The following is a 72089-nucleotide window of genomic DNA, read 5'->3' on the forward strand; positions in this document are numbered from 1 at the left end:
AATCACCAACCTTAAATTCCAAAGGGGCAGTGTATCCCTGTGTTCAACTTGAATACAATGAATAGGACTTGTTAAAACATACTTGTTGCCCATTGTTTTAATCATGATGATAGCAAGATTTTTATTAATTATACAGCTAAACAGCAAAATTGAAGCTAACTCTTGTATGGTCCTTGCGAGGTAGATGATTAGATTACAGTACCAGTATACAACCCCTCTAGCAGGAGTCCATGTGCTTTAGTAATCTAATGATCTATCTCGCAAGGACCAAACATGGAGTAGCTTCAATTTCCCGTATAGCTCAAGAAATAGCAAACGCCATCAATTTTTTATGATTAAAACAATAGGCAAAAAATATATTCCGCATAAGCCCTGATCATTGCACTCATGTTGAACAGAGAGATATACTGCCCCTTAAATGTTAGGCAAATTGCATTTAAAGAGCTGCCCCAAAGAACAATAACTGCCCAATTGCATTATAGCCATATTTGATAATAAAAAGAAAAGCAATTTTTAGACTTCTTACTTACCTTACTTAGGTGCTTATGAGGTTAATTTAGTCTGAAGCCAGCTGTAATTATAGAGAATGTATTTGACTTATTTGTGCACCACATTATCGGTCAACACCCAGTCTGTACAGAAAACACCCATAATGTTTGGCACCAATTGCTGCCTGCTGTCATATATTCATGTTCTGTGAATTAAAATACATAGAATCCTGGGCAAAGTTACTTGATAGCAAAGATAATATTTTGTGCACTTTTCAAAACTCAGCCTTGCTAATTAATGAGACATAGTATGTGCTGGGGGTTTAGTAGGTTGCCCTAAATTAAAGGAGAACTAAAGCTTAAATAAAGAAGTAGGTAGAAAGTAGGCTAGAAATGTTGTACATTATGTTTTGGGCTTCTGTACCAGCCCAAGGTAACCACAACCCTTTAGCATGGAAGATCTGTGTTTCTGAAGATGCCCCAGTAGCTTCCCATCTCCTTTTCTGCTGATTCACTGCACATGCTCTGTGCTGCTGTCACTTACTGAGCTTAGGGACCAACTCACACTATACAGTACACATAGAATAGAAATGTCACAATATAAGGCTGATTAGTAATTAATACAGATAATTACTACATGGCAGCACAGAAACCAATGCAATTAGTATCAGAATTTAATAATCAGCCCTGTAGCATCAGCTTATATTACAGGACAACCTCATGTTCTACTTGATAATTAGCGACAACTCCTAAGCTTAGCTTCTCAACAGCTGCTCAGAGCCCACTGAGCATGTGAGTGTCACAGACACTTTCCAAGATGGTGACCTCCTGTGACAAGTTTGAAGTCCTGGATCATTGCTGCTGGACTTCAGTAATAAGTTCACTATATAAAATATGCCATTTTTAGCCACATTCATTTGTAGGGTTTAGTTGTCCTTTAATGCGTTTTCCTATTTGGAATCATTAGCTCTTGAGTGGGATGTAGGCCCTGTATAGTTGGGCATCCACATTATTGTTTACAATGCCTTTAGCCTTTGAATGAGAAATTTACCTAGAATTCAAATAACTTTATAGCTGACTGTCATGTGTTATTTTTGGTTTGTTAATTATTATATTATTATATCTGACTCCAGCAAGCAGTTTAAAGACTAACTTGATATCACTGAAAATACAATTGAGCAGGAACTCAAAATGAAGGCAGTCTTCCACCAGGCAGTTGAAGCAAAGTAAAACGGTTTATTATGTCCACAGCCTTACGTGTTTCGTTTTGCAAACACTAAGTTATAGGCAACATAAATTATCACTTTCTAACCTTGCAATAAAAAATACATATTCTCAGAATGGTTAAATTTTTACTGTTATTAGTGTTGTATCTATGACTGACCCCCCCCCCCCCAATAAAGATATTCAGGGGGGCCTGAAACATACCCTCTGCCACACTCATGCCTCCCCTCCCAGTTGTGGTTGGCCATATGCATGCTTAATTGTGACGGGCAGACATGGTCGGACTGGGCAGATGGGACATTGGGGAAAAACCATGGGGACCCTGCTGACCAGACCCGCTCCCCATGGCCTGTTCTGTTCCCTGCCCCGAGAAAAGAAAAGGTATGTGCTGGCAGGGGGAGAGGGTGTTACCATCAGGTTAGGGGTGTGTGGGCCCAAATGCAACAGCCCTAGTGGGCCCAGACCCCGCAGTCCAACGTTGCAGTAAGTCAACTTTAGTGTACTGGTGAGGGGGAGCCAGCCTGGTCTTCCAGGTCCCCTCGGCAGGGTCTGCTATATTCTGCAAATCCAGATAGTCGAAGAATTGATTTGCACATTGATGTGGTTTTTTGTCAAAGCCCTGCCACATTCTATTGTGAGCCCCAGGGGCAACAATTTTATTAGCCTGATTCAGTGTGTCGCCTATAAGGGCAGATCCCTCCTTGTATTACCAGCTTCATTGGGATCCCATCAACCAGATTCCAAACTGGAGAGCAAAGAGTTAATTAAAAAGCTAGAAAAAATATTTGACAGTTGTCTTAGAATATCATTGTTTTCCTCATTCTAAAAGCATTTATTTTATTTTTTGTGCCCTGTGCCTATTGTTTCCCTTTTCCTTTTTAATAACTGGGACTGATTGTGTGTGAGATAACTGCACTTGCAGCTGCACCTCTTCAATCTAACTAACACATGTCGCTTTTACTTGCCTCAAAACGTGTTTTGGCTTCTTTTCTTTACTCCACAGATTTATTATTTTTATGTGCCCAGAGAGTATTCAGATACTCTAATTTTATATATATATATATATATAGGTTTCTCCCAAAAATCCCTTATTTGGCTAGTTCTCTGCTGTACTTCTTGTGCATTGTCTTTGATTTCTCTTTAGTCACAGCATAATCCTTTGTCTTGGAGGAAGTGATGAGGTCAGCATTATCTCATTTATGTAATGACTTCAAAAGATTTCCTTCGCCCACTGGAAGGAAACATTTGTCATACCAACAGAATTATATATCACACTGCTCGAGAACTCTTTAACATTTCGAAATATTTAGACTTTTTTTTTTTTCCACTGATATTTACTGAAATTTGATGCAGTTACAATGGAATTTAAGATAGTAGGGGTAGCAAGTGCAAACAAATCAAAAATAAAAGGAAAATAAGTGGGTTTCAGATAACGTCTCAGGCGTATAATCTGCCACAATGGCCTAAACTAATCTCAAAGGGGAGGTAGACATATCCAGGATCAGCATTTTTCCCTTTTATAGAAAAACATATTGCAGACATAAACTTCAGTACACGATGCCACGGTAAGACAGTTGGCTGTTATACAATACAGAAGGAAAAGATGAGGAAAAGTTTTATACACAGGGTTTTGCCAATTTGTTAGGCACCCCCCCCCCTCAGCAAAAGTAATCACAAATTTGTACCTGGGTTGCTATTCCATTGATCCCTATGCTGCCTGGTGCATGTGCAGAAGAGTAAAATTTAGGAATGCACCAAATCCACTATTTTGGATTTGGCCAAACCCCAAATCCAGTGTGAAAGATTCGGCTGAGAACCGAATCCGAACCCTATTTTGCCTATGCAAATCAGTGAGGGGAGGGAAAAAGAGTGGTGCACACGAAAAGTGCACTGCTAAAAAAATGTTTTACTTACTTGTTTTGTGATGAAAAGTCACATGATTTTAAGGGTTCGGATTCGGTTAGCCCAGGCACAAGGATTCGGCCGAATCCTGCTGAAAATGGCCGAATACCGAACCGAATCCTGGATTCGGTGCATCCCTACTCGGGAACAGCCAAGGGATCCCAGCAAAATGGCAAAACATGGTGGAAGGGTGCTTAAAAGAGAAGGAAACGCTAAAACTAAGTAAGCTTTATCAGAAAAGTCTATATAAATACACCAGTAAACCCTCAAAGTAATGCTGATGTGAGTCCTCTGTCCAAAGAAACACAACATTTGTTTCCCCTTCTATTGTGTACACATGGACTTCTGTATCAGACTTCCTTCTTTCAACTTAAACCTCCAGGGCTAGGGCTTGAGCATGCTCAGTTTGCTCCTCTCTACCTCTCCCTTTTTTTTCTTTCCTCCCTCCCTGCTGTAATCTGAGCCCAGAGCTATGAGTGAGCAGGGAGAGACTCAGGCAGGAAGTGATGTCACACTAGTTGTTTACTCAGGTATGGTAAAGCATTTTGCTGAATAAATATAGTCATATACTTATATACTATTGTGGCTAATCTATTGGCAATAAACTACTTTGGTAGCTTTCCTTCTCCTTTAATGGGTTAATAACTGGTTAGTGCATTTTTCTTTGAAGAGAAGCACCTGCTTGAGGTCCAATTGGGGGGGTTCTAACAGATTGACACCCAAAGCTTGAAGGCCATCGTTTTAGCCACCTCAAAGCCACCCCCCCCTTTTTGTGACAACACTGCGGAGCTGGCGCGGGTCTGTAAATAGGGGGGCAATATTCGGCTGGGCCAGTGCGGATTGGGAGGGGGCAGGATAGGGGCGGCCGGGGGTCAAGAATTTCTTGACCCGCACATCAGTACTGCACATGCCTTCGAATTACTACCTTCAGTTTGCATAATTTATAACTTTATTCTATGTAAGGGATGTTCATCCCTCTCTTAAAGAGATACTGACACCAGAAAATAACCTTTTTGTATATCAATCATAACATTGTCTTTGAATGCTATTTATAATTTTGCCATAAAACTATTTGCCTGATGCTTTTAATTTAGAAACTAACTGACAGGTTAAGAAGGGACAGTCAGGTTGGCAAAACAGTCAGGTTTAGGAACTTCGTGTAACAATTACTTACAAAAGCAGAACTATCAACGAAAAACGACCAACATGACCTATTGGTAACTTTTAATGTAGATTAATATTTTGAAAAGACAATTTTTTTGTCAGTATCACTAAAATGGTGAAGGTGCATATTCCTCACACCACACTTCCTGTATCTGTTGCTTTTGGTGCGTCATTTTTTTATAACCTTGAGAAATTTTATAAAATAAGTGTTAAAGATTCATAATCTATTTCTGTTTTTAGGGGCATGCATGGTTAAAGGACGACGAAGCAGCAGAATGCAAACAGTGCAATAAAGAATTCTCAATTTCACGAAGAAAGGTACTGCCCTGTATTGATACCAAGTCGTTTCTAGTAGTAGCTAGGGTCTTCCTAATACCAGCATCATCCATCTGACATTTAATTCTTTCAGATATAAGTAGTGCTTTGTTTTAGTCATCTAGACAAATCCGATCTTTCCACCATTTATGTTGATTGGGTTTGACTACTTTTGTCTTGAAGTCAACTAGGGATGCACCGAATCCACTATTTTGGATTCGGCCGAACCCCCGAATCCTTAGTGAAAGATTCGGCCGAATACCGAACCGAATCTGAATCCTAATTTGCATATGAAAATTAGGGATGGGAAGGGGAAACCCTTGTTTTGTGAAAGTCACAAAATGTCCCTCCCCTCCCCTAATTTGCATATGCAAATTCAGATTTGGTTCAGCCGAATCCTGGTGAAAAAGGCCAGATCCTGGCCGAATCCCGAACCGAAACCTGGATTCGGTACATCCCTAAAAGTCAACACCACTATAGTTTTGTGCTGCTTCCAATCCAATGGGCCCAGCCCTGCTCAGTCTCCTCTCTCCACTTCACAGCCAAAGGAAAGCACCAATATGTTATTAAAGGAACAGTAACACCAAAAAATTTAAGTATTTTAATGTAATTAAAATGTAATATACTGTTTTCCTGCACTGATACAACTGGAGTGTTTGCTCTAGAAACACTTCAATAGTTTATATAAACCAGCTGCTGTGTAGCAATGGGTGCAGCCATGCAAAGCACAGGTTACATAGTAGATAACACATGCACTCTGTAGAATACCACTGTATTCTGTTACAGAGCTTATCTGTTATTTACTAAGTAACCTGTGCCCCGTGGCTACACAGCAGCTTGTTTATATAAACTATAGTACATTTTCTGAAGCAAACACACAACTTTTACCAATGCAGTGTAAGGGTGAAGATATACGGAGCTACTAGTAGTCACGGCTACAAAACGCCAGAAAATGCCTTCCCATAGACCATGCTGAGAATTGCCTCTGCTAAAACACGCAGAGACAGTTATCAGTAAATTATCAGCGTTGTCTATTTTTGTAGCATGACAAGAACCTGCTACTAGTAGTTCCATGTATCTTCACCCTACAGGAACCGTGACAGGCACATAGAAATCATGAAGTGAAAGAAGGGGAATGAGACCTTATAGTCATTTTACATTAGACTGGGGGTTTTTTACTCTAATAAATTCGAATGTACTCACAACTGGAATGGGAGGTTATTTATGAAAATTTTCAACCGTCTAAAATTCGAATAGGAACGATCTGAAAATTTGTTTAGTACTCGAATTGAATACAAACGAAACTCAAATCAAAACTCTTGAATGTCAGGAAGGCTATTAACATATTGAAATGGGTCAATGGACCTCTGCTATTGACTTGTAAATTAATTTGGCAGGTTTGAGGTGGCGAATATTTGAATTAGAACTGTTTCCATGGTCAAGAGTGATGCATTGGGGGATTTAAATTTGAATGTGTGAATTTTGACACCAAAAAAAATTTGAGAATTCGCATTTACTATTCGACCCTTAATAAATCTGCCCATCAGTAGAAACATGGACAAGAAGATGTCAAAGGATTTGGATGCAATAAAATAACTTGTGGCCCTACAGTTCTGCTGGAAGGTATTCATCATCTTAAATATACCACAGATAAAATGAAGGGGAATGGTAGTTTGAATGGTGTTGGTTCTGCACCAGAGGACTGTGACATTCAAATTGCCTTTTGTGCCTTTAAGTGGATAAAAAGCTGCAGACTGACCGAGTTGGCAGCTTACAGGTCTGACAGGTTTCCCCGATCGATATCTGGCTGAAAGTCGGACAGATGTCGATCGGACGGGACTAAAAATCCCGTTGGATCGCGGCCGCATCTGTTCGTTGATGCGGTCCCGCGATCCGACTGCCCGTTAGCCATCATTAGGATCCGATCGTTGGGCCCTAGGGCCCACGATCGGATCAGCCCGATATTGCCCACCTCAAGGTGGGTATATCGGGGAGAGATCCGCTCGTTTGGCGACATTGCCAAACGAGCAGATCTCTCCGTGTATGGCCACCTTTAGTCTTATGATACCTTAAGATATTTAATACCTTACTAATTCTGTCGTGATTTTTATGGTGTCCTTTTTATTTCTAAATTACACTGTTTACACTGCAAATAATTCACTCTACAATATAAAATGTAATTCCTGAACCAACAACCGTATTGTTTTTTAATTGTAATACTGGTGTTTAGGCAGCCATCTCAGGTCATTTTGCCTGGTCATGTAGCGTCAGAAAGAGCCAGAACTTCAGGATGGAACTGCTTTCTGGCAGGCTGTTGTTTCTTCTACTCAATGTAACTGAATGTGTCGCAGTGGGACCTGGATTTTACTATTGAATGCTGTTCTTAGATCTACCAGGCAGCTGTTATCTTTTGGCAGGGAGCTGCTATCTGGTTACCTTCCTGTTGTTCTGTTGTTAGGCTGCTGGGGGGAGTGAGGGGGGTGATATCACTCCAATTTGCAGTACAGCAGTAAAGAGTGACTGAAGTTTTATCAGTCACATGACTGGGGGCAGCTGGGAAACTGACAATTTGTCTAGCCCCATGTCAGATTTCAAAATTAAATATAAAAAAATCTGTTTGCTCCTCTTAAAAAAAAAAAAAAAAAAAAAAAAGGATTTCAGTGCAGAATTCTGCTGGAGCAGCACTATTAACTGATGCGGTTTGAAAAAAACAAAAACATTTTTTCCGATGACAGTATCCCTTTAAGACCTTAGAGAATTAAGATGTTTCTATCTCACCTTTTTCTGTCTCGTAGCATCACTGCAGAAATTGCGGCCACATCTTTTGCAACTCCTGCTCAAGCAACGAACTGTCGCTGCCGTCGTACCCAAAGCCTGTGCGCGTTTGCGACACTTGCCATAACTTACTGCTTCAGCGATGTTCCTCAAACTCCTCGTAAACTCCCGCAGCTCCATCTGAATGTCACACTTGCTTATTCTTGACAGAAAATGGACGAGCCAATGTATTTTCTACATCTTTTGGGTAATTCTCAATTGCTTGATGGAGGTGATTCTAAAATCTATATTTTTGGTAATTGTTCAGTGTAATAATATGTCTTATAACCTTACAATGAAATAAACATGTCCTAACAGTTCTTGTATTTACGGTTACATAACACTCATTTTCATGGCGCCAAACTTTTTATGTTTTTACTTAACATGAGAGCAGTCCTTACAATATAGATTTCTAGTATTATAGGTGACAAATGAAGAACCATCCACTTATATAGTACAGACTGATTGCTAATTAAAAATTTACTTTAGAAAGGCTTTTGGTGCCTTACCTTCTGCAAGACCACGATTACTGTGTATGGAGGTATAGATTGGTCCCAGTATTTGCAGCATTAAGAACGGTAAAGTCAACTTCTCTTCTCTCAATATATAAATATATATATATATATAAAATGTTTTTTTCTGCAAAAGAAAAGGCACCATAAGATATAGAGATATTTAAAGTATATATTCCTGTAACAAATTGAAGCAAATGATTAATTTTCTGTAATGTACAATACTATTTTGTGGCATTTTTGTGTTCTCTAAAATTGTTTCCAGAAACCTGTCTAAATCAATGTGCCTTTGTTTTAACTTTGACATCACTTAAAGCCAATACACAGACTGCATTTCTGTAAAAGCATTGTTTGATACCACAGTGTAAAGGAATAAAATGCTTTTTCACTAATGAAACCCGTGCCTGGCCATCCCCACCTGGGTCTTTGTTCTGTATCTTCATTAACAGACAAATTGATATTTCCGGCGACACACATTTTACTGACTATAACTCCCGGCGTTGCTATTTTATCTTTCCAAACCAAACGTGGAAACTTTTCTTCCTGTTTCTCTCCTTGAATGTTTTCTCTAAGCTTACACAATATTATGAGGTTATTAACAGATACATGTGTGTGATAGGAGCGACAAAATATAGACAAACTTGATAATGGCACAAAAGAAAAACCATGGAAAGTGCTGAGAAAACAAGACGACATTAACCCCTTGCTTGCCTAGTACCCTCTTGTCCGGATTCAGCTGAATACAGAACCAAATATGAATCCTCCTTGTTCCCGGATTTACTTTTCATAGAGCTTGGATTCAGTTAGGCCTAGCTTTTGGATACTGATCCAAGCTGAAAAAGACTTGGGTTCAATTAGATCCCATATATAATGCATAATACATTTTACACAATTTTTTCTGGTCCCCTGAAAAACGTAAAATGTACTATAGTTGAAAGTAATGAAATCATATATTTCCCAGGGCAGCCCGTCCTGACAGTGCAGATGTCTGGGGTTAAACCTGGATATCAAGAAAAAAATAGGCCTTTAAGCTCTGCCTTTTCCCTTCATCTCCCAGCAGGACCGGAACTAGGGGTAGGCAGAGTAGGCACGTGCCTAGGGCGCAAAGCTAAGGGGGCCCCAGGCACGTATCTGCTCTTTCGCCTACTCCATGTCTGGTCCTGTGTTTCCCTGGCTGCCGCTGGTAATTTGTGTTTAAATGCGCATGCGCGCTGGCGCGTACTTTCGCGCATGCGGGATTGAGCACACACTAAGCTGGTGCCGTGGCCGGCAAGGTTGCCTAGGACGCCTGGCTGGGTTGGCCCAGCTCTGTCTCCCAGCTCTGGCCTTGCCCTTTCAGTTTTTTCTTTTGTCCTGTTTAGGAGGTAGGACCAGGGGTAGATCCCTTGTAATTAATTTAGAGTAGTTAGCTCCTTTAGTTTTTGATTTCCAGGCAGCTCCGTCAGCCCGATTACATTTCATGGGGGGCAGCAACGCTAGTGCGGAAAACACAATTGCGCTCTCTCGCCCTAGTAAAGCCGAATTTCCAGTTTAAAAACCGGAAATTCGGCTCTTAAAGGCACCAGGAGCCGCTTTTTGCCGCCCCTGGAAACCTAGCTGGCGTCTGCTGCCTGAGGTGAGCGCCTCAGCTCGCCTCATTGGCGGATCCCCCCCCTGTTTCCAGGGAATGTGCGGAGTCCATTCCCTAGGGGTCTGGGCAGGGCTCTCCCTCCTTGCCAGCTTGTGTCTGCCAAGTGGAGAGTTTGTGGAGCCTTGGAGGTGTTAATTAGGCCCAGGAGGCATGAAGACGGACAGGCGAATTCCCCCTACTAAAGTGAGAGGAAGAATCGCCTGCACCGGCTGGGGAGCAGCAACATGGTGGGAGAGTGTTGAATTACACGCACAGTGTTTTTGACCCTGGGAAACAGCAGTGTTCTGTGTGGCCGGTGTGAGGTTGTTAGCAAACCGGTGGAGCAGAATGAGGTTTATTATTACTCACAGGTTCCTTGAGTAGTTCGCTCCCCCAGTGTTGACGTTGCTGCGTGCGCGTCATTATCAGCGTGAGTGACGTCGGGGGGTGTACTCTTGCGGGATTTCAGAGAAAGAAGCTTTGGTGCGCAGGAGACCACAGCTTATTGGCAGTTTGTGGGAGGCGATTCTTGTGTGATCACATGGAAGTAGTGCAGCACGCTGGGGACGCTGACAGCAATTCAGCCCAGACTCACACAGGAGTTTAGTGAGTAAAAACGCTCTTTGTTATCATGTCCATTCCGGAGATACCGGATGCATTGCTTGAATTAATCAAAGATATGCCTCAGGCAAAGGCAAAGCCCAGAAAGAGCAGGCTTAAGAGCAAACGTTCTTCTTCTAATAATGCAGGGGGTTAGGTGCAAAGGGGAGCTCTGACCCAAAAGCAGTTCCATGTTTATTGGCTGAATCTATGCCTGCCATAACTCAGGAAGCATGCCCCTTGGCACAGCATTCACCCACATGGCATTCAGTGGGGGAAGAGACACCACACTTTGTTCCTTCGGCTTCATCACAACAGCAACAATTTTCTGACCTTAAGTTGGTGAAATCTGCTGTGCAAGAGTCGCTACAGCAGCGCCCTATTCACAAGAGGAGGCACAGGTCTCCATCTTCTTCATCTCTCAGTTCTGACCGGTCTCTGTCGGGAAGTTCAGATCAGTCTTAGGAATCTTCAGAATTGGATTCGGACTCAGAAGGGCCAGCTTTTGTCCAGCAGGATCAAGTGATGTCTTTTAAAGGATATGCTGCAGACTTTAGAGATAAAAGACACTGCTGCTCCAGCTTCTAAAGCAGATAGAGTGTTAAGGTTACAATCAAAAAAACAGAAGTGTTTTCCAGTTTTTTTAGCAAGAAGTTCTTTACTAAATACCCTATTCCTGATAAGTACAAACCTAAGTGGGATAAGCCACCAAGGGTCCACTCAGCGGTCTCTAGATTGTCTAAGTTTACAACCCTTCCTACTGAGGATGCCATGGCATTCAGAGATCCAATGGACAAGCGAATGGAGAATGCACTCAAAAGAAGTTGTGCAAGTACAACGGCCATTTTCAGACTGCTACAGCATTATCTGGTCTGGCACGTACGGCAAAGTTTTGGACACAAGAACTATTACAGCACTATTCACAAGACTCGTTTCTCACAGCCGAGCTCAACCGAGTGGCCACAGCTTTTGATTTCTTAGGTGAGACAGCAATGGAAATCATAAGATTGGCAGCAAGGTCGTCGGCTAATGAGGTGGTCACTAGGAGGGCTTTGTGGCTCCGGCATTGTTCAGGGATCATTACCGAAGACAGTTCAACCGATCTTGGGGGTCTTCATCTAGGTCCTTTTGTCCATTCAGACGTTACTCATATAACCAGACCAGTTCATCACGTAAGAGAACAGCTTGGCCCAGCCAGAACAACCAAACTAGAAAGCCAAACGTGCTCAAGACCTCAGACGCATGATGGTCATCAAACACTGGGTGGAACCAAAGCAGTTGGCGGGAGTCTTTTAAGTTTCTACCCGGTGTGGGAAAAGCTCATTCAAGACGAGTGGGCGCTGGACATAGTAAAAAGCGGTAAACGAAGTCTCCAAAATATTTCAGTGGGCAGAAAGTCAGAATTCAACCTTGTCAGCAATTTACATTCCAGGACTGGAAAATTGGGTGACCGATTATCTCAGCAGAAAGAAGATCGACCAGGCAGAATGGGCTCTCGATCCAGAGGTGTTCCAGCTTCTAGTCACAAGTTCGGAAGGCCGGAGATAGATCTCATGACCTCACACAGAAACAACAAACTTCCACGGTACTGTTCGAGAACAAACTATCCAAGGGCAGAGGCAACAGACGCCTTAGTCATTCCATGGAAGTTCACGAAGGTTTATCTTTTTCCACCATTTCTGCTGTTGGCAAGAGTAATAAGGAAGGTTCGTCAAGAGCAAGTTCAAGCAATCCTAGTGGCACCGGATTGGCCTCGGCGAGCGTGGTACGCAGACTTGGTAAATATGTCAGTCTCACCACCATGGCGACTACCGATGTGTCCAGATCTGCTGTTGCAGGGACCAGTCAAACATCACAACCTGCAAATGTTATGCTTAGCGGCATGGGACTTGAGGCCCAGATCTGGAGGGACAGAGGGTTTTCAGAGGAAGTGATAAAGACCTTAATTAGAGCAAGGAAACCCTCTACGATTAAAGTCTACAACAGAACTTTATCAATATTTCAGTCCTGGTGTAATGAAAACAGAATTTTGGAGAGATTGTTCTATACAACAATTCCTTAGGTTCCTTCAAGGAGGTCTTGACAGGTCACAGACGTCGGCCTTGTCGGTGCTTTTTCAGTTTCAATGGGCTGTTCACCCTGAAGTAATTCTTTCAAGCAGTTCTACACATCAGGCCTCCGTATAGAGATCCCACCCCGCCGTGGGACCTCAATTTGGTGCTTTGGTATGCAAACTGAAAGGGCAAGGCCAGAGCCGGGAGATGAAGGGAGAAGGTTGAGCTTAAAGGCTGTTTTTTCTTTTGTCCTGCCTCCGGAGATATCCAGATTTAACCCCAGGCGTATGCACTGACAGTACGGCCCCGGGAGAAAAGGATTTACCAGTAAGGAAATCTGTTATAAGGTATATATCTGGGTCTCTATGCGTAGTATGCAAGGATAAACCAATGCAATTAAAAAGAAATGGTGCAATTTTAGCTCTACCAAAGTGTAATGAGTCCAATAACAGGAACAAAAAAATAATAATAAAGAGGAGGGAATATACTCACAGTTCACCCCAGTCTATGGGTGCATGTATATCGAACAACAACAGAAATTCTGAGTTTTCATCCAAAAAATCAGCCAAAAAGTAATTTAAAATTCAAATATATTTATTAGGACAATACAGTTGGAGGCCTAAAGCGTTTCATGCCTGTTGGGGCACCTACTCATAGGATAAACCAATGCACATCAAACTGTTCAGTGGAACCCTGATCTTCATATTTATGTTGTTTTATCTTGGTACCTAATAACCCATAGGGGATATGATTCTGTAAACTGGAAGCTTTATGGTGATATTTAAAAAAAATTAAAAGATGTGTTGTTTACGACCAATAGAAAATCAAAAATAATTTGACCTATAAGCACAAATAATATAGCTATAACACAGTTAGAGGCACATTTATCAAGGGTCGAATTTTGAATTTGTCAGTTTTTTAAAACTCCAATAAACTCAGATAAATTTGAAATTCAACCAATCGAAATTTATTAATAAAATCTAAATTTTCCAACTCGGACGGCTTGAAACAACCTGAAAACTCGAATCGAATTTGATCAAACTCGATTCAAGTTTCTCAGAAAAGACTTGAATGTCAGGAATGCTACAAACACGCAGCCCGCGACCCCCCTTTATGTGGCCCTCCATATCAAAGTCTGCCTACTGTGTCTGTTTACCATTTGTAAAATTTAAATGGTATCACTACAGAGATTAACTGGCCCCTGCATTGTTTAGAGATCCAATTCAGTCTAATCCCCTGTATTGTTCACACTTGTGACACCTCTATTGTTTATATCCTAAAGCCTGTACTGTTCACACCTGAGACCCAGACTGAAACTGCCCATATTGTTCACCTGTTCACACTTTATACAAAATGCTAATGGGGTACTGTAATATACACATGAGAGGAGGAGGCATATGGATTTATGGGTATGTCTTAATATGACAACTTTTTTCACATGAGTGGCATCCCTGCCGGGGCCGGGCCAAGGTAGTTTGGGACCCTAGGCAAGAGCTCCTGTCCTGCATTACCATTTCCCTCCTTACCATGATGGTTTTTAAATAAAGAAAGCAAGAAAATGTACAACACTTTTTCATTTATATTACTGCCCCCTGTACCAGCAAGCCCAGCAGCCATCCATCATACTGCCCCCTGTACCTGTACCAGCAAGCACAGCAGCCATCTATCATACTGCCCCTCGTACCTGTGCTAGTAGCCATCCATCATACTGCCCCCCATACCTGTGCCAGTAGCCATCCATCATACTGCCCCCCATACCTGTGCCAGTAGCCATACATCATACTGCCCCCCATACCTGTACCAGCAAGCTCAGCAGCCATTCATCATACTGCCCCCCATACCTGTGCCAGTAGCCATCCATCATACTGCCCCCCATACCTGTGCTAGTAGCCATCCATCATACTGCCCTCATACCTGTGCCAGTAGCCATCCATCATACTGCCCCCCCATACCTGTGCCAGTAGCCATCCATCAAACTGCCCCCCATACCTGTGCCAGTAGCCATACATCATACTGCCCCCCATACCTGTACCAGCAAGCTCAGCAGCCATTCATCATACTGCCCCCCATACCTGTGCCAATAGCCATCCATCATACTGCCCCCCATACCTGTACCAGCAAGCTCAGCAGCCATTCATCATACTGCCCCCCCCATACCTGTGCCAGTAGCCATCCATCATACTGCCCCCCATACCTGTGCTAGTAGCCATCCATCATACTGCCCCCCATAACTGTGCCAGTAGCCAACCATCATACTGCCCCCCATACCTGTGCTAGTAGCCATCCATCATACTGCCCCCATAACTGTGCCAGTAGCCAACCATCATACTGCCCCCCATACCTGTACCAGCAAGTTCAGCAGCCATCCATCATACAGCCCTCCAGCAGCCATCATATTGTCCCCAATCTTTACCTGTGCCAGCAGCAGCCAAAAATAATCTGATCACATCATATTGCCCCCAAGTATTTATGTACCTGTGCCAGCGCCCAGCTCAACAGTAACAGTAAACATATGGCCCCGGCCCAAATCTGTACCTGTCTGTGCCAGCAGGAAGCTTCACACTTTACAGTAATAGAAAGAATGTCTTCAGTTCAGTGCAACTGTGCAAGGCTGAGAGCAGCAAGTGCAAGCCACACCAAGCAGCCCGCCAGCTCTCTGACACCCAACCGCATCAGTGACGCGTATACACACGTCACACTGCCGCACCACACAGAAGGAGCTATTCCTTGCTGGCAAGAGGGAAAAGGATAAGGAGTGGCATTCCACCCCACTGAGTGACCATGATTATGGAAACAAATTATTAAATAAACGCTTGAAAAAACCAAAAAACACCATTACAAGTGCACCCCTCAATGATGGCATCCTAGACAGCCGCCTACTCTGCCTACCCCTACTTCCGGCCCTGATCCCTGCAATGAGCACCAACCATCTGTTTTTTTGCTGTGCTATTAATGTGGACATGGTCTTGCAGCAACGGCTGAGAGAATCGAGACCATAGTTGCTAATATTCCACAGATGCTGCTGAGAAATGTATCAACTGATGTAGCAAATTGTAACAGTTCAGAATCTGCACCTGGATCACTGAGCTGCCAGACTGAAACACATTCTCACTGTTACAAACCTCCCCTTAATGGTCCTTCAGGCTGAGTTCCCACCAGCCAACCTCTCTTACCCCCATATGTAATATATGGTACTAAGTTTGCCCAGAAGCAGCAACTGGTAGTAACCAATAAGATGTTTGTTTTTAAACAGGTAACCAGTAAATGTTAGCTGCTGCTATAGGTTACTGCACCTGGGCAAACGAAACCCATTTTTACAAAATGCATCAGTTAATATTGCTCCTCCAGCAGAATCCTGCTAGATATGTTATTAATTTCCCAGATGCCCTCAGCCATGTCACATGTGCTCTGATAAACTTCATTCACTCTTTACTGCTGCACTGCAAGTTGGAGCGATATCAACCCCTTTCCTTTCCCCCCAGCAGCCTATCAGCAGAACAATGGGAAGGTAACCAGATAACAGCTCCCAGACACCTGCATTGCTACAAATGCTCCCATGACCCACCTACTGGTAGATATGAGAATAGTGTTCAATAGTAAAAATCCAAGTCCCACGGTGACTCCTCCAGTTAGATTCAGTAACAATAGCTTATCTTAAAGCAGTTCCATTGTGAAGTGGGGCTGCTAAATGTATCTTTACTCATTAAGTGATCCCCCCCAATAAAGGGGGTAAGCTCCCCAAGTGCATAACTAACTAGAGTGTGTGAGGTTCCGTATTATTTTGCAGTTTTTGTTAGAGAGCCCAGAATACTCAGCGCCTGCAATTTGATACTTCAATTTCTATCAATTTAAGATAAGCAAAGTAGTGATGTGCGGGCTGATCTCGCACTCCTCTTCACAGGTGCGGGTTAAGCTGGCTTCAAATGCCGCGGGTCTATAAAAGGAACCCGGAAGTCGGATGCGGCAGGTGGGCTCGGTTGTGGGAGGGCTGGTCAGGGTTTTACTTGACCCGCGCATCACTAAAGCAAAGAACTGCGGCTCACAGCTCAAAGGGCAAGTCACCTTTATTAACAAAACTGTAATAACAGATAAAACATGACTCTAAAACCCCCAGAAATGTGTTCAGACTTTCCATAACCTGCCAAATGGATATAGTATTTAAGGAGTGTGGCCACAAAATGGGGAGAACAACATTTTTTTGCCATGCTAAACATGGCAGAACTTTTTGTCCCTGTTTCTGATTTTCAAATGTTAGGGGGTGGGGTATGCCTATGTGAAGATTGGGCACAACTTCCTCACTGTCACCAAAATGGCCCCCACATCTGCCTTCCTCACATGTATTTTCCTATGAAATACACAGACTCAGAATAAGAAATAACTCAGAAAAAAGACATAGGGCAGTTTTATTAAAATGTGAGATAAGCTTTTAGAAAAAGTGGCAACCCTAGTTGAGATTGCCGAATAATGAGGGTCTCATGGTGCCCCCTATACCTCTGGGCCCCGCAGGGTCTGCTTCCTCTGTAGTTACACCCCTGGTTACAGTTGACTATTTGATTGAAGAAAAAATCTCTTAGGAACAAATGGAAAGCAGGTGAGTTTTTCTGTGGTAAACTCTATTACCGGCTGGTGGATGGGCGGGAACAAAAGGGGCATTCCATAACGCAAATGCTGGCAAAGCCAAGCAATGTGCCGCAAAAGGGGGCAGAGCCACGTCGCACAGTGGCCTGTAGGCGGAAAAAACAGGTAAGTTCTAAGCAGGCCCGGATTTGTGGAGAGGCCACCAAGGCCTGGGCCTAGGGAGGCAGTATTTTAAGGAAAAAGTCCAAACTGCCGACGCACACCCAGGCCCTCTCGAGGATGAAGTATCCTTGGTGCTCAGTAAAAGGGTATCGGTGGCCCCACAATTGTATGAAGAAAAGATTCACTGGCACACAGGTACTGCTAGCGGGGTGAAAAACCCTTGCTTTAAATTTATTAAAAGTATTTTAAGGGACAGCATGCTGCCCAACCACACCCACATTGGTTCGGAAACACTGGGGATGTGCAGAGATACTATAGTTTTTTAAAAAAAAATAACTTCCCCCATTACTCCGGTCCCGATGATGAAAATTCAAGCAAATAAGATGGAGGGGACGGGGGGAGCTGGCTATGTAAATCCGGCCCTGGTTCTAAGCAAATTGAAGACGGGCCAAGGGTATTAAAAATTTACCGGCAACTACATTGCCGGTAAATCTGTAATACCGGCCCCGGCAGGTGTTTTACCAGCTAGGCCGGTAAAATACCGGTTGGGTGGCAACCCTATACCAATATATTTATCTTTTTTTCCCTATTAATAACATTGGGGTTTAACCATCATTTTAACCGGCCAGGCCAGTAAAACCAGGGTCAGACTGGAGCCCTCGGGGCCCACTGGGCTGCACAACAAAGGGCCCACCTGGCAGACCCCTGGGGCCCCCTCTGAACTTTAAATTCCTGTCATGCGCAAAAAGCAGAAGTGATGTTAGTGCAGTGAAATGTATGCGTACAAAAAGCCTGAAACAAGCGCAAAAGCAGGCCGGCAACGGGGTGGCCAGGTCTGGGCTGGCAGGACCCACCGTGTTTTTTCCCGCTGCCCAGTCCCACGCTGAGTAAAATACTGGCCAGGTGGCAACCTTATCTGTATATGTTGGGGGGCCCTAAATGAATTTGCTCTGGGGCCCAGTAAGAACTAGTTCCACCACTGACTGTAACTTTCATCCATAAATACATTTCTAAAAAAAAAAAAAAATCCCTAAGGAATGAATAAAAAAAAGTTCTGTTGAGTTGTTGCTGTGCTAAAAACTCTGTCACAAGCTGATGAATGTGCTGCACCACAATGTGGGCACCATAGAGTTCTGTTTGCAGTGAAAGTCGGGCCGAATTCTTCCTCCCATCGCTATCATGAAAGTACCGCATGGAAAAGTTATTTTTAAGGATCAGGTTTCTTGGTTCGACCCCCAGTGGAGGCGGCGGCGGCTCGAAAGCCTCCACACACTGATGCTGGTGCCGTGAGTAAGTTGTTAGTCAAGGAAGGGAGTGGCCGTCCGTATTTTAAGGCAAACATATGCCGCCCTGCTGTGCCTCCCCGCAGCCAGTCCCACAGCGCGTCCATTCAGTGAACCGCCGACTCCCTCCTCTCAGCTGCATGGACCCGTCCGAGTGCTCTGCTCTCTCCTGCCTGATTCTCTCATTCTCTCGCCTCCTGCGCGTCTCTTAACTCAACATGAACTTCATGAAAGTCGCTCTGCTGCTTCTCCTGCAAGGTAAGTCCTATTCTTGCCTTTACATTCTCTCTCTCTCTCTACACTTTAAGCGTTTAACCCTCAAGGATCAGTGACTGCTGCTGCTCCCCTATTTTTAGCCGATCCCGTCCTATAAATGGCTGCGCTCGTAATGCAGCCGCGGCGCAAGTTTATTTCAGGGAGGTGGCATCACTTCTCGTAGTGGCTTGTTATTTACTGAAGTAATATTTACACAACACCACAAAAATGGCATTGCATTTGTGGGGGAAACCTAGGGTTGTCACCTTTTCAGGAAAAAAAAAATACCGGCCTTCCTATATATTTATCTTTTTTCCTTATTAATAACATTGGGATCAGCCATCATTTTTACTGGCCAGGTGGCAACCGTGTGTAACGGGGCTCTTTTTTTTTGTTTTGCAGTCTCCTATGTGCTGGTGTACGGAGCGGTGATTGGATCGCGTCACAATGAAGTGTTTAGTAAAGCCACCACGAGCGACTTTGCAGCGGCTGCGGAAAGTATCCAGTACGAGGATAAAAGGGTGTTCACAGTAGGAAACCACATCGTTGCCTCGCCAAGGGGTAGGTAATGACGCCTCTGATGTTTATGAAGACTAAAGCCTCCCCTCAAACCAACTGCAGTTCATTTACTATAAGAAACAGGTTGGAGGTGTTATACATGAAGTTGTCACTGAGTTTATCTTGCCATGTTTTGGGTTAATAGACATTAAATTGCCCCTTAGATCAGGGCTGTCTTTAGGTCTGATGCCACCCTAGGCATCGGACCTAAACACGCCCCCTACGTTGTGCGCGCTGACATCACACGCCGGCACGCTGTCACGTCTGATGTCATGCAACATATTCAGCAGAAGTGATGTCAGCACGACGTGCGTGACTTCCTCGGACCCCCTACCCCTCAGCTCCGTCACCAGATTTCCTATGGAAATCCGTGGCAGAGGGTTTAAAAAAAAAAAAAAATAGGCACCTTTGAGGTCTGCCCCCAAAACCGTGCCGCTCTCTTCCTCTGGAGCCTATGTATATAAATACAACCCTGCCGTAGATCCTGCAGGCTATTATACATGGCACCTGCACTAAAACGGTGGTATTATACCTGCAGTGGTGGATTAATGACATGTGGGGTCCCGTAGGCTACATCCACATATGGACCCACATATGGCCTTACCAGATATTTGGCTTCACTCGTGCAAAGTGCTCTATTGTGCTTGTTACACTAGCGATGCTAATTTTTAAGCGTGGAGCTGGAGAGCAGGGGTGGCAGCAGCAGCCCCTGAAACACACCAGCACCTGAAGAAGGGGAGGACCCCCGAAACGTTGTGTGGAGATCTCAATAAAGCACTGAAAGTGCTTATAAAGTGCCATCTGATTTTTCTATAGCTCTTATTGCCTAATGACGCTGTCCTATGCAACAGAGCTTCCACATAGAGCACCACATTATTTGCTACACGGAAATTGGGACTATATTATTGTGTGCACACCTGCACCTTGCCTGTCGTCTTCTCCCAGCAGGTGCCCCTGAGCAGACCCAGCAGTGCAGATAAAAATAAATAGAAAAAGAAAATAGAAATGACAATTGAAATAAACGAGTTTGGCCCCTAGACTATAGACTAGGGGAGTCTGTGTATTAATCCATCCCTTTATACCTGACACTGTACAGTTATCCTGACAGTGTATTATTAGGGATGCACTGAACCTGTAAATCAAGATTCGCCCAATTCACTCCACCCCCCAGTGGATTTTTCTGAATACCGAACTAAAAATCCAAATCCTCTTCACGCCCAGAAATTAGTGGTGCTCTCAAAACCATATTTTCCATTGTTTGTAGGGTTCGGATTCAGTTTGCCCAAGCTAGAAATAGGCTAGAATTCGACTGAAACCCAAAACTGAATTTGGTGCATCTCTAGATATTCTACATGAAAACTGGCACTGTATAGCAGGGGACCTCAACTTTTTCTTTTACCCGTGAGCCGCATTTAAATGTAAAAAGAGTTGGGGATCCATACAAGCATGAAAATTGTTCCAGGAGGTGCCAAATAAGGGTTGTGGTTGGCTATTTGGTACCCTCTATGTAATAAGCACCTGCCTTGAGGCCACTGGGAGTAATATCCAAGGGGTTGGTGAGCAACATGTTGCTCATGAGCCACTGGTTGGTGACCACTGCTGTATAGTTATAATGCCATGTATTTTGAGTAGTGGAGTAACTAAGCAGATCTGAGGCCCCCCTCAAAAAAATTATCTGCCTTTTCATTACCTCCGCCGCTCTTTAATTTTCGGCAGGCAGATCCCATGACTATGCGGGCCCCCTCTGTTCCCCTGATCCCCCCAAGGGTTTGCTGTATTGTAGTTACACCGCTAGACCTGGGGTATTCTACATGAAAGTTGCACTGATAGTTATTCTGGAGGGCTATTCACATGAAATTGCCTCTACCTTTAGATATGTGATTGGCCCTAGGATATTATGAATCTCTGTGGAAAATACCTCCCCAAACACAAAGATTGTTCTCGGGAGTGAGATCGCCCACCTTGAATTAAAATATACGTTATATCACATTTCTCTAATGGAGATTGGTAGAGATTTGAAGGGCTCTTGTGTGCAGCTATTCATTAAGTTCTGTTGGAATAAAGCCTTGTAGTGATTAGCTCAGCTTGGCAGCATTGCAGCCATCCCACTCCTGGGTTACACACACTCTCTTTAGCACTGAATTTGCTGTCAGAGCCACAAATAGGAGTATAGTTTTCTCTTGTTTTGTTAATGATGTGATTGTATATGGAACCCAGCGTCTATTTTTATAGTAAATATCCGTGTAAAGAATGTGTTTATTTTTCCATTTATCCAGCAGCGCATGTCACCACAGGAAATGGTATAATTGTTATCATTTTTGTAAAGCGTTTGGATGCAGAATTATTCCATAAATCTCTTAAAATTCTCAATGTTGATGATTGAATGCATATGTCTCGTTGAGCTACTTTACAATATAAATACATTGTTGCAGTTATTGTCCCATGGGTGTATAAGCCTCCCCAAGCTGACAACAATGAATTTCTTATAACAAGGATTCGTACGATCGGATCTTTGCGTCTATGGCCAGCTTTATCTGTCTGACTTCATTGTTTGAGTCAATTTGGCTTGATCCTAATGTTATGCACCATAAAGGCACATTTATCCATATATGTACCCATTAAAAAGTGTGTTTTGCTATTAGACAAGTCCTCAGAATATATCCCTAAATTAGGGGCAGACTTAGTGATTCAGCTAGAGCAGGTGCAGTCTCTGGCGCCCTCAAATACACTCTGTGTAGGTACCAAATAAATAAAATTACTTCTAGCCATTTCTCTTGCCATTTCTTGTAAGCTTTTTGCAAAAATGGCGTGTTTCATAATTTGAAGTTCAGTCATAGGGCGTTCAAGGGAAACTATAATTCTGCAGGCTTTGTAGAATATTGCTCATGTTCAACTGATCTACAAATGGTCTTCTTTTTTTAGTGTGGATTTTATTACACAGTACGTTTACCTATCCAAGGTGCATATAGGCAGGAGGGAATAAAACAGAGCATATAAATTAATTCATGCTGCCCAGTGGAATATGGCCCAGGCCTAAGTGAGCTTTGCATAGGTCCCTTGTTGTAGAATACAGTTAAGGGAGACCTATTGCCGGAAGAAAAAAATGGACATTACTGCAGATGAGAGTACAGACAGTAATATAAAAGCAATGGAGACCACACACAAGGCAGGGGCACCATGGTGGTCCTTGGAGATACTGGGGTGGCTTCCAGGCCCTCATCACACCGACATAAACCACTGATTTATTGGTAATGTACAGTTAACTTTTAATGCATAGATGTAGCAAATGTTGGATTTGATCCAACCTCCAAATCCTTAAGGTAAGGGCACACCTGGTGATTCAGGGAGATTTAGTCGCCTGGCGACTAATCGCCTCTTCTTTGGGGCGACTCATTTCCCCCGAAACCCTTCCGTCGGTCTTGCGCGGCTATAATGAAATAGTCGCCTGCGGCATGGCACACGCGGCGCTTCGTATTCCGAAGTTTTGCCTCATGAGGAAACTTCGGAATAAGCCTCGTGTGCCATGCCGCAGACGACTTTTCATTATCGCCGGCGCAAGACCGAGGGAAGGCGTTCAGGGGAAATTAGTCGCCCCAAAGAAGAGGTGATTAGTCACCAGGTGACTAAATCTCCCCGAATCACCAGGTGTGTCCCTACCCTCAGTGTAAAGTTCAGCTAAATCCTAATTTGCATATGCAAATTAGAGGAGGGAAGGTAATTAGTTGGGGGTTCTGTATCAGTTATCTGCTATGTAAACTGTGCCTTGAATGACTGCCCCATAGCTACACAGCAGTCTGTTTATATAAACTATAGTAGTCTTTCTGAAGCAAACACAGCAGTTGTACCAGTGCAGGGAAATGGTACATTATAGTTTAATTACTTAGCATTTTTTTATTGTAACTGGGGGATAACTCCAATTTTACACAGCGACCTACGCCACAAAATATGTTACTTCCACAAGGACCAATGTTTTGAATTTGGGACAGATAAGAACCTCTTCTGCACAAGACTTTTCCTTCTGACCTGTTGATAATTTAAGGTACTTACAGCACTATTAGTTGTTTTTCATTGCTATAGAATCTGTCATATGCAATATTAATGTAGTCTTAAGGCACCTCCCGCCACCCCGTAAGGGGTCAGGTTTGTATTTTCGGACTGCTGCGTGTGCAGTTTCAGCAAAAAGAATATGCTATACCCAGAATACTGGGTCCTGCTTGATGGATTTCTGCAGTAGTAAGAAATGTGTTACTGTGATGTCAGTATTGCTTTAATGGGTTGGTTCACCTTTCAGTTAACTTTTAGAATGTTATAGAAGGGCTAATGCTAAGTAACTTTTCATTTGTTCTTCATTATTTATTTTTCATGTTTTTTTATTTTATTTGCCTTTTTCTTCTGATTCTTTCCAGTTTTCAAATGGGCGTCACTGACCCCATCTAAAAATAAATGCTCTGTAAAGCTACGAATGTTCTATTATTGCCATTCAGGCCTGCCATATTCATAGTCTATTTAAATAAGTCCATGGTTGCTAGGGTTATTTGGACCCTAGCAACCGGATTGCTGAAATTGCAAACTGGAGAGCTGCCGAATAAAAAGCGAAATAACTCAAAAGCCAATTGCCAATTGCAAATTGTCTTAGAATATATGTCTGTACATCATGCTAAAAGTTAACTCGAAGGTGAACAACCTCTTTAAAAAAGCATCATATTAGACCAACAAGTCATTTGTTGTTGAATGGAAATTCTTTTCAAATCGAATTGCATGAAAGGCGCTGGGGGTTGGGACGCAGGGATGTTAAAACATTTGGCAGATATATTTGCAAAGGAATTTTCTTTTCTGTCTCCCACTGGAGAAATCATCCGCTCTAATGAGTTCATGAATTGGGTCCCCTGTATATTTTATATTAACTGTGGAATGTGTGTGTGTTGCAAATGCTCTAGTCTTACTGAGAAGTGTAATGCAATGCACTATAAAGATAGATAATAGTAAATGGAGCATTGGGGAAAACAGAACAAGAGGGACTTGATGTATGGCTCAACCTTCTGAACTGTTCTTTGTATGGTATACTTTACATTACAAACCATAATGCTACTTTTCCGTTCAGAATAAAGGACCCCAAAACAAGCAGGGCTTAACCTGCAGTTCATAGATTTTGCTAGTATTGTCTGCTGGTTGGTTGCTGTGGGTTATTGGATCTGGTAAATCATTGCCCCCCCCCCCCATATGTAATAAAAGGCACTAATTTTGGCCAGGATCAGTAACACATGATAATAAGATGCTTGCATTTATACAGGTGACTAGTAAATTCTACCCGCTGATTGGTTACTATGGGTTACTGCCCCTGTGCAAACTTAGTGCCTTTTATTACATAACCCCCTGCAACTCTTATGACATTACTCCATTCATCTTCATCATACTATATAGATATCGGCTGGGATTGTTTGGTTTCCATGCGTGTAATCATAGTCCCCATTGAATATCACCCTCTGTAGATGATCTTTTAGCTGTTTTTGTTTTTTTTATCCATGAACAAACATTACCTAGATCAACAGACCTTTGTTTAGAAAGCAAACGTTTGTTGTTGATTGCTGAATACTACTTAAGGTCCCCATAGACGCAAAGATTTCTCTTGCCGAACGACCGATTTTAAGGAAGTCCAAGCAATCCTTCTAAATTATCGTGCGGTAAACGGGATTCGAACGATCGAACATCTTACGATTTTTTTGGCCGACATCTGTCAGAAAATTGATCGGACAGGTTAAAAAATCTTTATCCGTCCCAGTGCAATCTATATATGTTTGCTGGGCCAAGCAGGCAGCTCCCCTTTGTTTTCCTGGTAATATCGCCTGCAATGGTCTTTTTAGTTGATGGACAATTCGTACGATTGTTTCGAGATAATCGTGGTCTCACGATGAGGATCGGATCTTTTAAAAATCTTTACATCTATGGCCAGCTTTAGGGTAAGGTCACACTGAGCGATTCGGGGAGGTTTAGTCACCCGGCGACTAATCACCTCTTCTTTGGGGCGACTAATCTCCCTGAACTGCTTTCCTCTGTCTTCTGCCTGCTAGAATGAGAAATCACTTGCAGCATGGCACTTGCGGCTCTTCGTTTTCCGAAGTCGCACAAAGTTGCCTCACTTGCGCCGCAAGTGCCATGCCGCAGTCGATTTCTCATTCTAGCAGGCAGAAGACAGGGAAGCAGTTCGGGGAGGTTTGTCGTCCCAAAGAAGAGGCTATTAGTCGCCAGGCGACTCACCCAGAATCGCCCAGTGTGACCTTACCCTTATAATGCTGAATATACTGTTAGCAAACCTTCCAAATAACTTTGCCACATTTAAAAGCCTGTAATTGCCAGGCTGAGATTGTAATCCAGGGTCGTAACTATAGAGGAACCAGACTCAGGAGGTATAAGGGCCCCATAAGGCCCTAATTCTTATACAATTTCTGATACTGAGGTCAACCTCTGGCCATTTTGGGGGCTTGAAAAAGAATTTGCTGTGGGGCCCAGTCATATCTATTATGCCACTGTTGTAATCCCTTTGTAAACACTGGAATGACACCAGCTGTGGTACCATATCAGAAAAAAGAGAAAATGGCAAAATGTGGCCTGGCTATAACTGAACAAAGCATATCAAGTACTCAAGGGTGTATTCCATTGGGCCTCTCACCTTAAACTTACCAAATATCATTTGTCAGCTTGTGACAATCTATTTGATCAGAGCCACATGTACCTCTAAAGAGTCAGTCCTGTGAATACTTTTTAAAGCACATTTAGGAAAAGAATTGCTTAATCAAATTAGCGTTTACCTCTGTTCTCCTTTAACCAAAATATCTTCATCTCCATCCTTTGCTACTAGGGGAAGATAGTGTTCCAAGTAAAGCCATCTGCTTCTCATTTTCTATGTTTCCGTACTTGATTGCTGCCTTTGCAACACTTGTATTGATTATCCAATACAGGGGTGTCCAAAAGGTAGATTGGGATCTACCGGTAGATGGGACACATCACTAAAAGTAGACCCTGCATTAGTAAAGTTTGGGCACTCCTGGTCTAATACATTGTTTTCTTTCATTGAGCATAGTAATGGTTTAATATTTTACTTGACCACCATTTTTATGTTTATTTAGCTGAAAAACTGAGCAGTTCCTGTTACTTCCTGCCAAAAGATTAGAAGCTAAAAAACTAATTTTCAATCGGCTGAGAAATCCCTTGACAATGAGCTGCAGTGAAGGGAGAAGTTTGTCTGTTCAAAGTGAGATAAGAAACCCAATTTTTGATTGGTGGTTTATAATGGCAATAAATTAGAAAAATATTGATTTTTAGCAGAACTTGAAAACCGAAAGGGATACCCAAGTACTGATTTCAGTTGCATTTTCAAAGTGGCGCAGTTAGCATGTAGGGTTGCCACCTTTTCTGGAAAAAAATACCGCCTTCCTTTATATTTATCTTTTTTCTGTATCAATAACATTGGGGTCAACCATCGTTTTTACCGGCCAAACCGGTAAAATACTGGCCTGGTGGCAACCCTAGCATGGTGTAAAAAAAATCTGGTTAAGTACACAATATACATTTTTGTGTACAGCAACATAGTCGCACCCTGTTACATTCAGGCGCAGGGAAGGTTTTATCTAGAACCCAAGCCAGTCTAATCATACACTGTATATTTGGGTTTCATTCTAGCTGGGAAAGGTAGTCCCATGTTGTTTTTTATTAGCGTATGTCCCGTTTCAATTCCAGCTAAAACTATTCAGCCGCCATTTAGGCCCTAAAGTCATGTTTGTATTTATGAAAAAGCAATATACAGGTCTGGAATCTGCTCAGGACCCAGGTTTTTCGAATATGGGATAGTTCCATAATTTGGGTCCCATACATTAAATCGAACAAGAATCAATTTTAACATGAAATACACCAAATAAGATTGCTTTGCTACCAATATGGATTCATGCAACTTAGTTACCAAATACAAGATACTGTTTTATTATTATAGAATAAAAGGAGATAATTTCAAAAATGTAGAATTATTTGCTTAAAGGGGTGGTTCGCCTTTAAGTTAACTTTTGATATGTTCTGGAACAGGTAACTCTAAGCAACTTTTCGATTGGTCTTCATTATTTATAGGTTTTTAATTATCTGCCTTCTTTCCAGCTTTCAAGTGGGGGTCACTGACCCCATCTAAAAACAAATGTTCTGTTAAGGCTAGAAGCCCATTTATCAAAGGTCGAATATACTCACAATTCGACTGGGAGGTTATTTAAGAAAACATTTGAATGTCTAATATCTGACCTGAAAATTCGAATCATATTAGATTCGTATGAATCAAATTTTCTCAAAAAAAAACCCCAAAAACCCCAAATGTCAGGAAGGCTATTAAATATCTCAAAATGGCTCAACGGATCTCTGCCATTGACTTGTACATGAGCTCTGCAGGTTTTAGGTGGCGAATATTTGAATTAGGACCATTGATTGAGGTATGGTAAATCTCACATTCAAATTTACATTCGAATAAGAGGATTGAAATTCGAATGTGTGAATTTTGAAACACGAAAATTCTGATTTACTATTCGACCCTTGATAAATCTGCCCCTCATTGTTATTGCTACTTTTTATTACTCATCTTTCTATTCAGGCCCTCTCCTATTCATATTCCAGACTGTTATTCAAATCAATGCATGTTTGCTATGATAATTTGTCCCTAGCAGCCAGATTGCAGAAATTGCAAACTAGAGAGCTGCTGAATAAAAAGCTAAATAACTCAAAAACCACATTTTATAATAAACGAAAACCCATTGCAACTGGTCTCGGAATATCACTCTCTACATCATACTAAAAATTAACCCAAAGAAGAGTAACCCCTTTAAAATGCACTGTATGAGGAGACTGCCTTCCTGGGATTTGGAGCTTTCAGGATAACTGGTTTCCAGATAAGGCTTCTGTACATCATTCCTAATTCTGACCTTATGCTCATCCCTGAGAAAAAAAAAAAAACCATGGCTTTTATCATTAAATATGAGTCTATGAAATGCGGTGCCTGTAACTTAATCCTCATCAGGGAAGAAATCTTGCCAACGTTAATAATAGAAGTTTTTGGATGCCTGTCACTTTCTGTTGTCTAAAAAAGGCACCCTTCATTTCCTCAAAGTCACTTAGAGAAATGCTGGCAGCCTGGAACTTCAGACGAGACTGCATAATATCCAGGTCACATTGATATTGAGTTATGTTAGGATGCGCCCCCCCCCAATCGTGTCTTGTTCAGAACTTCTTCAGCCTTGGGTGTAATGCTAGAGAGCTGCTTTAGTCATGCTTCCAAATTTGCACTTGCTTACATTATCATTCATGGCGAAAGCCGTGTGAGTGACAGCGCCGACATCCCTGGTTAGAACAAGTCATATAACGTCTCCTTTCTTTTCATAATCCAATGTAACTTTATGATCATCTCTGACACTCTTAATTCTGTTGTAGGGTGTTTTGTTGCCTTCTTGTTTTTCTTGGAAAAGTTGCTGCAAATGAAATCATTTTTTTTTACCTTTTCTGTGTTCCTTAATATTTTTTCATTGTAATATTGGTATGTTTGCATGTGCTTTCAAAAAGAGCCAGCACTTTAGGATGGAACTACTTTCTGATAGGCTGTTGTATCTCCTACTCAATGTAACTGAATGTGTCTCAGTGGGACCTGGAATTTACTATTGAGTGCTGTTCTTAGATCAACCAGGCAGCTGCTATCTGGTTACCTTCCCATTGTTCTGTTGTTAGGCTGCTGGAGGGGAAAGAGATGGGTGATATCACTCCAACTTGGAGTACAGCATTAAAGAGCGACTGAAGTTTACCATAGCACACGTAACATGACTGGGGGCAGCTGGGAAACTGACAATATGTCTAGCCCTATGTCAGATTTCAAAATTAAATATAAAAAAATCTGTTTGCTCTTTTGAGAAACAGATTTCATTGCAGAATTCTGCTGGAGCAGCACTATTAACTAATGCATTTTGGGGAAAAAAACATTTTTTCCCCATGCCAGTATCCTTTAAAAATGCAACTTTTTCTACGAGTTAGTAACACTTGCACACACACGCACTGTATATCAGATAATCAAGAAGCTTCCAAAACTGTTCCTGGCAGATTTATTTGCATAGGAAATGTCTTACAGTGTCAGAACTGGTGCTTTTCAGCCCTGAAATGTCCACTAGAGCATCTTCAGGGTGAACAGTATCAAAACTGATGCTGGCAGGCTTTCCCATTTAAAGGAGAACTGCGACTGACACTGTACATGCCCAGTGTGTTGTGGGCAGTTGTTGACAAGTGCATTTTAGGAGTTGCTGATAATCAGCCTTGTATTGTGACTTCTATCATGTGTGTGTGTGTGTGTGTGTGTATATATATATATATATATATATATATCCGCGGAAAAGAAGATGGGGAAGGTTAAGCTTTAGTTCTCCTTTAAAGGATATGTAAAATAAGTGAATGTAAAACTGATAAGTTATCTATTCTAAGCAATTCATTATTTTCTTTTTATTCCAAGATATTAAGGGATACATGTACTGTTAATATGAATACATTTTGTTACAACAGCGCCACCTACTGGTCAGTTTGTGACCAGTCTGACCACCAAGTAGTCAAGGAAGTTGTCAGGAGAAAGAAAGAGGCTGCTCTGATGCTCTTCTGCTTAGGAAAACAATTATAAACCGTTTGAAAATGTTTCCTAAGCAGAGGAACATCAGAGCAGCCTCTTTCTTTCTTCCTTGACTACTTTGTGGTCAGTTTCTGACCAGCAGGTGGCGCTGTTGTAACAAAATTCATTCATATTAACAGTAAACGTATCCCTTGATATCCTGGAATAAAAAGAAAATAAATAATGAACGTAAATTACAAAAGTGCTTAGAACAGCACGCTCGTCAATTTTGAATTCACTTATTTTAAAGGTTACTTATCCTTTAAGTGAAAAGGAAGGGTGACAGTTGATACTCTGTCAGCTGAAATTCACCAACAAGAAAACTCCCTGCCTTTAGCCCTAAGCATATAAATGCATTTTACAGGTATGTGATCTGTTATCCAGAGACCCGTTATCCAGAAAGCTCCAAATTACGGAAATCTCATCTTCCATAGACTCCATTTTATTCAGATTTTTAAAAATGATTTCCCTTTTTTCTGTAATAATAAAACAGTACCTTGTACTTGATCCAAACTAAGTTATAAGTTATCCCTATTGGAAGCAAATCCAGCCTATTGGGGTTATTTAATGTTTACATGATTTTCTAGTAGTAGACTTAAGGTATGAAGATCCAAATTATGGAAAGATCCATTGTCTGAAAAGCCCCAGGCCTGAGCTTAATGGATAACAGGTGCCATACCTGTATTTATTCATCATAGTAGAATGAATGTTGTATCTTGAAATATCCTTGATCTTCAGTAGTGATGCCACTTAGCTGGTATTTTATTGGCCTGGCTGGTAAACATGATGGATGATGTCAACTTTATTAATAGGGAAGGAAGCTAAAAAAGATCTTAAGGCTGGTATTTTTCTCCAGAAAAGGTGGCAACCATACTTGTCAGTCAAATGTGCAGTCTGTGTACAATGCACCCACCTCTGTCCTCCATGTAAAGAAAGGCCTTTTGTTCTATGCAAGAAGTGATTGAATGCAATGCACGTTATACTATTCGTGTACAAGCCGTAAGTCTGCAGCTCTCAAGTGCAAGAAAAATGCCTGTCCTCTGTTTATGCCCCTTATTTTATTTTATTTTTAAAAACAATTCTGTGCAGTATTTAAATTTAATGCAATGTTACAGGTGGTTTTCAGTAAAAATATACACTTTTTATTAGAACATTTTCCATGGTAAAATCTATGGCACTGACACAAGAAGTTCTGTATATTAACCAAAGCGCTGTATATTCTACGTTTTGAGCTTCCAGTGTAACTCAAGGAAACGTACCTGATTACCTTTCACAGAAAGGATTAATGATAGCACACATTTAATCCCTACTGTTAAGGACAACGGAAACTGGCCAAGTTCCTACATAAAGATGACAGCCTGCTAGTGTGAATTAGAAGTTCTCCTACTCATACAAGCAGCTGGGAAACCTGATACAGTCAGTTTTGGGAATTATTATTTTTATCGTACGCATGTAAAGGACAAAACTGTTACTTGGATGTACAGCCGTCATGTGGCCTCTCCCACGTAGCGGTGCCCTACTATACTTGCCCCTGTGAAATATGTAAGGAATATGGCAGTGCATTCCTACCTTCACATAAAAGGTATTGAAGAGTAACTCAGAAGGTACTGTTGGAGTGTGTTCCGCAGGCACTTTAAAAATAAAGAGAAAAATTACTTCAAAGACCTACGTTTTGTACAGAATACTACTATATTTTCTAGTGAAATTATACAATAGGCTTTGGCAGTTGATCTAATTTGTAGCTGGAATATTTTATTTTGTTTTGTTTTTTTTTGTATCGGGAAAACCATTTTTTTTTTTTTTGTAAAGCTACATGCCCAATCCAAAATGGGTAAATGATTTGAAGACTCCCGATTATGTGGCATGGAATATGAGATTTATGAATAGTGCACATGAATATTCATAGTTCACGTGTCTCAAAACAATATCTATTTGGAAAGTAAAGCTTTTGAATCAAAATGATCAGTTTTTAGTGTTTTATCTCTCGCATGCGGTAGAGTCCTGCAGCGGGTCGGGTACCCTCGGGTTACCTGCAAAACCTGCAGTACCCTGCGGGTATAGACGCGGATCGGCAGTTCTGCGGGTTTGTGGGTCGGGCCGAGGGTCTTCTCAATAGTGATTTTTACTCCTTTTTTCTGATCACGTCTACTTCCGATGATGTCACTTCTGGTTTACAATGACAGCACTTCCTGATTCCTAATGGTCAGCGGGTCGCGGGTCCGGGTTGCGTATAAGGTACTTGCGGGTCGGGTAGCAGGTCCAAGCAGTTAAGAATGCGGGTCCGGGTTGCGGATTGCGTGTACGGGTCGGGTATGGATTCCAAAAAATGGACCTGCGCAGGACTCTAGCATGCGGTTATGAAAAAGACAAAACCTGAATAAAATGAATGCCTCCTGCATAGCTTGATATTATGCATATTCCCAAGCCATGTGCACTTAATTTTATTTATGAAGGGTGAATATGATTTTGTAGAAAAAAACAAGTAAGCAGAAATTTTAGGCTAAACATAGATTTTAGGAATGGATATTATGTTTACAATTGCCCCATGTCGCATCCTTATCCAAGTATGGGATCCCGTAATTAGAATCACTATACTAAAAAACATTTTAAAAACGTATAAAAGCCCAGTGGGATTGTTATGACCCCAATACTGTTTTATTATTACAGAGAAAAAGGAAGTACGAAATGGATAAGAGATCCCTTTATCAATTTACTACAACACTGACTGGGGATCCATTCTTAAAGGGGCCGCTGTCAAAAATATAGGACCTATTTTTTTGCAGTTTGACCGTTTTCTGTTAGCATATCATTGGCTTTAAAAGGTTCAAAACTAATAAAAGAGGGGATTTAAAAATCAATAAAAGGGGATTTAAAAACTAATAAAAGAGGGGATTTTTGGAATTTCCTAACCTGACCCAGAGATATCCAGCTGGTTTTCTGGTTGGAGGAAGTCAAATGAGACAAATGTCTTTCATTTCTGGCTCTTGTAGAGTTGATGAGCCAGAATACACTGTGAAGACTTTCCTCATATGAGGGATCCAGGGGGTAACTAGAACTTATGATAAGCTTTTGTTGCAACCATCATATTGGTATTCATTAAACATGCACTGAACCAGAAACTGCAATCCCTTATTTACTAAAATGTCTGCCCCAATATGTTGGCATATTTTTGCAGTGACATGGCATATACTTAAAATTGTACTTGTGTTGACACCATAACGTACCGATCTAAGTTTGCCAGCATATTCTCCCCATACTATTCAAGTGACAAAGTTGTGCCATAAAGAAATGTCGTATGTGGGAAACTAGAATGGAGGATATGACATAGATAATGAGATGCAGATGTGGTTGCTTGGCTGAACCACATAAAGGAGGATTCCGTATTTGGCCAAATCCAAGACTTATAGATTCAGTGCATCCCTTGTAGTAAACTCGCACTCTCGTTATTTTTTCTATCATTATGGACTATTTTAAAATACTTCCCAAGTGTCCTTATTTAGGCGACACATTCCCGAAGTACAGACAACAAAAGAATGTGGCTTACTGGGAAAACGGGAAGGGTTTTGATGGATCCGAGGCATGTTAGCCTTAACTGGAACTGAAATGCTATTGATAGGGGTATGGCCTAAATTTACCCCAAATTATATATATATATATATATATATATATATATATATATATATATATATATATATATATATATATATATATATATATATATATATATATATATATATATATATATAGACAAATACAAGATTCCTCTGCACTCAACCCATTATCAATATATTTAAGGCAGAGACATTTTGTGCATACTGCTACTGAAAAATGCCTTACCCTTTAAACAAAACAGGGATTGTTTGTCCATATATTGCAATATATTTAAGCTGGCCAACTACGTCAAAGTCATCCCATATCTGGCCAGTCCTATGCTCAATTTTCATTTGATTCATTAAGAATTCTATGGTTTCATTATACATTTTATAAAAGGGAAGAATACGTTTTACCTGCAACTTACTAGCTGCTTTCAAAGTAAAACTCCCAAACTTGGCTGCCCTTTTATTAGACACCAGTGGGATCACCTGACTATAGTTGGAGGGGGTGGGAGCTACAACATGGAGCTGGTCACTGCTCTTGTAGAACTATAACAAACAAGGGAAAGTTGTGCTCACCACTAGTGCTCACAGTGGTGAGCACAACTTTCCCTTGTTTGTTATAGTTCTACAAGAGCAGTGACCAGCTCCATGTTGTAGCTCCCACCCCCTCCAACTATAGTCAGGTGATCCCACTGGTGTCTAATAAAAGGGCAGCCAAGTTTGGGAGTTTTACTTTGAAAGCAGCTAGTAAGTTGCAGGTAAAACGTATTCGTCCCTTTTATAAAATGTATAATGAAACCATAGAATTCTTAATGAATCAAATGAAAATTGAGCATAGGACTGGCCAGATATGGGATGACTTTGACGTAGTTGGCCAGCTTAAATATATTGCAATATATGGACAAACAATCCCTGTTTTGTTTAAAGGGTAAGGCATTTTTCAGTAGCAGTATGCACAAAATGTCTCTGTCTTAAATATATTGATAATGGGTTGAGTGCAGAAGAATCTTGTATTTGTCTATATGTATTTTGTGGTCACACCCTCATTGCACCCCCGCCTAATGATTTTAAAAACTAGTGGTGAGCACAACTTTCCCTTGTTTGTTATATATATATATATATATATATATATATATATATATATATATATATATATATATATATATATATATATATATATATATATATATATATATATATATTTTCTTCTTCTTTTAAAATGTCATCAGGTCAGCATTTATTGTTGCCATGAATATTCTTGGAACAATAATAATAGTTTTGTATGTCTGTAACACTTTTAATAAAAAGATCCTGAGCAAATGCTGGAATGCAAAAGCAAGTCCCAAAATATGGGAACATATTAAAGCACAGGACACTGCAGGGCCCTCCTGGTCTCTTGTGCGGATTACTCAACAGAATCATTCATGCTGGAAGACAGACTAGAGGAGTATATTTTATTCTATGTGTTCCTTACTACTGTAATTACTTTGGGATTCTAGTTATGTTTAGCAGAAATGCAGCACAATAAGTGATCCTTATTCTGAGTGAATACAATGTGGAAACATATAAAAGAATGCTAATAGTAATTTTAATTTCTTTCATCTCCTATAATATTGATGTCTCTGCACTCTCTCCAGCTCATTTATATCCCTCTTAAGGACTGGAGTTCCCAAAGTTTTTCATATGACTATAGTAGTAACCCTTCTCTAGTGTTCTGCACGACTATGTAGTATAAAGGTGGCCGTAAACCAATATGCTACATTATCAGGGGGGCCAGGAGGCATAGCGGCCCCATGAAGTCCTAATTCATGTACAATTTCAATAAATAATGGTAAAACAGGTCAACCTCTAGATATTTTGGGGGCCTGAAAAATAATTTGCTGTAGGGCCTGGTGATATCTAGTTACACCATTGCGAGGTGGTAAAGTAGTTTTATGTCATGCAAGGAATTAAAAGAAAAGCCCTTTAATGTATAATGCATATGTGTTTCAAATAGGAGACTCATTGTACATGCATATATGCGGGGAAGACAAAAGTTCTTAACTTGTATGGAAAAGGACATGCATAGTAGGTATAAGCATGAAATCTTGTTTTCACAGTTAACATTTTCATTAAAAAAATTAAAAGTATGCAATACATTTAAATGTCCTTTATAGAAGGATAGGGACACCTGACACCCTGGTACATTGCATACCTTATTCCCACATTGCTTAAATAGGTTACATTGTTTTAAATCCTTTGTGTAGCCCTCGGTTATTTGGACTGTAAGCAGAGGAGAAACAAGGTCAAATAAACATAAAAACAAGTATTATTTTGCATCAGATGTAAGGCTGGAAAGCAGTGCATGCTTGTAAACTCAGTCTAGATGAACAGTTTTATATTACATTTACAGTACAGTGACTCCTAGGCACCGTAGCATCATGTTACCCACGTTCTTGGAGAACCCGCATGCGTTTCCTTTTCTGCAAAATGGCTTGAAGCTGGGGAAACGCAGAAGCTGAATCTATTTGCAGAACGATTTTACTTTTGTTCAGCAGTGAAGAGGGATGCAGCACTGGTTCTACAAGCAGTTTTTTTGAATGATATGGGATTTGAATTATATGGGGTTTCAATTGTCTGCAGATAGTGTCCATGGCAGGAGTTGATGAAATATGGGACCCTAGCAATGCAGAAATGCTGTTATCCTTATCTAAGGGGGTTCAAGGTGTTCCTAATTTGTGCAACATCTGGTGTTGCACCTCAAACTTCCAGCAATTATTCACTTTGACAGCCTTGGGCAAAAATAAATTACCACATGTTCATAGACAGATGGAAGGAGAACCCTGCCCTCTTGAGCTCAGTCATGGTCTTAACCAATGATCCCCAACCAGTAGCTCGTGAGCAACATGTTTCTCACCAACCCCTTGGATGTTGCTCTCAGTGTCCCCAAGGCAGGTGCTTATGCTTTTTGAATTCCTGGCTTTGAAGCAAGTTTTAATTGCATAAAAACAAAGTATAGTGCCAAGTAGAGGCTCCTGTAGGCTGCCAGTCCACCTAGGAGCTACCAAATAGCCAATCATAGCCCTTATTTAGCACCCCAAGAACATATTTCATTCTTGTGTTGCTCCCCAACTCTTTTTTTACATTTGAATGTGGCTCACGGGTAAAAAAAGGTTGGGGACCCCTGGTCTAAACCAAAAAGACATAAAAATGTAAATCCACTTGTAGGGACCACCTTCTACACACTAAGCTATTTTGGAGCACTTTTAGGATATACCTTGATACATGTTCACCTTCCAAACACTTTTTTTTTTCAGTTGAGTTGTTTTCAGATTGTTCACCAGTAATAAATATTTATAAATTCTATAAATCTTTTATTTCGTACTGTTTTTTTGCAGAATTGAAGTTTAAAATGTTCCTGTCTCTGGTATTTGTCTGGCAGCTTGGTATTCAAGTTGCAGATTCTGAACTGTTACAATTTGCTACTCTAGTTGATACATTTCTGCAGCATCTGTGGAATATTAGCAACTATTGTATCAATTCTAACAGCTGCCTGTAATGAAACTCAGGGATTCTGCTCTGCAGGGACAAAGATAAAAAAATGTATCCACTAACTCTATCAATGTATCAAAGCGGCCAGAGCTGCTTCAGAAGGACATGAGAAGTAGTGATGGGCGAATTTGTACCGTTTCGCTTGGCCACGAATTTCGCGAAAAAATTGCAAAACAGCGATTTTAACACTGGTTACAATTCGCCAGCGTTAAAATGCCCGCAGCTGTCAAACTTGATGCCGGCGACAAATTCGCGAATTTATTCGCTGACGGCAAAACGTGGAAATTCATAACAAATTTGCGCCTGCCGAATAAATTCGCCCATCACTAGTAAGAAGATGATAAATTAATCTTTACACTTCAGTATAAGAATGGTCTCAAATAGGAAATAGAAAGTAATTGGAAAAGTCTCTATGGTGAACTGAAACTAACTGAACTGAAAAAAGTGTCAAAAAGTGAACAACCCCTTTAATTATAAAAACACATTTTGAATGATATTTATTGTTTGATATTGTTATCACTAGCAAATTGATTTTTGGATGTGGTATGATTGTGATGGGAACAGGTGTACACCAAACCCAAATTTAAGACCTACTTGTTGGTCTTGGGGCACAGCCATGTGAATGGAAGCATTTTATTACTAGTGGCAAGTTCAGTTACAGTAAGTGCTTACCCTTGGATCTCTAGTAGGGTGACGGTCAAATCAGTGTTTCTATAAATCTGTAATCTTTCTATAAAATTATGAATGCCCAGCCTAAAGGCCAGTTGGGGCTAGTGCTTATTTTTTTCTTGGATTTACGATCGGGTAATCAGCTGACTGCTTTGGTTTGCACTACTTGATAACATTTTGGATCTTGGGTCACTGTGCACTTCACCTTTTAAAGAAGAAGGAAAGCTACAGAGAGAGTTTATTGCCAATAGATTAGCCACAATGGTGCAAGCTAGAACACTATATTTATTCTGCAGAATGCTTTAACATACCTGAGTAAACAGCTCTAGAAACTCTCTCTGTTTGTTTAGGATAGCAGCTGCCATATTAGCTTGTTGTGACATCACTTCCTGCCTGAGTCTCTCCCTGCTCGTAGCTCTGGGCTCAGATTACAGCAGGGGGGAGAGGGAGAGAGGAGCAAACTGAGCATGCTCAAGCCCTAGCCTTGGAGTTTTAAGCTGAAAACAGGAAGTCTGATACAGAAGCCCATAAAATTAAAGAAATGCTGTGTTTCTTTTAACTGAGGACTCAGATTGGTTTTCCTTTGAAGGGTTTACTGGTGTATTTATATAGACCTTTCTGATAAAGCTTTCTTAGTTTTAGCCTTTCCTTCTCCTTTAAAGGAGAACTAAACCCTAAAAATGAATATGGATAAAAATGCCATGTTTCAGCTTCTCAATAGCAGCACTGATCCGGGACTTCAAACTTGTCACAGGGGGTCACCATCTTGGAAAGTGTCTGCTACACTCACATGCTCAGTGGGCTCTGATCAGCTGTAGTCTGTAATAAAAGCTGATGCTATTGGGCGGAATATTAAATTCTGATGCTAATTGCACTGGTTTCTGTGCTGCCATGTAGTAATTATCTGTATTAATTACTAATCAGCCTTATATTGTGACATTTATATTCTACATTTCTACATTTATATCAGTACTGTTTATTGCGAGTGGGTCCCTTAGCTCAGTAAGTGACAGCAGCACAGAGCATGTGCAGTGAATCAGCAGAAAAGAAAATGGGGAGCTACTGGGGCATCTTTGGAGACACAGATCTCTACTGCTAAAGGGCTGTGGTGGCCTTCGGCTGGTACAGAAGCCCAAAACATAATGTACAAAACTTCTAGCCTACTTTTTTAGTTTAACTTTCCTTGTCCTTTAACATCTGGTAATCTAGTAATCACCTTCAAGTGTCAGTGCACTGACTTGATTGTTGCATGGAAACACAACAGTGAACAGTTCTAAGTGACACTGTTAAGACCTAGCAGCTTTAGTAGGCTGGAGTTAGGACCAAGGAGGAAGCTGGAGTACAGACTGGCGGAAATCGTCCAAAACATGGTACACAAGGGGTCAGGCAGCAATTGGCAAAGCCAGAACTCAAAGCAGAAGGGTCAGGAACCAGAAGTCAGTTAAATGGTAATTATAGAGCACCCCGGAACTCTCGGGAGTATAGCCTAAATTTAGACATTCAACCCAGGTCTTTGGAGTCCTTTTAACTTTAAATTGAACGCCAAGTGCACACACCAGTGTAGAATGCTGACATCATAGCTTTGTTGCCATAGGCTCCCATCTTTACTAAGAAGCAGAGTGCTCCTAACCGGAGCTGACTGTCAAAAAGAGTAAATGTATACATCCATTGGCTAATTCATAACAACCTGGATAAAGCTTTGTTAGGTGCCAGGTGATGTACTGTATATCTGCTACACATTAACATCTCAATGTGCTCTGCTTGGGAATCTGAGCATTATGCTGTGTGTGGGATCTGTAAATTAATGTGGTTCCTTGTATTTCCATCCTGTAATTGGCTTCCGCTGGATGCAGGTTTTGTGATATCATGGCACCACATCTATATGAAATTTAACTCCTGCTGCCAGTTCTGTTGTTGGTTGTTAATTGCTGGTTACACCTTCACGGTTCTCAATCTCACTCTCTGACCAATGTCTTTTTGAGCTCTTGGACTCCCAACACTTTAAATGGTTGTTGTTCATACCCCTACTCATCTGGGGGGATGAACTACAAGAACTTTTGCCCAAGAGCATTTTTACCAAGAGGCAAGAAGGGAAGTTGCATGAGCTCCCACAGACTAAAGCCGTTTTTAGCAAACATACTGACCAGGTCTGTGGAGTCGGTACATAAATCCTTCAACTCCAACTCCTCTGTTTTTAAAGGAAGCAGTAACACCAAAAACTTAGTGTATAAAAGTAATTAGAATAATGTCCTGTTGCTCTGCAGTGGTAAAACTGCCCCAATGACTACACAGCAGCTCATTTATATAAACTATAGTAGTGTTTCTGAAACACACACACTAAAATTATATTATATGTTAATTACTTTAAAAGGCTTTCATTTTTTGGTGTTACTGTTCCTTTAAAGAACCAGTAACGTCAACATTTTTTTTTTAAAAAAAAACTTGTTTGTATATAACGAAAAAAAACACCAAGACATATTTAACTTTAAAATCTCAAAATCTAAAAAATTAACATACCGAAACGCACTCCTCTTCAGAAAAGGATACAGGGCGATGATCCATCGTGCGGCACTCGATTTCTCCTCCTTGCCTTCTATAGGAGATAGCCAAGGAGGAGAAATAGAGCGCTGCACGATGGTTCTTTCATACACTTTTTATACATTTTATTACTGCCAAAGCTCAAAAATATAAACCACGTCCTTTGGTAATTCTAATACATTAGCATATAGCTGTAATATAGCTGTTAAATACAATCCAAAAGAAAATATTGTTCTTAGAAACAGAATTGCGTTAGCCATATCCTCCTTCATATAAGCTCTTAAATCTAATTTGATTATTTTCAGTGCTTGTATTTAATATTATGAGGAGTCGGAATTGGTACGTTTTTGGTGACTCCAACTCCAGATACCCAAAATTGCTTCCGACTCCAACTCCACAGCTGTGATACTGATAATTTAATTTTGTACTAACAGTCTGGCAAAGTGTGGGGACTTGAGCTTGACAGTGATGTCTTAAGGTGGCCATAGACGCAAAGATCCTATCGTACGAATCGAGGATTCATGCGATTTTCGGACTGTGTGTGGAGAGTCCTGACATTTTTCGTCAGGTGGAGATCGGTCGATCGGACAGGTTTGATTTTGTCCCGACCGATCCCGCCAGAGCCCATTGCGATCTCATCGTAATCTGAACGTTCAGCCATAAGGCCGAACATTCAGATTACCCCCGATCTAGCCATTCCCGTTAGCAGCATATCGGGGAAAGATCGGCTCGTTTTGGTGATGTCGCCAAACGAGCGGATCTTTTCGGCTATGGCCACCTTTACAAGTGGGGGGTGAATTTGAGCATTTTGTCCCCTAACCAGTGAGTTGCTTGGGCAACAAATCACTACCTATGTCATTGCCCTTGCTGTCTGTGTCTAAACGGATTTGAAATGTTTTATTTATTTTTTATTTTGTTTGTTTACACCCACACATATAGGAAACGTTACCCTTAAAATGAATGCTTACGTTTGACATACGCCATAGGATTCATCGAGAATTTGTGGTTTTGAAAAAAATGTTTTAGTTCTGTAGTCTGGAATTTAATACTGCTACTTATATTGCTATTGTGGAATTGTTGGCCCTAGAAACCAGACGGTAATTTGAATAACAGACTAGAAGACGAATAAAGTGGACCTGGACAGAAACATATAAAAAAAATGCAGCCTCAATTGCACTTCAAGCATTAAGATATATTCTACAGCAGACAGAGCAGACAAAAATGTGAGGGCAGAGGATACTGGCAACTTTGCTTGAATGGAAAATAACATGAGTCAGCCTGGGAAATAAGCAGTGGCAGATAGTGATTGATCAAAATGTTGTGTGTCACAACCCATAGGCTCCCTTAGGATCCACTAAGAGACTGTGATAGCGACATGTGGTTATTCGTAATTCCCTCTCCTATGGATGACAAACTGTCTGAAAATATATTTTAATTCAGAAAAATGGGGATCACTAGTCGTGGGAAATCGATGGATAACTGCATGTTAAAGGATAACTTAAGTTTAAATCACTGAGGGTGCTAAAATGTTTTGCTGAGCAGTCTATAATGACCTCTCACACCCAACAACTCAACTAACCGTTTTAAAAGCAAAAACAATTATTTTAAAAGTTTGTTTTAATAAACGTTTGGTCTCTTGGTTAAGTTCATGGAATCAGTTACGTTTCTCAAAATAACACTTTATTGGAACTGGGTATCTTCTGCTTTGTACATGGCATTATGGATCCAGAAAGAAGTCAGAAAACACTGGTTGAAAATTACATTTTAGATTATTGTAAACTTCTGTCCCATTTTATATTGCACTGTATACAATTTGACTTTGCATGGATTTATTGCAATCTGAGAACTATGCATAACTAGTAACATTAATATACTGTGTACTTTTTTTTTTTTTCCTTCCCTTTTTGTTTTCTTTAGCGGTATCTCCCTCAAAGCCACTGAGCACAGAACGACAAAATAAAGGTCAAAACTCAAGAGGCAAGAAAGGAAAAGGAAGGAAACGAGATCCTTGTAAAAAAAAGTACAAAGATTATTGCATTCATGGAGAATGTCGATACATCAAAGCAATTAAGGCACCATCCTGTGTGTATGTGCTATTTTTATTTTCACTTCTTTAACAGAGGAAATAATTGTCACTTCAGAGTTTGTTTCATGCCGTATGTTTTAAGATTAAGTTGTTGAACATGTGAAGCATCCGGAGGGTGAAACCTCATGAAGAAGCTGGTATTTTTCTTAATTCTTCTTAAAGGAGGGATACTGTCATGCAAAAAGTGCTGGTCCAGCAGACTTGTGCACTGAATTCTGTTTTTTAAAAGAGCAAACTGATTTTTTTATATTTAATTTTGTAATCTAACATGGGCTAGACATATTGTCAGTTTCCCAGGAGCCCTTGGTCATGCTCCGTTAAACTTCAGTCACTCTTTACTGCTGTACGGCAAATTTTAGAGATATTTTCCCTTCCACCCCCACCCCTAGTATTCTAACAATAGAACAATGGGAAGGTAACCAGATAGCAGCTCCCTGACAGGTGCCTGGTAGATATAAAAACAGCACTCGATAGTAAAAATCCCGGTCCCACTGTGACACCTTCAGTTACATTGAGTAGGAGAAACAATAGCCTATCAGAAAGCATTTCCATCCTAAAGTGCTGGCTCTTTCTGAAACCACATGACCAGGCAAAATGACCTGAGATGGCTGCCTACACACCATTATTACAACAAAAAAAAATACACTTGTTGGTTCAGCAATTACATTTTACATGTTAAGAGTCAATTATTTACAGTGTAAAAAGTGTAATTTAGAAATAAAAATGACACCATAAAAATCATGACAGAATCCCTTTAAATTATATCCTAAAGAAGGCAACAGGTAAAAATCCAAATCAATGAACTTGATTTGGGCATGGGGGCCGGCCAATGGCCCAATAGACTGAGGCAATCTTTACATTTATGCTGGCTCACGCCTATTCGTTAAACTGCTTGCATCGAAAGGTCTAAATTGAACCTGCTTGTTCAACCTCCATCAAATATGTCAACATGTTCCTCTTCCATTGTCCGTTTGTGTCTCTGATTTGCCCTCTTTTGCTCTTTAGGTGTCAAGCAGATTATCATGGTGAGAGATGTCATGCACTTACCCTTCCAGTGGAAAATCCTTTAAATCCATATGATCAGACCACAGTCTTGGCAGTAGTAGCAGTTGTACTCTCATCGGTTTGTTTAATTATTATTTCATCTCTGCTAATTTTAAGGTAGGTTCAGATTTTATTTTTTATGATGCATCTATACAGTATTTTAATTCATTGTAACCCTTAAGTGTGGATATATTTATCAATTACATGCTGAAAAATACATATAAGATGACCTTATATTACTTTAAGTAAAAGGATATCCCTGCTAGTTCTACCACTATGGGTGGAACCAGGAAAAAGAAGAGCAGCTAAATCGATAGGAACAATGAGGCCCATTTGGCTTGGAATTGGCTCTGAACATTTCTGCATTTCAGGCAAGTAATCATTGAAGGGGAACCAAAGAAAATGAGCATAGGCTTAAATATATGTAGGAACAGTGAGGTCTAGGTGGACTTGGAAAACACATGGCTAGGGGAGCCTGCTTGCAGTTTCTGGAAAGGTACCAAGAGGAGAAGACTGAAAATAAGCCTACCTAATAATAATTCTGCAAGAAGACAGAATGAAGAGAAACAGATGCTGAGAGGACTAGTGAAGATAAACTTTATTATTTCAGAAACAATACAGAATTTTTAATTGATTATATTTAGAAAGTTTCTTCAGTATGAGGAAGCTTATATTGAGTTTTCATTTTTGCGATAGTTCCCCGTTTCTGGAAAGGTACCTAACACACACATGTTCTGCAGAGCCATCTTTTGCAGCAGTAACAGCTCTAAGCCATTTGGGCTAAGGATACCAGTTGTGTTAATTGTTTGGGTGATTAAGTCTTCTAGGCACATGCCTAGCTCCAGGTTATCCAGGTTAGATGGCCTCCTTTCTTAGTAGCATTGCTAACATGGTTTTGGCTAGCCCATTGTAGGACACCCCCTATTAGTTCTTGGACTATTACACTGTCATTTTGGCATAATATTTTGAATCTAAACTGGTTCACTTGTAGTATTTCCCTGTATTTTGCACCATCTATTGCCCTTAAATTTGAACAAGATGTCCAGTCGCTGCTAATGAGATGTAGTCCCACAACATGATCAGGGTCTGACTGGGCCGGCAGGCACTGGGAAAAAACTCGGTGGGCCCCGGCTCTTGTGGGCCCCGCTGGGCTCAGGTCTGAACCCACATGTTGCTCTTAATGCCTTGACCTCCTTTGTCGGAGGTTGCGGAAGAAAACTTTGCGCACAGACGCAGCACCGTGCACAGACGCACGGCACGCCGCCACTGCAAGGGAGTCCGGAGGGGGGCCCTGGGGTAGCAGCCCCGGTGGGCCCTAGTTCGGCCCTGAACATGATACTACCATGCACAAAAAAAGCCATGTCAGTTGTGATGTGAGAGGTTTTCTGGTCAGATGAGGCCAAGAAGCCATTTTGCCAAGGTTCAAAGCACTATGAGAAGTGGGCAGTGTTCCACAAACAATGCTAATTACAGAGGTAGTAGCATCATGCTGTTTGGAAAAATAGAAATCTCACAAACATACATTGCAGCGTTTAATTCAGTAAAAATATCAAAATTAGTCAAAACGATGCACCCAATTGCCCCATTTTAGAAGAGACAACCCAGATTCATGGATTTCCTAACCGATGGTGTTGGTGTGGTTTTTAATTGAGATACTGCCTTTATTTGCACTACATATTTCCACATTCTGTGTACGAACAAAACCAGTTTGAATCAGGGCATAAAACGACTCTTACATTTTCAAATGCCGGGTGTCCGTACTTCTACATAAATGTATGTTTTGTTTTTTGATTCATTTTGTCAGCACATAAGTACAATTGTGCTGGTGCTGTCGATTTTTCTCTTTTAGGGGGCATATTTTTCAAAGAAAGAAACTAGAGCCCACCACATTCTGCCAGTCTGACATATTTATCAAAGGGTGAAAGTGAGTGTTGCCCTTAAACATTAATATTTCCCTGAAAATCCCATACAAGTAAATTGGAAGTGGAGGAATTTCACTCTAGTGAACTTTAGTTTTACTCTTTGATAAATATTCTCCCGGATTTATTTTTGATCTATGCTATGCTATGTTTACCGACCTAGCATAAAAGGGGTTAAATCTTCACTGAAATAAGCATTTGTTTAAATGGTGTTGATATTCTTTACTTTACAGACTATGGGGGTAATGTAATAAAATACACTGTTTGCCCAGGAGCAGTAACCCATAGAAACCAATCAGCAGGTAGCATTTACCAATCACCCAAATATCTTATTTGTTGTTATAGGTCACTGATCCTGGGCAAATTTAGTGCCTTTTATTACATTTGGGGGTATGTGTACTAATTTTGACACTTCTTACTTCCAAAACGCTGTCTAGGTAACTTTGCTTTGGTTTAAAAAGTGGTTTCATAGTTTTATTAGCTGTGTCCTCTGTCTAAGCATTTTTGAGTACATGGTTCTAAATGATTATACCAGTTAAATGTGAATGTAATATTTGCTCTTTATACTTACCAACACCTCGTATTATTTTTAGGTACCATAAAAGAGGAGCTTATAATGTGGAAAATGAGGAGAAATTCAAACTTGGAAATACTGCATAAATATGATTCCTTGCCTTTAAAACTGACGGGACATCACATTTGGAATAGAAAAGTTACGGGTTGATCTTTTTTTTTTCTGTTAATGTCAAATTTTTACCTGGATTGAGTCCACACCTTTGTGACCTGAATGCCACTGCCTGAGAGGACTGAAGACTGAAATCGGAATTCACTTATGGACAGTTTTAATAACCAAAGAGCGGAATTGCAATAATTCATACAACCCTTTGAAATAATAGATGCATCTATGATTAAATTGGGTTTTAATTTTTATAGTATTTTTTTTTTCATTTATGACACCACCTACAGCAGAGTAGCAGACAATATTATGCCTTCAGACATCTCATCTTGCATTTTTCCAGGTATATAGCAAACTGCAGCTAACAAATTGGTTCTTTGTCAGTTTAGACCTTCCACTGACAAGTGTGTATGTATTAGGCCCCTGGCTTGTTGTTCTAATGAATGTGGGGTGCATAGCCGAACACACAGCTGCTGCTGTTCACACTTGTAACCCTGGTGTTTCTCTTGCCTTAGGTTTCCAATGAAAAGAAGGATTTAACATTGCAATGGATTTCCTGTTCTTAAGAATAGCAATAGTGGTTTAAGAAAGTAACTTGGAAAAGGACATCTGTGTATATGACTCTTTGAAAAAGTCCTATAATATATTGACGAGTTGCTGTGTAACGCATGTGAGCATAATGGTAGAGAAATGTTTGTAATGGAAGAAAGTATAGTCTGATTTTTGTATATTTATCCAAGGGGATAGAATTGAGTTCAACACAGTTTGCCATATGGTAGCTCCACAAACCCTATTCAGGTTTGTACCCAGTAAGTATTTATAGAGTATCTAAACATAAGGCAATCCCTTACAGAAACAATACCGTATCGGGTTTAAATAGAAAGAAAGCCCTATTTATGAATTATACATTAGTTAGATCAATGATCCCCAACCAGTGGCTCGTGAGCAATATGTTGCTCACAAACCCCTTGGAGTGGCCTCAAATCAGGGGCTTATTTTGAATTTCTGACTTGGAGGCAAGTCTTGGTTGCATAAAAACCAGGTGTGCTGCCAAACAGAACCTCCTGTAGGCTACCAGTCCACATAGGGGCTACCAAATAGCCAATCACTGCACTTATTTGGCACGCAAGGGACTATTTTCATGCTTGTGTTGCTCCCCAACTCTTTTTACATCCGAATGTTGCTCATGGGTAAAAAAAGGTTGGGGATCCCTGGGTTAGATATTTGATAATGAAGGAAAACCTGTAAGGCTGAGGAGCGAAAGAAAGGATAACAGGAACAGTTAGTTATGATGTCAATGTCACTACAGTTTTTAAATGTAAAATAGGATCATGGTTTGGATTAGTATCTGGGCAAATGTAGTGTCTACGATTTAGTATTTCACTGAAACCTAAAATCACTGATTTTTGGTACTAGCTGACTGGTGATTTGAAACCAAACCACTTTTGGGTTTATTTACACTTGGCAGAGAGTCTGATTCAGTCAAGTCCTTGGTCCTCAAGTCTGTAAGATATTGTGACTTAATTCATAGGACAACTGAAGAGCGCACATTTGCATTGGCGCTGCAGAGTATCTGACATTAAGTATGAATATGTTAATGAAGGGTCAGATTCACCTGGGTGGCCTACCAGATTTTTTTTTTTTTTTTTGAAAGATTCAGTGTTTGGTCGAATTCAAAAATGATGGGTTTGAAGCATCACTGAAAATAATAAAGCTTCTGCTAAACATGTGCTGAGCTGTTTTTATTACATCTGTAAAACAGCTAACATTATTGATGATCTAGTCATCAGGGAGGACCCTAAAGAGAGATTTTGTTGGGCCCAAACACAACTGACTTTGTTCGTGCAAACAGTACAAATATAGTCTAGAGAACTCCCAATGACACAGTTGGATCCTCTGTATATTATCATATGTATAAGAGTGGTATGGCTATGGTATATCTCTCATTTGTTGTTGGATAAATGAAAGCCCTCGCCAGTCTCATGGTTAATGGCAGTCCATGCTTGGTTGATGCCTGTCAGTAGGGTAAATTGTGAAGGATTTCATTGTTCTACCTGCAACTGACTGTAGAGCCAATCACAGGTTGGTGGCTTATGCAAATTTGGCCAGATATTGGTAAACAAGCTTGTTTGGTTTTGGCCACACTGGGATGAAATCAGCCTGCTGAAATCCACAGGCCAATTTCAGCCCCTACCGCAGGCAGTAAGCCTCCTTGTTCTTTTGTGTCCAGAACCATTGTGTTGGATCCGGCATGAATACACGTGGCAGATTTCAGCTTTGAAACGGGAGGCCGCATTTCAAAAGAAGGAGGCTACTAGCCTGAGGTAGGGACTGAAATCAGCCTGTGGATTGGGGATGTGTGGCCCTAGCTTTTAAGTTCAAGTTCCCTGGTCCAACATTTGGTCTGGCCCACCTAAGTCAGTAATAGTGTTGCATAACTGATTCATGTATCTCTAACAATCACTCTCCTATAGTTCTAGGTGCATCCAGATGAGAATGTAAGCATTCACGCTAAGGGCTAAGTTGATTGCTGGCAATCAAACACTGCTCTATTCTACCACAGTCAACTGCCTATTCACATGACTGGGAAGCACTATAGGTCATCCTCCTCTGCTTCATTTTCAGGTGATAATCACCAGTGCAAAGCAACGTGCAGTGCTTCCCATTCATATGAATGAGCAGTATTCTGTGGCAAGTAGCAGCACAAAAATGCTGCATGTGCCATAGCCAGAAATCCCACCCTAATTGTCTTCCAAGCTAGTGCAGTTTGGTAACGTTTGGAATGGGAGACTTGTATTATTCTTTAGTGAAATAAATACGCTATATAAAATAAATACACAGTCATAGAGCTGTGATACAGTTCCACTGCTATTGGCCAAAAACATTTGAATGATCTGCTAAAGCATAGTAACGTCAGAAATTTCAAGTTAAAAAAAAAAAAAAATGTTGGGGAGGGTATTTTTGCATCAGACTTTTACTCTCCGATAAAAAAAAGAAAGTAGAACATGCAGAATGTCTAAGGGCAGGACTCTTGGACCCGACACGTCGTAATGCGACTAAACGCAGCGCGCGTTTTCATCCGACAGTCGTATCAGTGTAGTTGTAACATGCGATTTCTCTTTCACGTCCGTGTTATGTAAAACATCTGACACGTCGCATGCGTTTAGTCGCATTGCGACGTGTCGGGTCCAAGCTCGTCATGTAGTCCTGCCCTTAAGCTCACGTTTTATGCACGCATCTAAGGGGCAGATTTATTATGGGTTGAACTGAAAATTCTAATTTTTTTTATGGTCATAACTGTCAAATTCATCTAGGGAATTATCCTAACTCGGTTCGAGTTTTTTTGAAAATTCTTATCTGATTTTCGAGATTTATCATGGCCCTTTAAGAATTCGAATTGACTATTCACCACCTAAAACCTGCCGAATTCATGTATAAGTCATGTATATCCTTATAAACGGTGCTTAGTGATGTCATTGGTTATACTCGGTGCTCAGTGATGTCATTTGTGTCACATGACTCACTGAAACTTGTATATTATAAACAATACAATATTGTACCCCCATGTTGTAAAATATGAGGATAGTAGAAGTCATTTTGGAGTTCCATTACCTGTATAAAAGCTCTTGGCTTTGTGCCTTTATAGGGCCATGGAATTCCTCTATGATTTCTAACAACCTTATTTTACAATAGGGGGGCACAATATTCCCTATATTCTGTGGGGGGATGTCTAAGGCAATTTGGTGCAAATGATACAAAACTGTAATAAAGCATCACCCATGGCTAACTTTTATATTAATATTTATAAAGCAGGTTTTTGTATTACATTTCATTTATGGATGTACATAATTAAATTATGTTGCAAAATGACCTAATTTTGAGCCACTGTTTATATTTTAACAATATTTATGTATTAAATGCATAATTCTGCATTGTATTTATTTAAAGTATTATAAATGTTCAACAAAAAATGTTTCCATGTGGTTTTTCCATGATTTCAGAAAATACAATTGTGTAATGCATCTGAGTTGAAGGGGGAACTCATTAAAAAGTTTTAAGCATAACGTTTACCGTGGATCTGGAGTATAAAACACACACATATACCTTATTTATAGGCAGGCCATGTGTTTCCTCTATGGACAGGAGCTAAACTAGGAGGAGGCAGAAGAGGTACTTGCCTAGGGTGCAACAGAGTGAACACGTAGCTCTTTTACCTGCCTTCCCCTAGTTTTGGCCCATCTATAGTCTAGACTCTGCAAGCATCTCTGCACATGAGAGATTTGAAGCACAACGTTCCGGGGTGGTCATTTATAAAAATTGGGCAAATTTGAACCTTGGCAGTAACCCACAGCAACCAATCGGATGATTGCTTTCACTGTTCAACCTGCAGCTGGATGAAAAAAAAGCTAATCACTGATTGGTTGCTATTGGGCACAGGCCTTGGACATCCCAAATCTTTGGCTCAGTACTGCCTATAGGGATATTATTACATATTGAACATGTTTTATGACTATGCTTTTTTATGTATCTGAATGGCTAGCATTGTTTCCTACTTTGTGTTATGCTCTTTCAGCTTATTAAAGCAAAGATAACATGTTTTGAGATGACTAACCCCTTCAAAAAGCCAATCTCTAGCATACCACTTTCAAACACTGTGTGCTATATAGCTATAAAATAGGAAGTAAAGCTTAACTAAAGAAGTAGCTAGAAATGTTGTACATTATGTTTTGAGTTTCTGTACGAGCCCAAGGCAACCTCATCCCTTTAGCAATAAATATATGCATCTCCAAAGATGCCCCAGTAGCTCCCCATCTTCTTTTCTGCTGATTCACTGCACATGCTCTGTGCTGCTGTCACTTACTGAGCTTAGGCATCGACTCACAATATACAGTACACATAGAATATAAATGTCACAATATCAGGCTGATTAGTAATTAATACAGATAATTACTACATGGCAGCACAGAAACCAGTGCAAATTTCATCAGAATTTAATAACAGACTTGTAGCATCAGTTTATATTACAGGCCTATCTCATTTTCTGCTTGATAATTTGCGATAAGCTTAGCTTCTCAACAGCTGCTCAGAACCCACTGAGTTTTTACAAACACTTTCCAAGATGGTGACCCCCCCCTGTGAAAAGTTTGAAGTCCTGGATTATTGCTGCTATTGACAAGCTGAAACTTTAGGCTGGTGCAAGAAGTGCAGTATATATGTGTGTGTGTGTGTGTGTGTATATATATATATATATAAAATAAGTCTCCTCAGTAACGTGTTTGGAGACACACAAATGTGTAATAAGAGGTATTCTCATACAAATAGGATCCAGGAGGGAAAAAAAGCATAATATAGTGAAAGTAAGACTACTTGACAAAATTTAGAACATGAGAATCATAGCATAAAGCTTCACACACCCAACAATTGGCACAGGAGCTGACCACAGCTAGAAAACAATTAGGTAACATGTTAGACACATATACCAAAAAAAATAATTACAACTCTATTATTACCATGGAGACAAATTTGGGAAATTATTGGCCAAGACAGTTAAGTCTAAAATGACTAAAAACTATATTCCAAAGCTTAAGACTCCCAGTGGACATATTATACATAATACTGAGAGAATTGCTGAAGAATTACCAATTAAACGCAAAGCCAACCACACCTAACACGCTGATTGCAAAATTTCCCCTATAGTGGTCCCCTATGACCACTTCATGACCATACATCTGCAGGACAATGGCACATTCACCCTCCACAAAACACCTATCTATCATTTATAAAAATCTCCATGGAACGAACAAGCTTCTGAACCTCCCCTTTGTTAAATCTTGGCTGAAAGATCGGACATGGAACGAACAAGCTTCTGAACCTCCCCTTTGTTAAATCTTGGATGAAAGATCGGACATGGAACGAACAAGCTTCTGAACCTCCCACTTGTTAAATCTTGGATGAAAGATCGGACTCTGACAGAGACAGAAGTATCCAATATGATCAGAAACCTGATGGAAAGCTCTAGATGCACCACGATTTGGGAGCTCGGTTATAAAACCCTAACCAAATGGTACCACATGTCATACAGACTACTCAAAATGTTCCCCAGTGGAAGCCCCATTCTGCATTTGTTCTTTTATTCATAATGTCGGAAGAAGAATAAACTTTAAAATCTCTCCTCTTTCACTCCTCCTCAATGCAGCTAAGTTGTTGCACCCAGATACTGGACATACCTGATATTACCCACTTTGAAAGAGTGGATCTTGAATGTGGAGGAAATTAGAGGGTTCGAAGAAACCTCTGCACACACCACTCATGGATACTATTCAAGGATGACGCTGAATTCAAACAGCCCTAGGCCAAACCACTGGATAAAATTAGCCAGATGTAAGAGGAAAACCCCCCCTTACTTATCCCTTCAACCTTCCCCCATCCTCCCCCTACACACACAAATGCTTGTTACACTGAGAACTGATACTCATGTATGACCTTATATAGACATTGGCATGATGTCTTACTTCTTTGTAATTTGCTGTTATACTTATAGAATTATGATCTGCTATCAGTGTAATGTTATAATATTCTTAAACCTAATAAAAATTATAATACAAAAGAAAAATCTCACCAGGCAGGGACTGCTTTGGCATGTTGATGTGGTCCTCTCCCAACAGGCCTGTATAAGTGCCCGTTACTATTATTAACTGGGGACCACAAAATTGGAACAGCCCAATTTGGCCCAGAATGTAGGTGGGCAAAGATCTAATCCTCTGGCATCCTCATTAAATTAAAGGAAACATCGAGGAAAAAACCCCTAATTTTGTAGGCAATTATAGGTAATATATGGTGTTGCTTTTACATGGTGCTAAAAATTAACATTATCTTTAAAAATAGCCACTTTATTGGAGCTCCCTATAGATGTTTTCTGGTCCCTGTCGTATTTCGAATGAGGAGTGGGCATGTCCTAATGGTCCCTGCCAGAAGCACAGTAGGAGGGGGACAGCCAAACACAGCCCTGCAGTCACACAAGCACAGACAGGTTCCAGTTCCCTATCAGGTCCTGCTAGCTGCTGATTGGTTCCTGTCCTACAGTGCAGTGAGCTGAGATCCGCCTGGTCTCCTGCACAGCCTGGGAATTCAGGGAGCAGGAAGTGGAAGGGAAGGGAGGGATTATTAGGATTTTTGCAGAAATATTCAATAAATCAGCCTGAAACACTACTTTAAGCACAATTCTTCTGTATCTAAATGAGTGTAATGCACTTGTACATTCCTATTTTTTACACAATATGTCTCCTTTAACAGATCTTTTCTGCACTGGTTTGATTAAGCACCGTGGTTGTTAATAACAACTGTTACCTCCTTGGCACCCTCCTAACATTAACAAAGCGACAGTTATATGAAAACACATTTGAATGACTTTCAGGGTATTGTCAGACTGACCATTTTATTGCCAGTTCAATTTCTAGCTTGCAGGTTAGTGGAAAAAGCCTTAAAAATACCACTGCATAAACTAACCATATAATAAGGAAAATAATAAATGATACATTTCCAAGAGGTGATCTCCATACCTGCAGGTAGGATTGCCTGCCACCTTTTCAATTTTCTAAAGCTGCATGACATAAAAAGGGGCAGGGTGATGATATCACACATAATATTGGGGCGATAAAGTTGGGAGTGGAGTGACTACAGTTTGATGATGTCTGTGGCAGAATTAGGAAACATATTGGCAGGGAATCAAGATTTGTTTTGATTTTGATTTGTTTGGGATTCAGAGCAGTAAAACCTGGGCTGGGTGGGCGGGTGGATTTGAGGGGAAAACTGGACAGCTGTCAAGCCAGGACAGCAGAATTCAGGGAACCTTGCAGCGTGCCGCTGAACAATTTTGCCCTATCCAGATGTGACACGCTATAGGCAATATTTAATAGCATTGAAGATAAACATCACTGGCAAAATTGCCTGTAACAACCAATCAGGCCAATCTAAAGATGATGAACTACCTATACATGTGCAAATGATCCCTGTCATGTCAATGAATGCTACTGTAGGGTGATGGGAGAGCGAGGGTGAAAGAGGCTACAATTGGGTAATTCCTGAAGAAATTAGGGGTCGTCTGCTCTGTTATCTACAGATGCACTGACATGGTCACTGTGATTCCCATGTTGCTCCATGCAGTTATATTCAATAGGATGCACCGAATCCACTATTTGGGTTTGGCCCGAATCCTATTTGAGAGATTCGGCCAAATACCGAACCAAATCATAATTTGCATATGCAAATTAGAGACGGGAAAGGAAAAAGTGGGGAAAAAAAGTTTTATTTCCTTGTTTTGAGATGAAAAGTCACATGATTTCCCTTCCCCCACCTAATTAACATATGCAAATTAGGATTTGTATTCGGTTTGGTCACACACAAGGTCGAATCCTTATCCTGCAGAAAAAGACCGAATCCTGGCTGAATCCCGACCCGAATCCTGGATTTGGTGCATCCCTAATATTCAAGCAATGAATCCTCTGCCTGCCAGAGCGGTATTTGTCTATAGTGCCACCCTACCTCTGACTGCCCACCCGTTTGGCATGTGGCAAATGCATAGTTCAATTTGGGGCCTATTTAACAGAAACACTGGAGACAAACAGCACTGGTGATGTTGCCCATAGCAACCAATCAGATCTTAGCTTTTGGTTTCTAACTTGTAGGTGACAGTTGAACTCTAATAACTTATTGGCAGGGCTGGATTCCCCTCAGCTGTGCCCCTAAAATGGCCCGGGCCCCTCGTGCTCAGCCATTAGAACTACCTATGGAAATAAGGGACCATTGTTTCATGTTTCACCATAAATAAATATGGATTAAATAGGGATACCATAAGCCCCAAATTTTCCAGTTTCATGTAATATTATTTACATACTCTTGTGTTCACAGCAAACTAACTACTATGACTGTGTCACTGCTGCCTATAAATCACGCACATAGATTGCTTTATTGATTACATCACACGTTACACCGTTGGGTCTCACTACACAGAGCTTGACAACAGCTTCTGTGGCAAAACAAAGTAGTAGCAACGATTTGTTCAAGGAAACCATCCGTACGGAAAGCATTTTAGGACACTCTCAAGAACAAGCGTCCAGCTTCAGCCACAGCCAATGGGAAATACCGGCGAAGCACCAAGAGCCAATCACAAGACGGTTTGCTATGACGATGCCAATAGGAGTTAGTCTCCTCGCTACAGTATTGCGCATGTGCCCGGCAGCAACATGGCTACCCCTGTGGATCTAGAGCTGAAGAAGGTAATAATAACTGCTTTTATTTTATACGGTATGTTTTAATCACATCCGTGCTGTCATTGAAACAAGTGTGTAACCTTATGAAATTCTGTGGCCTGGGACTATAGCTGCCGCATGCTCATGCACGTGTTTTGGAATAGAGTGTGTGTGAGCCGACAGCTAATGTGCACGGCCGGCGGAATAATGGAAACGTCAGTCGTTCTTTTCTCTTTAGCAGCGGGTGATGTGCTCACACCTGGGTGTCACCTGTCTCTCACCATGACATTGGGGGCGCTGACCCTGATATCTGGGACAAGGGGTGCTAAGTTACCCTGAAATTTGGGGCACAACTGTAATTCTTTTATATTAACATTTTTCACCCTATAGTTCTGCAGAGAGAAGGAAAGTTACTGAGGCAGTTTAATGCCAATAGATTAGCCACAATAGTGCTAGCTATACGACTATATTTATTCTGCTTTAATGCTTTGCCATACTGCTCTAGAAACTCTCTGTTGTTTAGGATAGCAGCTGCCATATTAGCTTGTTGTGTCATCACTTCCTGCCTGAGTTTCTCCCTGCTCACTCACAGTTCTAGGCTCAGATTACAGCAGGGAGGGGGAGAGGAGCAAACTGAGCATGCTCAAGCCCTGCCTTGGAGATTTAAGATGAAAACAGGAACTCTGATACAGAAGCCCATGTGTACACAAAAGAATTAAAGAAATGTGATGTTTCTTTTGACAGAGGACTCAGAGCAGCATTACTTTGAGGGCTTACTGGTGAGATCTGGGTCAAGGGGGGCTAACCCTAAGATTTGGGACAAGGGGGGCAGTTACCCTGAAATTTGGGTCACTGACTCTGAGATTTGGGACAAGGTGGGCTAAGTTACTCTGAGATTTGGGTCAAGGGGGGGTGCTAATTTTGAGATTTGGTGCACTTCAGTGATCTTCGTCAGGAGTGTACAATCTGTGATTAATCTGCAAACCCTGTGAGTGCTGTGTTCTCTCTATGTTATTTTGTTACTACCTCTGGCACAGGGTTGTGATTAACTTTATGATGTACACCTTTTCAACTAATCTGTATATAATACACAAGAGCCATGAATATGCTGTAAATGTTATCCTTAGTGCTTAGTAATGTCATTGGGTATAATCGGAGCTTAGTAGTGTCATTTCTGTTACATGACTCCCTCATGGATTGAAGTAACTGCAGCAGCACTCTGTTCTGTGATAAATGATATTTATTCGTGCATCGGCAACGTTTCGAGCTATACCAGATCTTTATCAAGCTCGAAACGTTGCCGATGCACGAATAAATATCATTTATCACAGAACAGAGTGCTGCTGCAGTTACTTCAATCCATGTGTGAGAACCTTTTGCAGAGAGGAGACAGCGTGCACCTGTGACTTCAAACAGTGATTGGTGTGAGTGTGGCTCTTTATCTTTGAATTTTATTAATTATGTTACATGCCTCCCTGAAACTTGTGTATTATAATTAGGGATGCACCGAATCCAGGATTCGGTTCGGAATTCGGCCAGGATTTGGTCTTTTTCAGCAGGATTCAGATTCAGCCAAATCCTTCTGCCTGGCTGAACCGAATCCTAATTTACATATGCAAATTAGGGGCAGGGAGGGAAATCGCGTGACCTTTTGTCTCAAAACAAGGAAGTAAAAATAGTTTTCCCCTTCACACCCCTAATTTGCATATGCAAATTAGGATCCGGTTCAGTATTCGGCCGAATCTTTCGTGAGGGTTTCAGGGGTTCGGCCAAATCCAAAATAGAGGATTCTGTGCATCCCTAATTATAATAAATAAAGTGCCCCCTATTGCAAAATATGAGGATATTAGAAGTCACCTTGGAGTTCCATGACCTGTATAAAAACACGAGGCCGAAGGCTCTTCTGTAACTTATATTTCTTATATTTTACAAGATCGGGTGCTTTATTCACTATATGTCCTACATATTGCTGATACAGATTGTTATAAGCCCTGTTTTGTGTTTCAGGCTTTCACTGAACTGCAAGCCAAAGTTCTTGATACCCAACAGAAGGTTAAACTTGCGGATTTACAAATTGAACAACTAAATAGGACAAAGAAGCATGCGTATCTTACCGGTGCAGAAATTAAGACCCTGTCTGACTCCACGCCTATGTATGAAGGAGTAGGAAGAATGTAAGTAAAGCTGTTTTACTCTGCTCATACAGTCATGCATTAACTTGTCGTTTTATGTGTAAAGAAAGGTTTTAAGGTGAGTAATCACAGGCTGACCAATCCACTTGCGGGCAAAACAGGTGGCTACCTTATGAGGCGTCATATTCTCTATGGCCGCCTCTCTATTGTGCTCTCATTCATGCTGACATCTCAAACAATGGCAACAGTTCCTCATCTGACCGTGCACCATACACAGACAGATAATAGGCCAATGGCAGGCGACATTTTCAAACCCACCCTATTAACAAGCTGATTGTAGTACATGGATATAGGTTGTGATCCCCGGACTACTATACACATACTGAAAATTGGTAAGTGTGTTCCTAAGTAACTCCCGCTTGACCATACCAGTTACTGCATTTAAAGACTGGCTAGTGTTAAAGGGGTGGTTCACCTTTTAGTAAACTTTTAGTATGTAATAGAATGGCCAATTCTAAGCAACTTTTCCATTGGTTTTCATCATTTTACTTTTTTATAGTTTTACAACTATTTGCCTTTTTCTTCTGACTCTTTTCCGCTTTCAAATGGGCGTCACTGACCCCAAATGCTCTGTAAGGCTACATAGTCTCTTATGCAAATCAATGCATGGTTGCTATGGTAATTTAGACCCTAGATACCACATTTTTATAATGCAAATAAAAGAGCTGCTGGAAAAAAAAGCTAACTCAAAAACCTTAAATAATAAAAATTGAAAACCAATTGCAGAAGTTTTAGAATATCACTCTCATAATAAAAGTTAACTCAAAAGGTGAACAACCCCTTTAAAAACGAAGAACTTTTAGATTTCCTGACATCACCATTGCCATATGTGCTATCCATGAATTTGTAAAATTTATGGATTTAAATTGTTTTTCTTAAAATACATAAAAACACTCTAAACAGCCCTCCAGAATAAAATATCTTTCTCTCTGTATTCAGTCTCATGTCATTTCTAAATTAAGCTGAATAGTGGCAGATCATTTCAGCTAACTCATGGCCTTGCGTGAAGCCCCGCCACTTTACTTCTCTGAGCCTTCCCTCTTTCTCTGACTCTGAAGACGGTCAAATATGTCTCTCTGGTACAGGCTTGTGCCTCCTGCTCATATGGAAATCAATCAGGCATGCGCAGCAGGCACCTCTTTGGCCATCTTCACAACAGACGGACGGAGAGCTCACAAAAGAAAAGGGCCAGAGCTTTACGCCAGACCAAGAACTAGCTTAAATGAGTTCCAGTTTTCAGATATAAAATTAGACTGACTGAGGGGGAGAAGGGTATGTTATTCTGGTCCTTTGTAGAGTAATTTTAGAGATTTAAAAAAAAAAAAAAAAAGTTTTAACTTATTCTTTAATGGCCAAAAATGCATCAGTATATTTATCTTTTAAATGTTCTATAAGCTTTTTAACAATGTAATTACAATTAAGTTTGCATTAAGAGGCATTTATAGCAATTGATTGATAGCAATTGATAGAGGTGGCATTTTATAGTTTCTGGATTTTCTGGTACTGGAATAAGTAACCCCCTATGTCAGTGCAGCACTGTACTGTCAGGTGACTGGGAACAGTTATGGCAATCATGAACCTTTGAGTGAAAGGGACCTAGGCACATAAAGTTTGTGTCTGGGGTTTTTGTTTTTGTTTTCCTAGCGAATAGTCCTTTGAGAAGGAAAGCTACTGAGGCAGTTTATTGCCAATAGATTAGCCACAATAGTGCAAGCTATACAACTATATTTATTCTGCAGAATGCTTTACCATACCTGAGTAAACGACTCTAGAAGCTCTCTCTGTTTGTTTAGGATAGCAACTGCCATATCAGCTTGGTGTGACATAACTTCCTGCCTGAATCTCTCCCTGCTCACTCATAGCCCTGGGCTCAGATTACAGCAGAGAGAGGAGCAAACGGAGCATGCTCAAGCCCATGCCATGGAGGTTTAAGCTGAAAACAGGAAGTCTGATGCAGAAGCCCATGAGTACACAATAGAAGGAAAGAAATGTGGTGTTTCTTTTGACAGAGGAATCGGAGTAGCATTACTTTGAGGGTTTAATGGTGTATTTATATAGACCTTTCTGATAAAGCTTACTTAGTTTTAGCCTTTCCTTCTCCTTTAATGACCCATGTTTATCTTTGTGTAAAAACTAAAACCATCGTACTGTAAACAAATTATCTGCTATGTAAATGTGTGCTTTATAGCCCAGTTGAAGTAAGCACCATAACATATATATACACGGTGCACATAACCCTCTGTGGAGGGTTCTGAGCTGCATCATCCTTGTCTGAGCCGATATTCATATGGAATGTTCTGCAGTTCAGAGTAGGAGCAGCAGAATAACAGAATATCTTGCTGCACACTCTGTGGTCTACTCAAATCCCAGCCAGGCACCTGAGCGGTGAGGGTTGTGGGACTGAAGAGGATCCAATATGTTTTTTTTTTTTTGTGGCATGCAAGCAGGGCGTCCCAGGCAACCCCGGCTGGGTCACCCCCCGCATGCACACAAACAACTGTGGACAGACACACATCCATGCACACTTTGAAGTTGGAGAGCAGAGCTTGCTCAGCCAGACTAGGGGTAGGCAACAGGGTAGGTATGTGCCTGGCACCCCAGAAGCTTTGTGTCCTAGGCACGTGCCTCTTCTGCCTACCCCTAGTTCCACTCCAGGAGGCAAGACAACCCCCACAAATATACACCATGCCTCATTTTGCTGTTTAACACATGCACTTGACTGAGGAATTGTAGTATTGATGCTCTGCTGTCATACTTCTTCTCAGAATCTGTTTGCACATTTATGCAATGAAATATTCCCAATAAGTCTTGTCTCCCAAATGCCAATGGGGTGCACAGATCCACTCCCAGTTACTCCCAAAATATAGCTGAGTGCAGCTGTGAATTAAGTGGTGCTTGCAGCAGCACTGCAAGTGTTTTCTGTCTTTACTGGCAGCTGTGGGGTCTCACTGTTGGTTGTAGAGGCCACACAGAACTCCCCAAAACTGACTGCAAAGTTGGACACCAGGAAAAAACCTGTTGGACCCTGTTTACCCAGACCCGATCCCCACCTTCCCTTGGCCGTCGCTCACCACTGACCTCCCTCCCCCTATTGCGGCAAAAGTAAGTATAAGGTGTGGGGGAGAGATGCTGGTAGAGGGGGGTGTGGGGGCCCCTGGGTAGCAGTCTTGCACACCCCAGTCCAACCCTGACGATTGCCTTTTGGGTTGACTTCATGGAAGGGGCTACCTTGGTTTATGGGAGGGGAGAATGGGGGGCTAGGAAAGTCTGGTTTCAGTAAAGATATAGTCAGGAGGAGATATTGAGATAGGGAAACAGAGGATTCTGATCTGCAACATTATCAGAACATGCAAACTAAATCAAAACTTATGTCAGTACCCCTCTGTGGGTGTGTTGGATTTGTCTATTTAAATAAAATGGCTTTGGCCAACGGGCACTATGTTTGCTTTGTTTTTATTTTAAAAAATGGCAAAAAATAGAAAGTAGTTGAAAAAGTTATAATGTATAGAGAACAAGTATGGGATCTTCTTCTAGAAAGCTTGGGACCTGGTGTTATTGGATATTTGGATATTTAAAGGGGTTGTTCACCTTCCAAACACTTTTTTTCAGTTCAGTTGTTTTCAGATTGTTCCCCAGAATTAAAGACTTTATTCAATTACTTTCCATTATTTATTTTATACAGTTTTTCCAAAATTTAAGTTTAAAGTTAAATGTTTCTGTCTCTGGTGTGTAACAGCAAAATGGAAGAGTCGCGCAACACCACAATTATTGCATTTGGGGAGCTTACCCCTTTTATTCTTTACCACCTGTGTATCAACGTTTCGGGGTGGTTTTCACCCTCCCTTCATCAGGTTTTGTGCGACTCTCTTCCATTTTGCTGTTACTCATATGTTTGACGTGTGCTGACCGTCTAGGGAGCTCTTCACCACCAAGCAGGAATATAATAGGAAAGGAGAGGAAGTGCGGAAATTCTACTTTTGGCCTGTCTCTGGTGTTTGAGTCTGGCAGCTCAGTAATTCAGGTGCAGACTCTAAACTGTTAACATTTTGCAACATTTAGTTGATATATTTCTCAGCAGCATCTCTGGAGTATTAGCAACTATTGTTTCAATTCTAACAGCTGCCTGTAATGAAACCCAGAGATTCTGCTCAGCAGGGCAAAGATAAGAAATGTATCCACTAAATGTATCAATTTAGAACAGTTTGCAGGGTCGGTGACCCCCCACCTTCCCAGAGCTGCTTTAGAAGGTGAAAAATTACACTTTAATATTAGAAAAACGGTGACATGTAGAAAATAGAAAGTTATTGGAAAAAGTCGTTATTTCTGATGGTCTATCTTAAAACAACTAGGTGTTTGAAGGTGAACCACCCCTTTAAAGTCCCAGTAAAACCAAAAAAAAGTTTTTTATTTTTTAGAAATAGCTGAAAAAAAGCTGCTGTGTTGTGGTCAGGGCAGCCATTCAAGCTGCAGAGGGCAAAAAAGCCCATGTATACACAGATATACATAGATAACAGATAAGCTGCATAGAATACAATGGGATTAGCTTGTACACAGGAAGATAAATGGTGGTTAAATGGCATTCGTTGCTTCTGCGGGACTGTAGTGTAAAAATTGTTTTCGTAAAAAAGGCACATTTGTTGCAGAAATTGTAGGTGCTACAAAATGTTACTGATCCTTTCATTGTCACAAGCATGAGAATTTCTGAAAATAAAAGCAAATTGTATTTCTTATAACACATGTATGAGCGAAATAAAGTGCGTAAGGCCACTTAGTGCAACGCGATCATTACAGTTTATTAATGAAGCATTGTGTACACAAAGAGAAGCGCACCCGTAGTTTATTTAATTCATTATTTAAATGTCACATACAAGTTTTATTTTAGAGCCCAATCGTAGCTTTCTGATGCGTGTGTAACTGTCTAGCAATCCGAAGCATGTTATAACGTGTTATTTTTGTGACTTGAGGTAATGTAATAGGTGGAACCAATGACAGATACTAATAGCCGTCTGACTCATGGAGTGAAACAGATCCTGTAAAATCTGTCTGCTCACTTGCTAGAATCACATGTGTCTCCTTGCAGAAATGCAAGAGCACCCGCTCGTTCACTTGGGTCGTTTGAATTGCATTTTAACGACATACAGCGCCCATCATTCAACTATTATATAATATTAATTAGAGGATACTTGCTCCTATATCTAGTGATTGATAGGGCTACTTTGTGTAGATTAATGTTCCTCGACACGGTTATATGTAGATGGTGTAATGACAGTTTGGATGATATATAGAGGGCTCGTTTACTAACAAGTGCCACCAATCGGTAATTCACTTCTAGTATGATTTAGGAAATGAAAGCAAGCATCTGATTGGCTGCACTTGCCCTTTGTTTGTAAAGAATCACAAATGCAAGGTTCTTGAAATTTTATATTTTATACTTTTTAGTGTATTTGTTTGGTGTCCACGATGGGGTTAAGGCCAAACATTCACTGAGGTTTCTAACTAAGAACACCTTTGGGGGTTGAAAGTTCTACAAACTGTATGCAAATAGTGCTGTTGATTCAACCCCAATGCTATGAAGCTGCAGCATTTAATGCTTAACACATGTGTGCGTATGGAAAACTGTAATCCTTTCACTGCCAGAAGAATTTAGCACTTCGTTTACATTTACTGGCAGTCAGCGTGTAAGCAGCTTGTGCTCCCTCATTTCATTTTGGGAGGGAGGAGGTGAATTTGTTTAACTCGGAAAAATATACCATTTCTGATTTCACAAGAACCTACGATTTCTAAATCTTAGAATGTGTGTGTAATGCCACTTCTGCAACAAATAAAAAATACATATTGTACATAACATAGAGACTAGTGAAGTGCGGGCCGACCCGATACCCGCGGGTCGGGCGTGTTCGGGTCGACCTCGCACTGCTCCTTGCGGGCGAGTACGGGTTGAGCTCTTCTCCTGCTCTCCCACCACCTTCAAATGCCGGCATCCGACTTCCGGGTTCCGGTTTTATAGTCTCGCGTCTGCTCGCCCCGCCCCTTTTGTGACGTCATTGTGATGTCAACAGCAGCGCAGGTCTATAAAAGGACCCCGGAAGCACGGGTGTGGGGGGTGCGGGCTGCAGCAGGGTGGGTTAGGGCCGGGTGCGCGTCAGGAAATCACTAATAGAGACATATCAGAACCATGTTTTATAGGGATGCACCGAATCCAGGATTCAGTTCGGGATTCGGCAAGGATTTGGCCTTTCTCAGCAGGATTTGGCATAATCCTTGTGCCTGGCCGAACTGAATCTGAATCCTTATTTACATATGTAAATTAGGGGGGTAGGAATCACATGAATTATAGTAACAAAAGAATTTTTTTTCCACTTTTTCCTTTCCTGCCCCTAATTTGCATATGGAAATTAGGATTTGGTTTGGTATTCAGCGAATCTTTAACCAAATGGGTTCGGTGCATCCCTAATATTTTATTATATGTGTGAAAATACAATTGCTTTGGAAAGCCCCATATCTTTGCATTACTATATTTCCGAAGAACCGCTCCAGAAATGGACATACATGTGTGGGATCTGTTATCCGGAAACCCATTAAACAGAGCTCCGTATTATGGAAAGACCGTCTCCCATAGACTTCACTTTATCCTAATAATCCAGATTTCTAAAAATGATTTCCTTTTTCTCTGTAATAATAAAACAGTAGCTTGTACTGATTTTCTAGTAGACTTAAGATATGAAGATCCAAATTATGGAAAGATTTGTTATCTGAAAAACCCCAAACCATGCATTCTGGATAACGGATCCCATACCCATACTTTCCAAACCTATGAAGATCCAAATTTTGGAAAGATTTGTTGTCCGGAAATCCCCAGGTCCCAAGCATGATTAACGATCCCATACCCATACTTTCCAAAGCAAGATCCTCAACACAAGAACTTTGCCTCGTGCAGTAAATTTCACCATAAAAACAAAACAAAAAAAACCCCATCATTTTATGGAAACTGAATCTAATATATTTTGTCGTTTATGAGGCTTTCCAAACAATATACTTTTGTCGATATGCTCTGCGATTGTTGAAATATGTTTTCTCATTATGAGTATTAATGAGCCTAGCAGAGTTTGAATAAATCTGTTTTTTATGTTTAATGTGGCTTTTCAAGTAAATCAAGTTGATATTCTGCAACTGTTCTTTTTTCTTTTACAGGTTTGTCCTGCAAACAAAAGATACAATTCACAACCAGCTCTTAAATAAACAAAAAGTCGCTGATGAGAAAATTGCAGAGTTGGAGGTTGGTTTTACAATTAATTTTTTGTGTATTTTTTAACCTGTTCTGTGGATAGCTGGGGTTATATTCAATCCTCAGTATTGATAATATTTTATTATAGGTTGAATCAAACACTAAAGCTCCCCATAGATGCGACGATTCTTCACCGACCAATCCTTCAAAATTATCGTGCCGTTAGTGGGATTCGAACGATCGTACATCTCATGATTTTTCGGCCGACATCTGTCAGGAAATTGATCGACCAGGTCAAAAAATCTTTGTCGGTCCCAGAGTAATCTATCTATGTTTGCAGGGCCAAGCAGGCAGCTCCCCTTTGTTTTCCTGGCAAATTGGTCTTTTTAGCTGATGGTCAATTCGTACGATCGTTCCGAGAAAATCGTGGTCTCAGGATGAGGATCGGATCTTTTAAAAATCTCAACATCTATGGCCAGCTTTAGACATATTTTGGCTCCCAGCAAAATTAGGGACAGAAGGGATACTTTCCCTGGTGGGTTAGGATTAAAAAGACAGCTTTACACGTTTTTGAAGAATTTGCAATACATTCAGTTTACCAAAAAAAAAGTAGTAGTAGTTGGCTTCTGCAGACCTGTAAGCAAGACATATAAGTGAGCTTTAGGCACAGATATTTCCAAACACATTTTAAGATAAGGGAACGCAAAGGGGTGGTTCACCCTTAAATAAATTTATAGAGTGTTAGAGACTGGCTAATTCTAAGCAACCAATTGCAACTTGTCTCCAAATATCACACTCTGCATCATACTAAAAATTATTTTAAAGGTGAAGAACCCCTGTAAAATGAGTTGTTTGGAGAACCTGCTAAACTACAACTGCACACCTCTGATCATAACGTAAGCACTAGTACCAGCAGATTGACTAGTGCACAGCAATGACCCTTTCTATTGCTGAATAGTAAAAGTCTGGCCACTTCATGTTGACAGAGTCAAATGTTTGTAAAAGGCAGTGTCATAATTTATTTCTTTAAACTGAGTCTGAAAAGAGGGTGTAATGTTCAGTGAGTAGTGTCGCTGGAAAAAGTGACTTCATTCGGAAAATGTTACTCTCGTTTTTTTGAGCTGGCATGGGGAAAAGTCTGCTACATGCCAAAAATCATTCACTTTGTCATGCTGATGAGTGGTATTCCAAATAAATTTAAAACATAGTAAGTGTGACAGCTAAATCTTCTGTGCAAAGATTCAAGATTTCTATTTAACATGATTTCATCATGGAGAGGACTCCCTTAACGGAACTATACCCTGTTCATCCAGTTCCCTTCCCCTAAGGGTAAATACCTATAAACCTTGTGCTTTGGCATCCAGCAGATTCCTGTACAGGTATGGGATCTGTTTTCCAGAAAGCTCTGAATTACAGAAAGGCCATCTCACACAGACTCCAATTTAATCAAAGAATTCAAAATGTTATAAATGATTTCCTTTTTCTTTTTAATAATAAAACAGTAGCTCGTACTTGTTCCCAAGTAAGATAAATTAATCCTTATTGGAGGCAAAACCAACCTGTTGGGTTCATTCAATGTTTAAATTATTTTTAGTAGACTTAAAGGAGAAGTAAAGCCTAACTAAAGAACTAGCCTAGAAATATTGTACATTATGTATTTGGCTTGTGTACCAGCCCAAGGCAACCACAGCCCTTTAGCAGGGAAGATCTGTCTCTCCAAAGATGCCCCAGTAGCTCCCCATCTTCTTTTCTGCTGATTCACTGCACATGCTCTGTGCTGCTGTCACTTACTGAGCTTAGGGACCCACTTACAATATACAGTACACATAGAATATAAATGTCACAATATAAGGCTGATTAGTAATTAATACAGATAATTACTACACGGCAGCACAATAATCAGCCCTGTAGCATCAGTTTATATTACAGGCCAACCTAATTTTCTGCTTGATAATTAGCGATGCTTGATAATTAAGCTTAGCTTCTCAACAGCTGCTCAGAGCCCACTGAGCATGTGAGTGTCACAGACACTTTCCAAGATGGTTAGAAATCATGGGGCCCCCTACAAGAAAATTGTCGGGGCCCCACACACCCGGGCCCCCAAGCCCCGCCCCAGATCCCGCCCGCGCCACATCACAGTTAAAAGACCACACAGACATCAGCAATAAAAAAGGTAACCCCCCACACACAAGTTATAAAAAGCTATTAGGGACCAGGGCCCCCTATAAGTTAAAAAAAAAAAAATACCGGTGCTAGGGCCCCCCATAAAAGTTTTTTAAAAAAGCATTGGTGCCAGGGCCCTCCTTACAAGTTAGAAAATAAATTGGGACCCCAAAGAACATTTTTTAAAAAGACATTGGCGCCAGGGGCCTAAAAAATATTAAAATAATACTTTGGTGGCCAGGGGATTAAAAAAATACACATTGGTGTTCAGAGGAATTTGTGGCTTCAGGACTTCTACTTCGCCTCCTTTTGTGACTTCGGGTCTTTTCGCCGTTTCAGAACTTCAATTTCGGCTTTTTACGTGACTTTGGGTCTTTTTACCACTTCGTGACTTCGGGTTTTTAAGCACTTCCACATGTTTGGACTTCGGAAGGAGGCGGCGCGGCTTCTGCAATGTCAAAGGGGGCCCTGCTCTTTAGAAAAGTTCAGCACAGCCAGGCCCCCCTTCAGGCCCAGGCCCGATACACTTGTGCCCCCCTAATATAAAACACTACCTTGATCTTTATCCCAACTAAGATAAAGGCCCTGGTGACCCCCTGTAATGGAAACCGATTGTCTTCTCCAAGATGGCGGCCAAGATGGCGTCCAAGATGGCGGCCTCCTGGATCCTGCTGGTCGCAGCACTATGACATCAGCGTCTTTTCGCCCTCGGATTGGTCGCCGGCGTCGGAACGGACGCCGGCGTCAGAATGTGCGTCGGCGTCAGGACGCTGGCGTCAGTGCGTCCGCGTCATGACGTCAGCGCGTCCAAAATTGGCGCCATACCCAGGCCTATTTAAAGCAGCTTCAGAGTCTCCTCAATGCCCAATTATAGGTTTTCGCTTGCTGATTCCTGGGTGTGTTTATCATTGATTATCTTGTGTACCGACCTTGCCTGAACTCTCGTCTTTGAACCTTGTCTGCCTGAACTGATTCTACTGCCTGTTTACGACTATTCTATTGCCTACTCCTTCTGTACTGCGAACTCGGACTTTGTTACCTCCTCCTTGGTCCTTACTACCTCGGGGCCCTCGGGCCTTACATTATAATTGGGCCTACTGAGGAGCCTCATGTCCCTACAGATGTCGGCAGAGCCGTTTGTGGTTTGGCTTCCCGCATGCAGACCTACGAAGCCCAGCAAACCCACTTCGGCCAGGCACTAGAAGCAATCCTGGAGAAATTGTCTGCCTTGTCTCCAGTGGCTCCAGTTCGTCCGCCGGTTCCAGCTACTCCACTCCAGATTTCCGAACCTCGCATCCCTGCACCTCCTCTGTACAGCGGTGATCCGGAATCATGCTGTGGTTTCATCAATCAGTGTGAGATCCAGTTCACCCTGCTTCCAGGTCAGTTTGTCTCGGAGCGAGCGAAGGTGGGCTATATCATCACCCGCCTGCAAGGGAAAGCTCTGGAGTGGGCTTCTCCTCTCTGGGAGAAGGAGGATCCGGTCATTGACGATGCCAAGGCCTTCATCCGTGACCTTCGCACGGTGTTCGACGCCCCAGGTCGATCTGCTTCAGCTTCTGCTCGCTTGTTACAGCAAGGCACTCGTACAGTTCCTGAGTATGCCATCGAGTTCCGTACCCTAGTGGCTGAGACTTCGTGGAACAACGATAGCTATCATGCTGCCTTCTATAATGGGCTGGCAATGCGCATTAAGGACGATCTGGTGTCCCGTGAAATGCCTCCACTCTGGGAAGATCTCATTGCCTTGGCAGTGAAGGTGAGGGAGCATCAAGTTGATCGAGAGCGGGCAAGGAAATTCCAGAGATTTCAACCAGTACTGGCTCCTCGCTTTCAGAGACCATTTCTTTCCCGTTTGGCTCCTTCCCCACCCTCTCCTTCTTCTCCTGCGGCTCCTGCAACTTCTTCTCCTGCAACTTCTTCTCCTGCGGCTGAAGAACCGATGCAGATAGGACGGGCTCGCCTTTCCGAACAGGAGAAACTTCGGAGAAGGGCTGCTGGTCTTTGCCTTTATTGTGGGAGAAAGGGCCACTTCGCCTATGAATGCCCTGTGAAGCCGGGAAACGCCAACACCTAGGTATGTTTGGGGAGACTTACCTGGGTGGAATTGGTCCTTCTCCCCATTCTTCTACTCTACGTTTCCTTCTTCCTGTACAGATCCGGTTTGGAACCCAAAAGATTTCTTCCCAAGCTTTCCTCGACTCTGGTGCAGCAGGGAATTTCATAGACAAGGATTTTGCCGGAAAACATTCCATTCCTCTCCAACCCTTGACTGTTCCCCTTCGAGTTCTTGCCATTGATGATCGTCCTTTATCTTCTGCTATTATTTCACAGTCTACCCTGGAACTTTCTCTCACTGTGGGAACGATGCATCTAGAAAGACTGTCTTTTCTCTTAATTGACTGCCCTTCAACTCCCATTGTACTTGGTCTGGAGTATCCACAATCCAGTCATTGATTGGTCTTCTGCTCAGATCTCCCGCTGGAGTCCTTTTTGTCAACAGAACTGTCTGCCTGTCAAATCTCTTATTAAAGTTTCTTCTGTGACCCCGAATTCTTCTTTACCTCCAGTTTACCAAGCCTTCTCAGATGTTTTCAACAAGAAGTCTGCTGAAACCTTACCTCCTCATCGTTCCTATGACTGTCCTATTGAACTGCTTCCTGGATCCATGCCCCCTAGGGGCCGCACCTACCCACTTTCCCCTTCCGAAACTTCTGCTATGAAGGAATACATCCAGGAAAACCTCCAAAGGGTGTTCATTCGTCCATCTTCCTCTCCGGCCGGGGCTGGATTCTTCTTTGTGGAAAAGAAAGACGGCGGTTTGCGGCCCTGCATTGACTACAGGGGTTTAAACAAAATTACGGTGAAAAATCGTTACCCTCTTCCTCTCATCTCTGAATTGTTCGACCAGCTCAAGGGTGCAAGCCTCTTCACCAAACTAGATCTGCGTGGGGCCTACAATCTTATCCGGATCAGAGAAGGAGACGAATGGAAGACCGCATTCAATACACGTGACGGGCATTATGAGTACTTGGTTATGCCCTTCGGCCTTTGCAATGCTCCTGCGGTCTTTCAAGAATTCGTTAATGATATCTTCCGGGATTTGTTGGGGCAATATGTGGTCGTTTATTTGGACGATATTCTTATTTTTTCCAAAAACCTTCAAGAACATCGTCATCAGGTTCAAGAAGTTCTTTCCCGTCTACAAAAAAACAATCTGTTTGCCAAGTTGGAGAAATGTTCCTTTGAAGTATCAACCATTTCTTTCCTAGGATACATCATTTCCCAACAAGGCTTCAAGATGGATCCAGCCAAGGTTTCGTCAATTCAAGATTGGCCTCTTCCCACCAGTGTCAAGGCTGTCCAAAGATTCATCGGCTTTGCTAACTATTATAGACAATTCATTAAAGGTTTTTCGTCAAAGATTGCTCCAATTCTTGCTCTTATACGTAAAGGGGGTAAAACTCAGCATTGGTCTCCACTAGCCTTGGAAGCTTTCAAGACTCTTAAAGAATCCTTTTCGTCTGCCCCAATCCTTAGGCACCCTGAACCTCTCCAACCTTTCTTCATCGAAGTAGATGCCTCGGATATTGGAGCAGGAGCAATATTATCTCAAAGATCCTCTTCTGATGGTAAACTGCATCCGTGTGCCTTCTTTTCCAAGAAGTTTTCCTCCTCCGAAAGAAATTATGACGTGGGGAACCGTGAGTTACTGGCTGTCAAACTTGCTCTAGAAGAGTGGAGACACTTACTTGAAGGGTCATCGGTCCCCGTATCCATCTTCACCGACCACAAAAACCTAGAGTATATCCAGACCCTTAAACGCCTCAATCCCCGACAAGCCAGATGGGCACTGTTCTTCTCACGTTTTAACTTCATCTTAACTTTTCGTCCTGGTTCAAGAAACAAGAAAGCGGATGCTCTTTCCCGAAGTTTTACCCCCGAAAACCCCATCTCTGAAGACCCAGAATCCATTGTGCCTCCTACAAAGATCATTGCCGCCCTGTTTCCTTCCCTTGCTTCTCATCTTTTGTCTATTCAAGCTTCTGCTCCTGTGGAAACTCCTGTAGGCGTAGCCTTTGTTCCTCCTGAGCTTCGTCATTCCATTCTGGTCCAATCTCACAGCTCGAAGCAGGCCGGTCATCCTGGAATTAAAAAAACGACTGAACTTTTATCTCGTCTCGTCTGGTGGCCTTCTTTAAGAAAGGATGTTAAAGACTTTGTTTCCTCCTGCTCCACTTGTGCTGTATCCAAATCTGGACATTCTCCTCCCAAAGGCCTACTTTTACCTTTGCCTGTTCCTTCCCGCCCTTGGACCCATTTGGCAATGGATTTCATTGTGGATCTTCCTGCTTCCTCCGGCTACACTGTCATCTGGGTGGTGATTGACAGATTTAGTAAGATGGCACACTTTATTCCTCTTCGGAAACTTCCTTCAGCTCCAGAACTTTCTTCTTTATTCATTAAACATATTTTTCGTCTCCATGGTTTTCCTGCTGAGATTGTCTCTGACCGTGGGTCCCAATTTATTTCTAAGTTTTGGAGGTCTCTTTGTAAAGCCCTTAATATTTCCCTTCAGTTTTCTTCTTCATATCATCCCCAGTCTAATGGAGCGGCAGAAAGGGTTAACCAGGCTCTTGAACAGTTCCTCTGATGTCATGTATCCCTGTGTCAGGATGATTGGGCTGACCTCCTTCCTTGGGCCGAATTTGCACATAACAATGCCTTGCACTCTTCTTCTGAAAAGTCTCCTTTTTTTGTGTTTATGGTCTTAACCCCTTGGCTTTTCCTCAAGATCTTCTGCTCAGAAATGTTCCTGCCGCCAACGATCAAGCTGCCCACATGTCGGCCATCTGGCAGGCTACTATTGTCAACTTAGAGAAGAGTTCCCTTGCACAGAAAAAGTTTGCTGACAAGAGGAGAGTTTCTTCCCCTCTGTATGTTCCTGGTGACAAGGTCTGGCTGTCTACTCGCAATATTCGCCTCAAAGTTCCTTCACCTAAACTTGGTCCCAAGTT

The 72089-nt window shown here is 41.2% G+C and overlaps 3 protein-coding genes across 6 annotated transcripts in view; all 3 read left to right on the forward strand.

Moving 5' to 3' along the window:
- rufy1.L (RUN and FYVE domain containing 1 L homeolog) overlaps window positions 1–8816 on the forward strand; it is a 57725-nt gene extending 48909 nt beyond the window's left edge. For all 4 annotated transcript variants that reach the window (NM_001127758.1, XM_018250554.2, XM_018250555.2 and 1 more), the window contains 2 exon segments: window positions 5019–5096; window positions 7889–8816. In NM_001127758.1, the coding sequence (NP_001121230.1) occupies window positions 5019–5096; window positions 7889–8032 (222 nt within the window). In that variant the 3' untranslated portion in view covers window positions 8033–8816.
- A 9256-nt stretch (window positions 8817–18072) lies between these two features.
- Window positions 18073–46495, forward strand: hbegf.L (heparin-binding EGF-like growth factor L homeolog). The gene is made up of 5 exons (XM_018252113.2): window positions 18073–18963; window positions 19363–19521; window positions 42436–42604; window positions 43610–43765; window positions 46161–46495. Exons 1-5 carry the CDS (start codon window positions 18924–18926, stop codon window positions 46225–46227), a joined length of 591 nt encoding a protein of 196 aa, XP_018107602.1. The 5' UTR covers window positions 18073–18923; the 3' UTR covers window positions 46228–46495.
- Window positions 46496–55366: 8871 nt separating this feature from the next.
- The window catches only part of pfdn1.L (prefoldin subunit 1 L homeolog), a 21826-nt gene continuing 5103 nt past the window's right edge, over window positions 55367–72089 (forward strand). Inside the window, exons 1-3 of the mRNA XM_018252114.2 lie at window positions 55367–55518; window positions 57499–57665; window positions 64875–64959. Coding sequence (XP_018107603.1) covers window positions 55486–55518; window positions 57499–57665; window positions 64875–64959 — 285 coding nt within the window. The 5' untranslated portion in view covers window positions 55367–55485. The remainder of the gene's footprint in view (window positions 55519–57498; window positions 57666–64874; window positions 64960–72089) is intronic.

This window comes from Xenopus laevis, chromosome 3L (assembly GCF_017654675.1).
Source record: "Xenopus laevis strain J_2021 chromosome 3L, Xenopus_laevis_v10.1, whole genome shotgun sequence".
In the NCBI taxonomy this organism is placed as follows: Eukaryota; Metazoa; Chordata; class Amphibia; order Anura; family Pipidae; genus Xenopus; species Xenopus laevis.

Bases quoted from the DNA above. Each gene is read 5' to 3' on its own strand.
- hbegf.L (XM_018252113.2), top strand. From the start codon at position 18,924: ATGAACTTCATGAAAGTCGCTCTGCTGCTTCTCCTGCAAG. The intron at 42,605-43,609 runs GTATGTGCTATT...TTTGCTCTTTAG, and splicing joins ATTAAGGCACCATCCTGTGT to GTGTCAAGCAGATTATCATG. The intron at 43,766-46,160 runs GTAGGTTCAGAT...TATTATTTTTAG, and splicing joins TCATCTCTGCTAATTTTAAG to GTACCATAAAAGAGGAGCTT.